At 43.8% G+C, this 72089-nt stretch overlaps 2 protein-coding genes across 3 annotated transcripts; one reads left to right on the top strand and one right to left on the bottom strand.

Moving 5' to 3' along the window:
• The first annotated feature begins 32336 nt into the window (after positions 1 to 32336).
• LOC123448102 lies at positions 32337 to 34220 on the top strand. Of its 2 annotated transcripts, none has more exons than XM_045124871.1 (5): positions 32337 to 32733; positions 32831 to 32895; positions 32999 to 33077; positions 33163 to 33309; positions 33813 to 34220. In XM_045124871.1, exons 1-5 carry the CDS (start codon positions 32469 to 32471, stop codon positions 33935 to 33937), a joined length of 681 nt encoding a protein of 226 aa, XP_044980806.1. In that variant the 5' UTR covers positions 32337 to 32468; the 3' UTR covers positions 33938 to 34220. The 2 variants fall into 2 exon arrangements, with proteins under 2 accessions (XP_044980806.1, XP_044980807.1); XM_045124872.1 differs by having other exon boundaries at positions 32339 to 32733; positions 33017 to 33077.
• Positions 34221 to 35044: 824 nt separating this feature from the next.
• Positions 35045 to 37402, bottom strand: LOC123448103 (nucleolin-like). The gene is made up of 5 exons (XM_045124873.1): positions 37202 to 37402; positions 36763 to 36833; positions 36488 to 36681; positions 35850 to 36382; positions 35045 to 35402 (listed from the first exon to the last, which is right to left on the bottom strand). Exons 2-4 carry the CDS (start codon positions 36770 to 36772, stop codon positions 35921 to 35923), a joined length of 666 nt encoding a protein of 221 aa, XP_044980808.1. The 5' UTR covers positions 36773 to 36833; positions 37202 to 37402; the 3' UTR covers positions 35045 to 35402; positions 35850 to 35920.
• Positions 37403 to 72089: the final 34687 nt, after the last annotated feature.

Raw genomic sequence — 72089 nt, 5'->3', positions numbered from 1 at the left:
GAGTGGGAACCTACTATCAAAATCAAAATCAAAAACTATGAATGCAATGCTTTGTGTGATTTGGGTGCTAGTGTTTCCGCGATTCCAAAGTCTTTATGTGATGTTCTGGGTTTCAATGAGACTGAGGAGTGTTCTCTTAATTTGGATCATGCGGATTCTACTGTCAAGAAACCCATGGGAAGGATCAATGATGTTCTTATTATTGCAAATAGGAATTATGTACTCGTGGATTTCATTGTGCTTGACATTGATTGCAATCCTACATGCCCTATCATTCTTGGTAGACCTTTCCTAAGCACTATCGGTGCTATCATCGATATGAAGGAAGGGAATATTAGATTTCAATTTCCTTTAAAGAAGGGATGGAGAATTTTCCTAGAAATAAAATAAGATTGCCTTAAGAATCCATGATGAGGGATACTTATGGATTGAGCACCAAAGACGACGACACGTGGTTCTATCGCTTTATGCCTAGCTAAGGGCGTTAAACAATAGCGCTTGTTGGGAGGCAACCCAATGAATTTATCTTTTTCTTTCTATTTTGTTGCATCCACACCATCATAGTTCTTTTATGATTGTGTCTTTTGTGTTTATTTTTGTGTTTGAGCCAAGCAAAACCTTTATGACTAGTCTTGGTGATGGTTGTTTGATCCTGCTGGAAAAAGACAGAAACTTTTCGCTCACGAGATTATTTTTCATTTTTATTCAGAAAGAGCTTTTGAGTTGACTCTTTTTTCTGCTCGTTGATATGCCTTTTTCCCAGGCAGACGTAATTGTTCATAATTTTTGAGGTACCAGAAGTATACGAAGTATACAGATTCCTACAGACTGGTCTGTTTTTGACAGATTCTATTTTTGTTGAGTTGGTTGCTTGTTTTGATGAAACTATGGATAGTATCGAGGGTACTTGTTGGAAATATGCCCTAGAGGCAATAATAAATTAGTTATTATTATATTTTCTTGTTCATGATAATCGTTTATTATCCATGCTATAATTGTATTGATTGGAAACACAATACTTGTGTGGATACATAGACAAAACACTGTCCCTAGTAAGCCTCTAGTTGACTAGCTCGTTGATCAAAGATGGTCAAGGTTTCCTGACCATAGGCAGGTGTTGTTACTTGATAACGGGATCACATCATTAGGAGAATCATGTGATGGACAAGACCCAAACTATGAACGTAGCATATTGATCGTGTCATTTTATTGCTATAGTTTTCTGCGTGTTAAGTATTTGTTCCTATGACCATGAGATCATATAACTCACTGGCACCAGAAGAATACCTTGTGTGTATCAAACGTCACAATGTAACTGGGTGACTATAAAGATGCTCTACAGGTATCTCCGAAGGTGTCCATTGAGTTAGTATGGATCAAGACTGGGATTTGTCACTCCGTGTGACGAAGAGGTATCTCGGGGCCCACTCGGTAATACAATATCACACACAAGCCTTGCAAGCAATGTGACTTATTGTATGTCACGGGATCTTGTATTACGGAACGAGTAAAGAGACTTGTCGGTAAACGAGATTGAAATAGGTATGCGGATACTGACGATCGAATCTCGGGCAAGTAACATACCGAAGGACAAAGGGAATGATATACGGGATTATATGAATCCTTGACACTGAGGTTCAACCGATAAGATCTTCGGATAATATGTAGGATCCAATATGGGCATCCAGGTCCCGCTATTGGATATTGACCAAGGAGTCTCTCGGGTCATGTCTACATAGTTCTCGAACCCGCAGGGTCTGCACACTTAAGGTTCGACGATGTTTTATGTGTATTTGACTTATAGGTGTTGGTAACCGAAAGTTGTTCGAAGTCCCGTATGAGATCTAGGACGTCACGAGGAGCTCTGGAATGGTCCGGAGGTAAATATTGATATATAGGAAGTCCTGTTTTGGTCACCGGAAAAGTTTCGGGCTCATCGGTAGTGTACCGGGAGTGCCGGGAGGGGTGCCGGGGACCATCGGGAGGGGTGTCACGCCCCAAGGGGTCTCATGGGCTATGGGAAGAGATAAACCAGCCCCTGGTGGGCTGGAATAAGTTCCCACTAAGGCCCATAAGGTTTGAGAAGGAGAAAACACAAGGTGGAAAGAGTTTCCAAGTGGGAAGGTGGAATCCTACTCCAAGTAGGATTGGAGGAGGACTCCTCCACCTCCAATTTCGGCCAAACCTTGAGGGTTTGAGGCTGCCTCCTCCGCTCCCTCCCTCCTATATATACTAGAGGTATTATGGGTTTTTGAGACACAACTTTGCCATGTGCTGCTCGACCCTATACCAAGCAGTTTTTCCTCTAGATCGTATTTCTGCGGAGCTCGGGCGGAGCCCTGCTGGAATAGATCACCACCAACCTCAGGAGCGCCGTCACGCCACCGGAGAACTCATCTACCTCTCCGTATCTCTTGCCGGATCAAGAAGGCTGAGATCATCGTCGAGTTGTACCTGTGCTGAACGCGGAGGTGCCGTCCGTTCGGCACTAGATCGGAGCGGATCGTGGGACGGATCGCGGGACGGTTCGTGGGACGGTTTGCGGGGCGGGTCGAGGGACGTGAGGACGTTCCACTACATCAACCGCGTTTCTTAACGCTTCCTGCTGTGCGATCTACAAGGTTACGTAGATCCAAATCTCCTCTCGTAGATGGACATCACCATGATAGGTCTTCGTGCGCGTAGGAAATTTCTTGTTTCCCATGCGACGTTCCCCAACAGTACTAGCCATGGAGAAGTGAGAATACAGTAATCTAACACCAATATAAATAGAAATCAAGATTGCTACAGTACCTAAAGAGGTGGTAGTTTGTTTTCTTGTGCTAATGATATCACGAGTTTCTCTTTAAGTTTTGTGTTGTGAAGTTTTCAAGTTTTGGGTGATGTTCTCATGGACAAAGGGATAAAGAGTAGAAAGAGCTCAAGCTTGGGGATGCCCAAGGCACCCCAAGCCAAATTCAAGGACACCAAAAAGCCTAAGCTTGGGGATGCCCCGGGAAGGCATCCCCTCTTTCGTCTTCAATCCATCGGTAACATTACTTGGAGCTATATTTTTATTCACCACATGATATGTGTTTTTCTTGGAGTGTCATGTATCGTAGGAGTCTTTTATTTTTTTGTGTCACAATCATCCTTGCTGCACACCTTTTGAGAGAGAAAATCACTCATCGTGATTTTGCTAGAATGCTCATTGTGCTTCACTTATATCTTTTGAGCTAGATAATTTTGCTCTGTGTGCTTCACTTAGATCTTTTAGAGCATGGCGGTGCGTGACTTGGTAGTTGGCTTGTGCTATGAAAGTAGTCCCAAAGGTGTTAGGTAGCCAAGGAGGATACAAAAACCTCCATCTTCATGTGCATTGAGTATAAAAAGAAGTTTTGATTCCTCTCAATTAGTTTTGAGACGTGGATTTGTTAATATAAAGAGTTATGTTAGTAGGGTGTTGTGAATCTAGAAATACTTGTGTTGAAGCTAGTGATTCCCGTATGGTGAACCGCTATGTTAGGAAGTCGGAGCATAATTGATCTATTGATTGTCATCCTTTGTGTTGCGGTCGGGATCGCGCGATGGTTAACACCTACCAACCCTTCCCCTAGGAGTATGCGTTTAGCACTTTGTTTCGATTACTAATAAAAACTTTTGCAACAAGTATGTGAGTTCTTCATGACTAATGTGAGTCCATGGTATAGATGCACTTTCACCTTCCACCATTGCTAACCTCTCTAGTACCGCGCAACTCTCGCCGGTGCACAAACCCACCATATGCCTTCCTCAAAACAGCCACCATACCTACCTACTATGGCATTTTCATAGCCATTCCGAGATATATTTCCATTCAACTCCCACCGTTCCGTCTCATGACTTGTGCCGTCACTCTCATATTTCCATTGCATTATCATAAGATAGCTAGCGAGATGTTTCAACGTCATACGCCAAGCTAGATCGTTGCACATCCCGGTACACTGCCGGAGGCATGTCCTATAGAGTCATCATCGTTCTGAGCTTCGAGATGTGAGTAAATAAAAGTGTGATGATCATCATTATTAGAGCATTTTCCCATGTGAGGAAATTAAAAAAAGATCCCAAAGATCCCAAATAAAAAAAGAGGCCAAAGACCCAAATAAAAAAAAAGACAATGCTACTATCTTTTTCCACACTTGTGCTTCCTAATAGCACCATGTTCTTCATGATTGAGAGCTTCTTCCTTTGTCACCACCATATACTAGTGGGAATCTTTATTTTATAACTTGGCTTGTATATTCCAATGATGGGCTTCCTCAAAATTTCCCTAGATCTTCGTGAGCAAGGAATTTGGATGCACACCCACTAGTTCTCCTTTTGAGCTTTCACATACTTATAGCTCTAGTGCATCCGTTGTATGGCAATCACTACTCATTCACATTGATATCTATTAATGGGCATCTCCATAACCCTTTGATACGCCGAGTCAATGTGACCATCTCCTCCTTTTTTTTGTCTCACAACCACCACCACACTCTATTCCACCTATAGTGCTATATCCACGGCTCACGCTCATGTATTGCGTGATAGTTGAAAAAGGTTTGAGAAAGTAAGAGTGTGAAAACAATTACTTGGCCAATACCGGGGTTGTGCATGACTTAAATTAGTTGTGTGGGGATGATGGAGCATAGCGAGACTATATGATTTTGTAGGGATAACTTTCTTTCGCCTTGTTATTTCGAAAGTTCATGATTACCTTGCTAGTTTGCTTGAAGTATTATTGTTTTCATGTCAATAGCAAACTATTGTTTTGAATCTTACGGACCTGAACATTCATGTCACATGAAAGAAGTTACAAAGGACAACTATGCTAGGTAGCATTCCACATCAAAAACTCAGTCTTTATCACTTCCTTACTCGAGAAAGAGCAGGAGTTAATCTTGGGGATGCTTGATACGTCTCCAACGTATCTATAATTTTTTATGGTTTTATGCTATTATCTTGTCAAACTTTGGATGTTTTCTATGCCTTTTTTATCTTTTTTGGGACTAACTTATTAACTCAGTGCCAAGTGCGAGTTCCTATTTTTTCTGTGTTTTTTACCCTTTTCAGAGGAGTATTTTAAACGGATTCCAAACGGAATGAAACTTCCAAAAATATTTTTTCCGAAATAGAAGACGGTCGGGAGACTTGAGAACCAAGGCAGAGGGTCACCAGGGACCCCACAAGCCCCCTAGTTGCGGTCACGGGGGCCGCACCTCCCAGGCTTGTGGGCTCCCTGGGCCTCCTCTGTCCTAGCTCCTTCACCTATATATTCCCTAAAATCCTAGAAAAAATCAGGAGATCCACGAAAATAATTTTCCGCCGCCGCAAGCTTCTGTCTCCGCAAGATCCCATATGGCCATGTTCTGGTGCCCTGCCGAAGGGGAGATTCGGATACGGAGGGCTTCTTCATCAACACCATGACTTCTCCGATGATGCGTGAGTAGTTCACCATTGACCTACGGGTCCATAGCTAGTAGCTAGATGGCTTCTTCTCTCTCTTGGATCTTCAATACAAAGTTCTCCATCATCTTGATGGAAATCTATCACATGTAATCTTCTTTCCGGTGTGTTTGTCGAGATCCGATGAATTGTGGATTTATGATCAGATTATCTATGAATCTTATTTGAGTTTCTTCTGATCTCTCTTATGCATGATTTCATATCCTTGTAATTCTCTTCAAATTGTAGGTTTTGTTTGGCCCACTTGATCTATGACTCTTGCAATAGGGGAAGTGCTTGGTTTTGGGTTCATACCGTGCGGTGACCTCACCCAGTGACAGAAGGGGTAGCGAGGCAGGCATCGTGTTGTTGCCATCAAGGGTAAAAAGATGGGGTTTTCATCATTGGTTTGAGTTTATCTCTCTACATCATGTCATCTTGCTTCAAGTGTTACTCTGTTCGTCATGAACTCAAAAGACTAGATGCATGCTGGATAGCGGTCGATGTGTGGAGTAATAGTAGTAGATGCAGACAGTATCGGTCTACTTGTCTCGGACGTGATGCCTATATGTATGATCATTGCCTTAGATATCGTCATGACTTTGCGCGGTTCTATCAATTGCTCGACAGTAATTTGTTCACACACCGTAATATTTGCTATTTTGAGAGAAGCCTCTAGTGAACACTATGGCCCCCGGGTCTACTTCACATCATATTTTCAGCCTTACTCTTTTACTTCGTTGCACTTTCCGGCTTTAGATATCACTTTGCAATCAATCTTAAAGGGATTGACAACCCCTTTATAGCGTTGGGTGCAAGCTCTTTTGTGTTTGTGCAGGTACTCTGGACTTGACGAGATTCTCCTACTAGATTGATACCTTGGTTCTCAAACTGAGGAAAATACTTACTGCTCCTGTGTTGCATCACCCTTTCCTCTTCAAGCGAAAAACCAATGCAAGCCAAGTCTCCGTCAATGTGCTAATTTCTGGCGTTGTTGTTTGAGAAGTAGCATTCCCGCCACTAGTGCAGAATCATATGAAATCAATGCTGCTTTGCTGAATCTTGTTATGAAAGAGCAATTTTACGGCCTTCCTAGTGAAGATGCCGCATCCCATCTTAATACCTTCATTGAGTTATGCGATATGAAAAAGAAGAAAGATGTAGATAATGATGTGATAAAATTGAAGCTATTTCCGTTCTCATTGCGAGATCGAGCAAAAACTTGGTTTTCATCTTTGCCCAAAAATAGTATTGATTCTTGGAACATGTGCAAAGATGCTTATATATCCAAGTATTTTCCACCGGCTAAGATTATCTCTCTCCGTAATGATATCATGAATTTTAAGCAACTAGATCATGAAAATGTTGCACAATCTTGGGAGAGAATGAAATTGATGATTAGAAATCGTCCCGCTCATGGCTTGAGTCTTTGGATGATTATACAAATCTTCTATGTTGGTTTGAATTTTGCTTCTAGAAATATCCTTGATTCCGCCTCCGGTGGAACCTTCATGGAAATCACATTAGGAGAAGCCACAAAACTCCTAGACAATATCATGACAAACTATTCTCAATGGCACACTCAAAGGTCACCTACTAGTAAAAAGTGCACGCTATAGAAGAAATTAACTCTTTGAGTGCTAAGATGGATGAGTTAATGAAATTATTTGCTAGTAAAGGTGTTCCTTGAGATCCAAATGATATGCCCTTGTATTCTTTGATTGAGAGTAGCAATGAGAGCTTGGATGTTAATTTTGTTGGTAGGAATAATTTTGGCCACAACAATGCTTTTAGAGGTAACTATATTCCTAGGCCTTTTCCTAGTAATCCCTCTAATAACTTTGGCAACTCCTACAACAATGCTCATGGAAATTACAATAAATTACCCTCTGATCTTGAGAGTAATATTAAAGAGTTTATCAACTTGCAAAAGATTTTCAATGCGTCCATAGAAGAAAAATTGCTCAAAATTGATGACTTGGCTAGGACCGTTGATAGAATGTCTCTTGATATTGATGCTTTGAAATTGAGATGTGCTCCTCCCAAGATCAATATGGATGAAACTTTGAAAGCTATGTGTGTTTCCATGAATGAGAGTAAAGAAAGAACCGCCCAAATTCGTGTTAGACATGAATGGCTTAAAAAGGCGTGTTCTCGTGATGAGAATCACGATGATCTTAAAGTGCTTGGTGTGACTCCCATTGAATCCTTATTTTCTAGTGTGAAACCTAATGATGATGGGGCTTGATATGAATCCACTTTGGTTGAAAAACGCCCCAATGATTTGGAGTCTATCTATCTTGATGCTAAAAGCCTTGAAAGTGGAGTAGAGGATATCAAAATTTTGAGTAGTAATGAAATTACTACTTTGGATTTCAAGGAATTCAATTATGATAGTTGCTCTTTGATTGAATGTATTTCCGTGATGCAATCCATGCGAAACTCTCCACATGCTTATAGCCAAAACAAGGCCTTTACCGATCAAATTGTCGATGCTATGATGAAATATCTTGAAGAGAAACTTGAATTGGAAGTTTCTATTCCTAGAAAACTTCATGATGAGTGGGAACCGACTATCAAAATCAACATCAAAAACTATGAATGCAATGCTTTGTGTGATTTGGGTGCTGGTGTTTCCGCTATTCCAAAGTCTTTATGTGATGTTCTAGGCTTCAATGAGATTGATGAGTGCTCTCTTAATTTGCATCTTGCGGATTCTACTGTTAAGAAACCTATGGGAAGGATCAATAATACTGCAAATAGGAACTATGTACCCGTGGATTTCATTGTGCTTGATATTGATTGCAATCCGACATGTCCTATCATTCTTGGTAGACCTTTCATAAGGATTATTGGTGTTGTCATCGATATGAAGGAAGGTAATATTAGATTTCAATTTCCATTAAAAAGGGCATGGAACATTTTCCTAGAAAGAAAATAAGATTGCCTTATGAATACATGATGAGGGCTACTTATGGTTTGAGCACCAAAGACGGCGATACGTGATTCTATCGCCTTATGCCTAGCTAAGGGTGTTAAACAATAGCGCTTGTTGGGAGGCAACCCAATGAATTTATCTTTGCTTTTTGCTTTCTGTTTTGTTGCGTCCACACCTTCATAATTCTGCTATGATTGTGTTTTTTGTGTTTATTTTTGTGTTTGAGCGAAGTAAAACCTTTATGACTAGTTTTGGTGATGGTTGTTTGATCGTGCTGAAAAAGACATAAACTTTTCGCACACGAAATTATTTTTCATTCTTATCCAGAAAGAGCTTTTGAGTTGATTTTTTTCTTCTGATTGATATGCCAATTGCCCAAATTGTCATAATTTTTCAGAATTTTTGAGATACGAGAAGTATACGAAGTATACAGATTGCTATAGACTGGTCTGTTTTTGACAAATTCTGTTTTTGTTGTGTTGATTGCTTCTTTTGATGAAACTATGGATAGTATCGGGGGGTACTAGGCATGGAAAAGTGAGAATATGGTAATATAACACCAATATAAATAGAATTCAAGTTTGCTACAGTACCTAAAGAGTTGGTAGTTTGTTTTCTTGTGCTAATGATATCACGAGTTTCTGTTTAAGTTTTGTGTTGTGAAGTTTTCAAGTTTTGGGTGATGTTCTCATGGACGATGAGATAAAGAGTGGAAATAGATCAAGCTTGGGGATTCCCAAGGCATCCCAAGCCAAATTCAAGGATACCAAAAAGCCTAAGCTTGGGGATGCCCCGGGAAGGCATCCCCTCTTTCGTCTTCAATCCATCGGTAACATTACTTGGAGCTATATTTTTATTCACCACATGATATGTGTTTTGCTTGGAGCGTCGTGTATTATAGGAGTCTTTTCTTTTTTTTGTCACAATCATCCTTGTTTCACACCTTTTGAGAGAGACATGCACTCATCATGAATTTGCTAGAATACTCATTGAGCTTCGCTTATATCTTTTGAGTTAGGCAATTTAGCTCACATGTGCTTCACTTATATCTTTTGAGCTAGATAACTTTGCTCTAAGTGCTTCACTTAGATCTTTTTAGAGCACGGCGGTTTCATATTTAGGAGAAATAAAAACTATCGATCTTCACTTATATGTTTTTGAGAGTGCTCTCTCTGATTAACTTGGTAGTTGGCTTGTGATATGAAAGTAGTCCTAAAGATGATAGGCATCTAAAGAGGATATAATAAAACTTCCAGATTCATGTGCATTGATTAGTAAAGAGAAGTTTGATTCCTCTCAATTAGTTTTGAGACATGGATATGGTAATATTAGAGTTATGTTAGTAGGGTGTTGTGAATCTAGAAATATACTTGTGTTGAAGTTAGTGATTCCCGGGGTTGTGCACGTATGGTGAACCGCTATGTTAGGAAGTCGGAGCATAATTGATTTATTGATTGTCATCCTTTGTGTTGCGGTCGGGATTGCGCGATGGTTAACACCTACCAACCCTTCCCCTAGGAGTATGCGTTTAGCACTTTGTTTCGATTACTAATAAAAACTTTCACAATAAGTATATGAGTTCTTCATGACTAATGTGAGTCCATGGTATAGATGCACTTTCACCTTACACCATTGCTAGCTTCTCTAGTGCCGCGCAACTTTCGCCGGTGCACAAAACCACCATACACCTCCCTCAAAACAGCCACCATACCTACCTATCATGGCCTTTTCATACCATTCCGAGATATATTGCCATGCAACTCCCACCGTTCCGTCTCATAACATGTGTCGTCACTTTCATATTGACATTACATGATCGTAAGATAGCTAGCGAGATGTTTCAACATCATACGCTAAGCTAGATCGTTGCACATCCCGGTACACTGCCGGAGGCATTTCCTATAGAGTCATCATTGCTCTAAGTATTGAGTTATGAGTAAATAAAAGTGTGATGATCATCATTATTAGAGCATTGTCCCATGTGAGGAGAAAATGAAAAGAGGTCAAATATGCCCACCAAAAAAATGAAAAAAAAGAGGCCAAAGAGCCCAAATAAAAAAACATGAGAGAAAAAGAGAGAAGGGACAATGCTACTATCTTTTTCCACACTTGTGCTTCATAATAGCACCATGTTCTTCATGATTGAGAGTCTCTTGTTTTGTCACCTCCTTATACTAGTGGGTATCTTCATTATATAACTTGGCTTGTATATTCCAATGATGGGCTTCCTCAAAATTGCCCTAGGTCTTCGTGAGCAAGCAAGTTGGGTGCACACCCACTAGTTCTCCTTTTGAGCTTTCACACACTTATAGCTCTAAGTGCATCCGTTGCATGGTAATCCCTACTCATCCACATTGATTTCTATTGATGGGCATCTCCATAGCCCATTGATACGCCGAGTCAATGTGACCATCTCCTCCTTTTTTGCCTCACAACCTCCACCACACTTTATTCCACCTATAGTGCTATATCCATGGCTCACGCTCATGTATTGCGTGAGAGTTGAAAAAGTTTGAGAAAATAAGAGTGCGAAAACAATTACTTGGCCAATACCGGGGTTGTGCATCATTAAATTCGTTGTGTGGGGATGATGGAGCATAGCCAGACTATATGATTTTGTAGGGATAACTTTCTTTGGCCTTGTTATTTCGAAAGTTCATGATTACCTTGCTAGTTTGCTTGAAGTATTATTGTCTTCATGTCAATAGCAAACTATTGTTTTGAATCTTACGGATCTGAACATTCATGTCACGTGAAAGAAGTTACAAAGGACAAATATGCTAGGTAGCATTCCACATCAAAAATTCAGTCTTTATCACTTCCCTACTCAAGGACGAGCAGGTGTTAGGCTTGGGGATGCTTGATACGTCTCCAACGTATCTATAATTCTTGATGGTTCCATGCTATTATCTTTTCAAACTTTGGATGTTTTGTATGCATTTTATATCTTTTTTGGGACTAACTTATTTACTCAGTGCCAAGTGCGAGTTCCTGTTTTTCCGTGTTTTTGACCTTTTTCAGAGGAGAATATAAAACGGAGTCCAAACGGAATAAAACCTCCGAAAAGATTTTTTTCCGGAATAGAAGATACGCACGGAGCTTAAGAACCAAGGCAAAGGGTCCCGGGGTAGGCCACAACCCCCCTAACCGTGGCTTGGGGAGGCGCGCCTAGCCGGCTTGTGGGCCCCCCATGGCTCCTTTGCCCTACTTCTTCCGCCTATAAATCCCTGAAAAATCTGAAACCCCGAGAGAGAGCCACGAAAATACTTTTCCGCCGCTGCAAGCTTCTGTCTCCGCAACATCCCATTTGGGGCACGTTCTGGTTCCCTGCCAGAGGGGGGATTCGGACACGGAGGGCTTCTTCATCAACACCATTGCCTCTCCGATGATGCGTGAGTAGTTCACCACAGACCTTCGGGTCCATAGCTAGTAGCTAGATGGCTTCTTCTCTCTCGTGGATCTTCAATACAAAGTTCTCCATGATCTTCATGGAGATCTATCCGATGTAATCCTCTTTTGCGGTGTGTTTGTCGAGATCCGATGAATTGTGGATTTATGATTAGATTATCTATGGATCTTATTTGAGTTTCTTCTGATCTCTTATATGCATGATTTCATATCCTTGTAATTCTCTTCGAGTTGTGGGTTTCATTTGGCCAACTTGATCTACAGTTCTTGCAATGGGAGAAGTGCTTGGTTCTGGGTTCATACCGTGCGGTGTCCTCACCCAGTGACAGAAGGGGTAGCGAGGCACGCATCGTGTTGTTGTCATCAAGGTTAAAAAGATGGGGTTTATATCTATTGCATGAATTTATCCCTCTACATCATGTCATCTTGCTTAAGGCGTTACTCTGTTTGTTATGAACTCAATACACTAGATGCATGCTGGATAGCGGTCGATGTGTGGAGTAATAATATTTGCTATCATGAGAGAAGCCTCTAGTGAACACTATGGCCCCCAGATCTACTTCACATCATATTTTCAGCCTTACACTTTTACTTTGTTGCACTTTCCGCCTTTAGATCTCACCTTGCAATCAATCGTGAAGGGATTGAAAACCCCTTTGTAGCGTTGGGTGCAAGTTTGCTGTTTTTGCGCAGGTACTTTGGAGACTTGCCTTGATACTCCTACTGGATTGATACCTTCGTTCTCAAACTGAGGGAAATACTTACTACTACTGTGCTGCATCACCCTTTCCTCTTCAAGGGAAAAACCAACGCAAGCTCAAGAGGTAGCAATCCACTGCTTGTGGTAGAGATAAACTGGCGTTCGGCGTACTTGACACTTCCAAGCTGTCCTCCAGAAGTTGGGGAAAGTCGGATTCTAGAAAAGTCTCAGGAACGACGACCATCTACAAAGTTTTGGGGGAGGTGTTAGAAATGTTTGAATGGTATAGGAAAAGCGGTGGGGGTGTATAAAACCCTAAGTGTAAGGCCTAGGTGTGCTATTCGTCCCGGCTAACGTCCATGATACCTAAGGCTTCCTACAGTCAGGATGGCTCTGATACTAGCTCCGTGGGCACCCCGAGTTACGAGTCGAGATCCCAAATGAACGTGTAGAGTGATCGCAGAGATCAATTCTCATTGAACACGGAGATATCGGATGACAAGAATCTTACATCCGTAAATAACGTCTGATACAGATAAGGGCAATTATGGTCAAGTCTTGAATAGATAACGTCATAAGGCCAATCACACCAACTCAACTAATAGTAGAAATCTTTGTAGATAATGTGAACCCATCCATCAGCCTTGACCTACACGCATTCTGACTAGGAAGCGCCCTAGTTCGCGTGTCCGTCTCCGACGACGAATTCTTCTCCATACTCCGATTCCTCCATGTATGGTCAAATAAAATAACCAGTGGCAAGCCAATGAGTACTTTGAATGTACTCGCAAGCAACCCATGATGCGGAGCAAGGCAATAATGCAACATGATATATCTTTAGTATGCAGCATTTGCAGAAGGCGGGTTTTTCTTAAATGTAGTAACATGGTCAAGTGTAGGTATACCCATGCTTCACAAGGAGAATGGTAACCATGAGAACAGGTTACATATATCAATATATATATTCCGAAGGCTGAACACCTCATGTTCACCCTCCATGCCAAGTCACTGGACTTGGTCCAATTAATCACTTTCTCGTGAAACACCTTTATACAGACTGTTGGGGAACGTCGCATGGGAAACAAAAAAATTCCTACGCGCACGAAGACCTACCATGGTGATGTCCATCTACGAGAGGAGATTTGGATCTACGTACCCTTGTAGATCACACAGCAGGAAGCATTAAGAAACGTGGTTGATGTACTGGAACATCCTCACGTCCCTCGATCCGCCCCGCGAACCCCGCGATTCGTCCCACGATCCGCTCCGATCTAGTGCCGAACGGACGGCACCTCCGCGTTCAGCACACATACAGCTCGACGATGATCTCAGCCTTCTTGATCCAGCAAGGAAGATGGCGAAGTAGATGAGTTCTCCGGCAGCGTGAAGACGCTCCGATGGTGGTGAAGGATCTACTCCTGCAGGGCTCCGACCGAGCTCCGCAGAAATACGATCTAGAGGAAAAACCGTGGTGTTTGTGGTCGGGCTGCCGTGGCAAAAGTTGTCTCAAATCAGCCCTAATACTCCACTATATATAGGAGGAGGGGAGGAGAGGCTTGCCTTGGGGTCCAAGACCCCAAGGGTGCGCCGGCCAAGGAGGTGGAGGACTCCACCTCCAATCCTAGTCCAACTAGGATTGGAAGGTGGAGTCCTTCCCTTCCTTCCCACCTCTTTTTTTTCTTTTCTCTTTGATTTTCTTATCCCTTGCGCATATGCCTTATTGGGCTGTCCCACCATACCACCAAGGGCTGGTGCACCACCCCTAGGGCCTATGGGCTTCCCCGGGTGGGTTGGCCCCCTCCCGGTGAACATCCGGAAGCCATTCGTCACTCTCGGTACATTCCCGGTAATGCCCGAAAACCTTCCGGCAATCAAATGAGGTCATCCTATATATCAATCTTCGTCTCCGAACCATTCCGGAAACCCTCGTGACGTCCGTGATCTCATCTGGGACTCCAAACAACATTCGGTAACCACACATATAACTCAACTATACTAAAACATCGCCGAACCTTAAGTGTGCAAACCCTGCGGGTTCGACAACTATGCACACATGCCCCGAGGTACTCCTCGGTCAATATCCAATAGCGGGACCTGGATGCCCATATTGGATGCTACATATTCTCCGAATAACTTATCGGTTGAACCTCGGTGTCAAGGATCCAGTCAATCCCGTATGTCATTCCCTTTGTCCTTCGGTATGTTACTTGCCTGAGATTCGATCGTCGGTATCCGCATACCTATTTCAATCTCGTTACTGACAAGTCTTGTTTCTCGTTCCGTAATACAAGATCCCATGACTTACACTTAGTCACATTGCTTGCAAGGCTTGTGTGTGATGTTGTATTACCGAGGGGGCCCCGAGATACCTCTCCGTCACACAGAGCGACAAATCCTAGTCTTGATCCATACTAACCCAACGGACACCTTCGGAGATACCTGTAGAGCACCTTTATAGTCACCCAGTTACGTTGTGACGTTTGATACACACAAGGTATCCCTCCGGTGCCAGTGGGTTATATGATCTCATGGTCATAGGAACAAATACTTGACACGTAGAAAACAATAGCAATAAAATGACACGATCAATATGCTAGATTCATAGTTTGGGTCTAGTCCATCACATGATTCTCTTAATGATGTGATCCAGTTATCAAGCAACAACAGTTTGCATATTGTCAGAAAACCTTGACTATCCTTGATCAACTGGCTAGCCAACTAGAGGCTTGCTAGGGATATTGTTGTGTCTATTTATCCACACATGTATCTATGTTTTCATTCAATACAATTATAGCATGGATAATAAATGATTATCTTTAAACAGGATATATAATAATAACTATTTACCATTGCCTCTAGGGCATATTTCCAACAGTCTCCCACTTGCACCAGAGTCAATAATCTAGTCCTCACATCGCCATGCGATTTACATTGTAATAAATCGAACACCCATACAGTTCTGGTGTTGATCATGTTTTGCCTCTGGAAGAGGTTTAGTCAGCGGGTTGATGTCAGCTATGCTAATGCACAAAAGTCCTTCCAAAGGCACCAGAAACAGGTGTGTCGACGGCACCAGGAATCCTTCAGCTGCGGCTACGCCTTAAGGGACTTCCTAGGCAAGTATGCGAAGGATTTCCCCTGTGGCCTTGGAGCCTTGCGTTGGTGTTCCCTTGAAGCGGAAAGGGTGATGTAGCATAGTGACGGTAAGGATTTCCCTTAGTTTGAGAACCAAGGTATCAATCCGGTGGAGGAGTATCTCAAGATCCTGCACAAACACAAAAGCTTGCTCCCAACGCTATGAAGGGGTTGTCAATCCCTTATAGATTGTTTGCCAAGTGAGAACTGAAAGCAACAAACTAACAAAGCAAAGTAAAAAAGGAGGTGTAAACGATGGATGTGAATAGACCCGGGGGCCCTAGTGTTTACTAGTGGCTTTTGTCATGAAAGCAAGTAGACGGTGGGTGAACAAATTACTGTCGAGCAATTGATAGAACTACGCAAAGTCGTGACGATATCTATGCAATGATTATATCTATAGGCATCACGTCCAAAACAAGTAGACCGATACTTTCTGCATCTACTACTATTACTCCACACGTCGACCGCTATCCAGCATGCATCTAGTGTATTAAGTCCATAAGAACAGAGTAACGCCTTAAGCAAGATGACATGATGTAGAGGGATAATCTCAAACCAATGATAAAAACCCCATCTTTTTACCCTTGATGGCAAGTACTTGATGTCTGCCTTGCTGCCCCTACTATCACTGGGAAAGGTCACCACATGGCAGAACCCAAAACCAAGCACTTCTTCCATTGCAAGAATCATAGATCTAGTTGGCCAAACAAAACCCAAGACTCGGAGAGACTTACAAGGATATCAAATCATGCATATAAGAAATCAGCAAAGACTCAAATATATATCATAGATAATCTGATCACAAATCCACAATTCATCGGATCTCGACAAACACACCGCCAAAGAAGATTACATCGGATAGATCTGCATGAAGATCATGGAGAACTTTGTATTGAAGATCCAAGAGAGAGAAGAAGCCATCTATCTACTAACTATGGACCCGTAGGTCTGAAGTGAACTACTCACGAGTCATTGGAGGGGCGATGATGATGATGAAGAAGCCCTCCAACTCCAAAGTCCCCTCCGGCAGGGCGCCGGGAAGGGTCTCTAGATGAGATCTCGTGGAAACGGAAGCTTGCGGCGGCGGAAAAGTATTTTCGAGGCTCCCGTGATTTTTTGCGGAATATTTGGGAATTTATAGGCCAAAGACCTAGGTCAGGGGGCGGCCAGGGAGGCCACAAGCCTGCCCGCCGCCGCCTCCCCCCTGGTGGCGGAGTGGGGGCTTGTGGGCTCCCTGGAGCCCACCTGGCCTGGCCCAAAGGCCCCGTGATCTTCTTCCGTTCAGGAAAAAATCATTTCGGGGTTTTTCTTCCGTTTGGACTCCGTTAAAAAATCATATTCTAAAACAGTCAAAAACACGGAAAAAACAAGAACTGGCACTCGGCACTGAATTAATAAGTTAGTCCCAAAAAAGATATAAAAGGTACATAAAACAACCAAAGAAGACAAGATAATAGCATGAAACCATCAAAAATTATAGATATGTTTGAGACGTATCACGGGTCTGCTACAGTCAGATCCGTGTGCACTTTGCAAATATTCGTGTCCTCTAACTCGACATAGTCGCGGATGAGGTTGAAGCGTCGTTTGATGTGTTTGGTCTTCTTGTGAAAACTTGGTTCCTTTGCTAAGGCAATGGCACTAGTGTTGTCACATAACAGAGTTAATGGATCTAGTGCGCTCGGCACAACTCCAAGATCTGTCATGAACTGCTTCATCCAGACACCCTCCTTTGCCGCCTCAGAGGCAGCCATGTACTCCGCTTCACATGTAGAATCTGCTAAAACGCTCTGCTTGGAACTCCACCAGCTTACCGCACCCCCATTAAGAATAAATACGTATCCGGTTTGAGACTTAGAGTCATTTGGATCGGTGTCAAAACTTGCGTCGACGTAACCTTTTACGATGAGCTCCTTGTCACCTCCATACACGAGAAACATTTCCTTAGTCCTTTTTAGGTACTTCAGAATATTGTTGACCGCCGTCTAGTGATCCACTCCTGGATTACTTTGAAACCTGCATGCCATACTTATGGCCAAGCTGACATCTGGTCTAGTGCACAGCATTGCATACATGATAGAACCTACGGCTGAAGCATAGGGGCGGAACACATTGTCTTTCTATCTTCCGTAGTTGTTGTGCACTGAGTCTTACTCAATTTTATACCTTGTAACACTGGCAAGAACCCTTTCTTGGACTGATCCATTTTGAACTTCTTCAAAACTTTATCAAGGTATGTGCTTTGTGAAAGTCCTATCACGCGTTTCGATCTATCCCTATAGATCTTAATGCCTAGAATGTAAGCAGCTTCTCCTAGATCCTTCATAGAGAAACTTTTATTCAAGTAACCTTTTATGCTCTCCAAAAGCTCCACGTTGTTTCCAATCAGCAATATGTCGTCCACACATAATATTAGAAACGCCACAGAGCTCCCACTCACTTTCTTGTAAATATAAGATTCTCCAACCACTTGTATAAACCCAAATGCTTTGATCACCTGATCAAAACGCTTATTCCAACTCCGAGATGCTTGCACCAGTCCATAAATGGATCGCTGGAGCTTGCACACTTTGTCAGCATTTTTAGGATCGACAAAACCTTCGGGTTGCATCATATACAACTCTTCCTTAAGAAAACCGTTAAGGAACGCAGTTTTGACATCCATCTACCAGATTTCATAATCGTAAAAGGCAGCTATTGCTAACATGATTCGGACAGACTTAAGCATCGCTACCGGTGAGAAAGTCTCATCGTAGTCAATTCCTTGAACTTGTGAAAAACCCTTTGCCACAAGTCGAGCTTTATAAACGATCACATTACCGTCTGCGTATGTCTTCTTCTTATAGATCCATTTGTTTCGAATAGCCTTGCGGACTTCAGGTAGTACTTCTAAAGTCCACACTTTGTTCTCGTACATGGATCCTATCTCGGACTTCATGGCCTCCAGCCATTTGTTGGAATCCGGGCCCACCATTGCTTCTTCATAATTTGCAGGTTCATTGTTGTCCAACAACATAATCGTCAAGACAGGATTACCGTACCACTCGGGAGCAGTACGTGATCTTGTCGACCTGTGAGGTCCGACACTAACTTGATCCAAAGTTTCATGATCATCATCATCAACTTGTTCCTCAACCGGTGCCGCAGCAATAGGGGTTTCCCCTTGCCCTGCGCCACCATCAAGAGGAATTAGAGGTTCGACAACCTCATCTAGTTCTATCTTCCTCCCACTCAATTCTTTCGAGAGAAACTCCTTCTCAAGAAAAGCTCCATTTTTAGCAACAAACACTTTGCCCTCGGATTTGAGATAGAAGGTAGACCCAACTATCTCCTTTGAGTAACCTATGAAGACGCACTTTTCCGCTTTGGTTCCAGCTTTTCAGGATGAAGCTTTTTGACATAAGCATCACATCCCCAAACTTTAAGAAACGACAACTTTGGTCTTTTGCCATACCACATTTCGTATGGTGTCGTCTCAACGGATTTTGATGGTGCCCTATTTAAAGTGAATGCAGTTGTTTCTAATGCATAACCCCAAAACGACAACGGCAAATCGGTAAGAGACATCATCGATCGCACCATCTCTAATAAAGTACGATTACGATGTTCGGACACACCATTACGCTGTGGTGTTCCACGCGGTGTCAACTGTGAAACAATTCCACATTGTCTTAAGTGAGCACCAAACTCAAAACCCGGATATTCACCCCCACGATCAGACAGTAGGAACTTGATCTTCTTGTTACGATGATTTTCGATTTCACTTTGAAATTGTTTGAACTTTTCAAACATCTCAGACTTGTGCTTCATCAAGTAGACATAACCATATCTACTCAAATCGTTAGTGAAGGTGAGAAAATAACAATATTCGCCGCGTGCCTCCTCACTCATCGGACCACACACATCGACATGTATGATTTCCAACAAGTCACTTGCACGCTCCATTGATCCGGAGAACGGAGTTTTAGTCATCTTGTCCATGAGGCATGGTTCGCACGTGTCAAGTGAATCAAAGTCAAGTGACTCCAAAAGTCCATCGGTATGGAGTTTCTTCATGCGCTTTACACCAATATGACCTAAGCGGCAGTGCCATAAAAACATGGCGCTATCATTGTTAACTCTAACTATTTTGGTCTCAGTGTTATGTATATGTGTATTATCACTATCAAGATTCAATATGAACAATCCTCTCATATTGGTGCATGACCATAAAAGATATTACTCATAGAAATAGAACAACCATTATTCTCTGACTTAAACGAGTAACCATCTCGCAATAAACAAGATCCAGATATAATGTTCATGCTTAACGCAGGCACTAAATAACATTTATTTAAGTTCATAACTAATCCTGATGGTAACTGAAGTGAAACTGTGTCGAAGGCGATTGCATCAACCTTGGAACCATTTCCCACGCGCATCGTCACTTCATCCTTTGCCAGTCTTCGCTTATTCCGCAGTTCCTGTTTCGAGTTGCAAATATGAGCAACAGAACCGGCATCGAATACCCAGGCACTACTACGAGAGTTGGTTAAGTACACATCAATAACATGTATATCACATATACCTGATTTTTCCTTGGCCGCCTTCTTATCAGCCAGATACTTGGGGCAGTTGCACTTCCAGTGACCCATACCCTTGCAATAATAGCACTCCGTTTCAGGCTTAGGTCCAGCTTTGGGCTTCTTCGTCGGATTGGCAACAGGCTTACCGCTCTTCTTTGAATTACCCTTCTTTCCTTTGCCGTTTCTCTTGAAACTAGTAGTCTTATTCACCATCAACACTTGATGCTCTTTACGGAGTTCTGACTCTGCGACTTTTAGCATCGAAAATAACTCGCCGGGTGACTTGTTCATCCCTTGCATGTTATAGTTCAACACAAAGCTCTTATAGCTTGGTGGAAGTGATTGAAGAATGCTGTCAGTGATAGCCTCTTGCGGGAGTTCAATCCCCAGCTCAGCTAGACCGTTTGAGTACCCAGACATTTTGAGCACATGTTCACTGACAGACGAATTCTCCTCCATCTTGCAAGCATAGAATTTATCGGAGGTCTCATACCTCTCGATCCGGGCATTCTTCTGAAAGATAAAATTCAACTCCTGGAACATCTCATATGCTCCATGACTCTCAAAGCGACGTTGAAGTCCCGGCTCTAAGCCATACAAGACTGCACATTGAACTACTGACTAGTCCTTCTTGCGTGCTAACCAAGCGTTCTTAGCATCTTGGTCAACCGTGGTGGGTGGTTCATCTCCTAGCGCAGCATTAAGGACATAATCCTTCTTCCCAGCTTGCAGGAGAAACTTAAGATTACGAGCCCAGTCTACAAAGTTGCTTCCATCATCTTTCAACTTAGCTTTCTCTAGGAATGTATTAAAATTCAGTGTGACTGTCGCGTGAGCCATTGAGCTACAACACAAATATTTTCAAAGTGGACTCATACTATGTTCAAGATAATTAGAGTTTAACTAATCAAATTACTTGCTCAACTCTGACTCGAAAAGTACATCTCTCTAGTCATTTGAGTGGTACATGATCCAATTTCACTAGCTCAAGTCCGATCATCACGTGAGTTGAGGATAGTTTCATTGGTAAGCATCCCTATGCTAATCATATCAACTATATGATTCATACTCGACCTTTCGGTCTCATATGTTCCGAGGCCATGTCTGTACATGTTAGGCTCGTCAAGCTTAACCTGAGTGTTCCGCGTGTGCAACTGTTTTGCACCCGTTGTATGTGAACGTTGAGTCTATCACACCCGATCATCACGTGGTGTCTCGAAACGATGAACTGTAGCAACGGTGCACAGTCGGGGAGAACACAATTTTGTCTTGAAATTTTAGTGAGAGATCACCTCATAATGCTACCGTCGTTCTAAGCACAATAAGGTGCATAAAAGGATTAACATCACATGCAATTCATAAGTGACATGATATGGCCATCATCATGTGCTTCTTGATCTCCATCACCAAAGCACCGGCACGATCTTCTTGTCACCGGCGCACACCATGATCTCCATCATCATGATCACCATCAACGTGTCGCCATCGGGGTTGTCGTGCTACTCACGCTATTACTACTAAAGCTATGTCCTAGCAATATAGTAAATGCATTTGCAAGCACAAACGTTAGTTTAAAGACAACCCTATGGCTCCTGCCGGTTGCCGTACCATCGACGTGCAAGTCGATATTAACTATTACAACATGATCATCTCATACATCCAATATATCACATCACGTCATCGGCCATATCATATCACAAGCATACCCTGCAAAAACAAGTTAGACGTCCTCTAATTGTTGTTGCATGTTTTACGTGGTTGCAGTGGATAGTAGATTGCATCTTACTTACGCAAAAACCACAACGGAGATGTGCAAATTGCTCTTTAACCTCTCCAAGGACCGCCTCGGTCAAAACCAATTCAACTAAAGTTGAAGAAACCGACACCCACCAGTCATCTTTATGCAACGAGGTTGCATGTCAAGCGATGAAACCAGTCTTTCGTAAGCGTACGAATAATGTCGGTCCGGGCCGCTTCAATCCAACAATACCGCCGAATTGAGAAAAGACTAAGGAGGGCAGCAAATCGAACATCACCGTCCACAAAACCCTTTGTGTTCTACTCAAGATTACATCTACGCATGAACTTAGCTCATGATGCCACTGTAGGGGAACGTCGCATGGGAAACAAAAAAATCCTACGCGCACGAAGACCTACCATGGTGATGTCCATCTACGAGAGGAGATTTGGATCTACGTACCCTTGTAGATCGCACAGCAGGAAGCGTTAAGAAACATGGTTGATGTAGTGGAACGTCCTCACGTCCCTTGATCTGCCCCGCGAACCGTCCCACGAACCGTCTCGTGATCCGTCCCACGATCCGCTCCGATCTAGTGCCGAACGGACGGCACCTCCGCGTTCAGCACACGTACAGCTTGACGATGATCTCGGCCTTCTTGATCCAGCAAGCAAGACGAAGAAGTAGATGAGTTCTCCGGCAGCGTGACGACGCTCCGGTGGTGGTGAAGGATCTACTCCTGCAGGGCTCCGCCTGAGCTCGGCTGAAATACGATCTAGAGGAAAAACCGTGGTGTTTGTGGTCGGGCTGCCGTGGCAAAAGTTGTCTCAAATCAGCCCTAAAACTCCACTGTATATAGGAGGAGGGGAGGGGGGGCTTGCCTTGGGGTCCAAGACTGTAACATCCCAAAATTATAAATTTTTGGAATGTTAATATAATTATTAGATTGTTTGTTTGTTTGCTTGAGTGATTGAAACTTGAGTGAAATTTGAAACTTTTCAAAAACTTTTGAATGAGAGGGAATAAAATGACTTTCCCCATCTCCGATGAATTCAAATTCAATCTTTTAAAAGAAAAGAGAGAAGATGACATGACTTCTTCAACTATAAAGAATTTGAACGGAGTTTGCATTTGAATCCTTTCAAAATATTTGCCCTTGCTTCTATATTTTTCTTCCCCGAGAAAATGCCCCGACAAAATTCTTGCACGCAAGAAAGAGCGGAGGAAAATGACCCTCCAAAAACCAGGGCCATTCATTGAAATATTTTAAGCCAAGAAAAAACCAAAATTTAATTTGAGAAAATAATTGCAAAAAGAAATAATGCTTTTAGGGATTTTTTGGAAAAACATTTTTTTTAAGTTTTTATTTTGGCCGTGGAAAAATGCCCATCGTTTATATTTTATTTTTCTGATAATTTTAGTATATAGAAACTCTATATTCCGAATTGATTTGATTTCCCTTTTATCGTTTTAGTTTCCTAGTTTTGAAAAAGGAAAGAAATCGTGTTTAAATGGAAATAAATGGTGGCCCATTAAGACCTTTCCAAAAACTGGCCCAACAGGATCTTCTTCTTCCTCTATCTCCTTCCTCACGTGCACATGACCTTCCTTAGCCATGGACACGGAAATCCTCCCTTCCCGATCTCCTTCTCCCTTCCATCCCAGCTCCTCCCGAGCCCCCTATAAGAACCCACCCGGCGTCCTCGTTCCATTTCCCCAAAGAGACGCCACCCTCATCGCCTCTAGCCGCCGGCCACCTCGCCGGAGTAACCCTGCCCCGGTCGAGTCCAGGAGCTCCCTGCCGACCTCCCCATGGCCCCTACCCTCGCTGCACCACACCCCTGCGCGCCCCACCCCTCCTCCGCCGATTCCCCACCCCGCCGGCGACCTCCCCACCTCGCCGGAGTTCTTCCTCTCTGTCACCCATGGTGAGATTCACAAAATCCCGTATTGCAGTTTTTTCAGAAAATTGCAATCTTAGAAAATTCATATCTATTAGTCTATAACTCCGAATTAGGTGATTCTTTTTTCGTTGGATCACAAATTTTATGTAGTTTCTGTAAATATATAATTTGTATATGTTTGGATTTATAAAAATTGAGTTAGATCAGATTTGAATTAAAGCTTGTTTTGCTTATTCCGGGAGTTTAAAAATAGATTTTAATTTGATTCTTTTTGCTGCTGCTTCGTATTGATCATATCATCCAGTAGTTTAAGTTTCAATTTTTTTTTAATATTTTTACTTAGGGTTTTAAGCAAAACAGATTCTGTTTTAGCCTTTTTTGTTTTCTTGCTATTTCTTTTGTATTAATTGTTCTTAATTTGTTTTTTTTTTTTGTAATTGTGACAAGTTATATTTTGTTTTTTTGATATTTACCAGTAACTTTTCAACAACAACAAAATTTTATTTATTCTTATTTGTTTGCATGGAACCAATTCTAGTTCTATACTAACTTGCGAATTGATTGCATTGCTAGTTTGATTTCCTATTTTGAAAATACTTATAAAAAATATTGTTTTGTAAATTTTACTTCTGTTATATTAGTTATTTTATATTTTGTTTTCTGTTATTTTTTCTATTTTAGTGTTTTATTTTCAATTAGAACAAAAAACTATATAGTGTTTGATGTAGTAGAAGGCTTCCTAGCTTCTTTGAAGTTTCCTTTGGATTTTATCCGCTCTCTCTTATTGATTTTTGATTGCATCAAATTTTATTGCTGTTTGTTAATTGATTGCTAGAATGATTGCTAGTGTGAGTGCTTATGTGAATACTATGTTTGATTATATAGATTTCATCCGAGAGTGACGAATAGTTCTATCACGTATTTCCCGAGAACGAAAATTCTTCTTCGTCAACATCACCAGGCAAGTCACTTTGATCATACTATCACCTATGTTTTATGCATCGTAGTTCTACCATCCTATGCCCAATTGCATGCTGCTTAGGTACTTGGAAATTTTAGTAAAGGTTGTAATATCATGTGGTAGGCACACAACAACCCCGATACTTGGCCCCGGGACGGCAAATTTCATATTGCTATGCTTGAGTAGACGGGATTTCGGTTGAGTGCATAACACGAGTGATGCAAGGTTGATTAAATAATCAAGACCGGTTAAGACAAGATTTTCAAGACCTCGGACGCAATGCAACTCTGGGTGAAGGACGGTTGATCGGCTCCCTGGAGAACCCAGTGGATGACCCGGGATGCTGGAGAGGCCATGACATCCTGCGGAAAGCTTCACCCAGGCTCAAAGAGACGGACGGATATTTTCAAGACCCAAGGCTTACCTGCACAGCCACAAGTCATTATGGGCTCTGGCTTGGTTGGACAACGCGACGACTCTGGACAGGCGGTGCTAGCAGATGTAGAAGAACGGTAGGATTGGATGGGCACCAACAGGGATTCACAGGGACCCGTTGAAAGACCATGTTTTGATCATCCGGGCTTCAAACACCCTGAAGTGCGAGGACATACACGGAGGCGATCAAACCTTGTGGGGAACGTGTGCAAAACTCTGCAGAGTACTCAAACCTAATCGATTAGTCGTGTCCACGGTCATGGACAACTTGAGCCAAAGGAACTGAAGTTATCTGAAATTCTCAACACAAATAATAATATTGATGTGGGAATTATTGACAACATGGGTACGAGAATTGGTTGGTGGAACCATCTCGTTAACAACCAACAATGTAGTAACATTTTTCTTTTAGCCCTTTCTTGATGTAGGAGAAAACTTGCTTTTCGCTAAAAACTTATAGCCCCACCTGCCATATATGCATATAGTATAGATGATTATTTTTCACCCCTCTCCTATGTGACTTGCCGGCATATTCAATATGCTGACCTACACGGCTGCAACGTCTTATGTTGCAGATATTTTTCTTCAACGAGTAAGAGTACGATTCAGGGTTATGGTCTACACTCAACTTGCCGTTGGTGTTTATTGGGACTCCACTCCCTTGACTGCTTCCGCTGAAATATTTAAGGTATATATCAGTTTTACGCTATTTACATGTGATTGCACTTTGATATATACATTGATGTACTGTGTGTGCCAGCATACTGATCCAGGGATGGCACAGATACACAGAGGCTTGACTCGTTTTGAGTCGGGTCGCTACAAAGACCCCAAGGGTGCGCCGGCCAAGGAGGTGGAGTAGTCCACCTCCAATCCTAGTCCAACTAGGATTGGAAGGTGGAGTCCTTCCCTTCCTTCCCACCTCTTTTTTTTCTTTTCTCTTTGATTTTCTTATCCCTTGTGCATAGGCCTTATTAGGATGTCCCACCAGCCCACCAAGGGCTGGTGCGCCACCCCTAGGGCCTATGGGCTTCCCCGGGTGGGTTGGCCCCCTCCCGGTGAACATCCAGAACCCATTCGTCACTCCCGATACATTCCCGGTAATGCCCGAAAACCTTCCGACAATCAAATGAGGTCATCCTATATATCAATCTTCGTCTCCGGACCATTCCGGAAACCCTCGTGACGTCCTTGATCTCATCCGGGACTCCGAACAACATTCGGTAACCACACATATAACTCAACTATACTAAAACATCGTCTAACCTTAAGTGTGCAGACCCTGCGGGTTCAAGAACTATGCAGACATGCCCCGAGGTACTGCTCGGTCAATATCCAATAGCGGGACCTGGATGCCCATATTGGATCCTACATATTCTCCGAATAACTTATCGGTTGAACCTCAGTGTCAAGGATTCACGCAATCCCATATGTCATTCCCTTTGTCCTTCGGTATGTTACTTGCCCGAGATTCGATCGTCGGTATCCGCATACCTATTTCAATCTCATTACTATCAAGTCCCTTTTCTCGTTTCGTAATACAAGATCCCGTGACTTACACTTAGTCACATTGCTTGCAAGGCTTGTGTGTGATGTTGTATTACCGAGTGGGCCCCGAGATACCTCTCCGTCATACGGAGCGACAAATCCCATTCTTGATCCATACTAACCCAACGGACACCTTCGGAGATACCTGTAGAGCACCTTTATAGTCACCCAGTTACGTTGTGACGTTTGATACACACAATGTATCCCTCCGGTGCCAGTGGGTTATATGATCTCATGGTCATAGGAACAAATACTTGACACGCAGAAAACAATAGCAATAAAATGACACGATCAATATGCTACATTCATAGTTTGGGTCTAGTCCATCACATGATTCTCCTAATGATGTGATCCAGTTATCAAGCAACAACACTTTGCACATAATCAGAAAACCTTGACTATCCTTGATCAACTGGCTAGCCAACTAGAGGCTTGCTAGGGATATTGTTGTGTCTATTTATCCACACATGTATCTATATTTTCATTCAATACAATTATAGCATGGATAATAAACGATTATCTTTAAACAGGAAATATAATAATAACTATTTATCATTGCCTCTAGGGCATATTTCCAACACACACACATGCTTGGTTTATGTGAAAACGATTGGACGTAGTTTAAGCAGCACCACCCAACTATCCTTGACCGTGGACACGGCTATTCTAATAGTTTTACACTTTGCGGATGTTGCGCGCTGTATCCACGAGATCCGTGAATCTTTTGTGTCATCCACGACTCGCGGTATATAACATACCTGAGGTAAGTACCTGATCATTGCCTTTCCCTTGATGATACTAGACAAAGAGTCCACTCGGTCGGTACCCAACCCACATGATGTATATCTTACAAGCACCAACTCTAAATCATATCATCCATGTAGGGACCAACGGTGTGCCCGACACATGTAAAAACAACAAAGTCATCCTACCTGGCATGACCCCGACATGAGAGTGACCATAGCACTCCCGCCACTAGTAATGTGGGCCATTTGCTAGCACCGACAAGAGTAATCAACAAAACCCCGTCCCATAAAGGGGTATCGTGGTCACATGTGTAAGGTTGGGACGATCGACACATCTTAAATCTCTCCTTGTTTTCGAAACCACACTCACACACACCAATATCTTTCTTGGTACACCACTTCTCGCTCAAGTGGCCATCCAACTCAATATCATCACCCTCGGGCATTAGTGGCACCCGACGGGGTTTTCGAAAACATCTTTCCAATCTCCTTTGTGTTACCATCACCATGCATATGCTCATCCTATGTGTAGCACTACTATCTACTTGGCAACTTTTCATCAGTGTGACCCTCATAGATGGTAAGGTCATGCTCAATGCAACTGCTCTAGAGGAGCTATCGGTAACACCATACCGACGGTTTGCCGATAAATCATGATCATATGCATCAGAATAAGTAATCAACATGCATGCATAAATATTTTCTGAGACATGGTCAAAGGGATGCTTTCCTTGATCAGGTAGGTATCCGGGGTCTTCCAGGTCTTCGGGTCCAAGTCCTTCATCAAACGGGTGATCTATCGTCATAATAGTAATAATAATAACAAGAATTATAACAAAAAACACAGCACAAACTCACATCTAAAATGTTACCCTATTCTGTAAAATTCTAACATTATTTCTAATAATATTTGTTTCTGGTTTTGGAATGGAAAACTATTTTTGGAAGTCTTTTTAGTAGAGGTAAAAATACTTAACTAGGTTTTAATTTAAAACTTCGCATAATTTTTTTATAAAAATTGCACAAGCAGTATTATTAAATACTACATAATTTTACAAGAATTATGGTGGAAAAATATTTAAGTTTGTATGAATATGTAATATTGTTGAAATTCATTTTTAAAGTTCAGAAAAGAATAAATAAAAAGGGCGAGCTCACTCGCCAGGCTCGGCCAGTAGCTAGGCCAGCTCAACTGCCAACTGGCCAGCCAGCCAGCCAGCCCATGCGCGCGTGCTGTGAGGTTCAAACCTAACGCGCGGGGCCCCGCGGCCAGCGACAAAGAGGAGAGAGGAGGAGAGAGACGCTGCCGACAAGTGGGGCCCTCCTGTCGGGTTCATCTCCTACCACAGGACACACGGGAGGGGGAGCTCACCGGCCGTGATTCTGGCGGTGTCAAGGACGGGCGAATGCGGGAATGGACTCCTCGCACTCCTGCCTCTTGACTTGGGGTTGAACGAGCATCAATGGTGGCCTGAATCTCCAGCGACGAAGAATCCGCGGCGGAGGCTTTCGGGAAGATGTTGACGACGACGCTCAGAGGATGGAGAGGGTCGGGGAAGAGGTGGAGGAGGACCAGGAAGCTCTTGCGGTCACGGAAAAGGTGGAAGGAGCTCCAGAGCGTGCCTATGTCTCGAGATCGACGGAGCCCAAACGCAGCGGCGCCCCGTTCGATCTTGAGCAGCGGTGCTTTTTTAGCTCAAGGGGCGCTGGGGTTGGTCGATTGGAGGCTAGAGAGAGGTGTTGGAGGTGCGGGGGACAGCTGGGGGGCTTTATATAGGCGGCCGACGATCCATTGAAGGGTGGTGCGCCGGTGATGCTGTTGTGGTGGCCAAAGGGGGAGAGAGAGCTCGGGAGCGAGCCCGTGGTTTTGTGGATGTGGTTTTAGACCACGAGGGGTCTTTAGGAGGAGTGGGGGCAGGCTCTTGGCGTGTCGCGGTGGCAGAGCTCTTCTGGCCGGTTCGGGCGCGCGTCGCATGGGGCAGAGGAGAGGGGGAAGAGAGGGCCCGACATTGTCCTGGACTTGGTCGATGATGTGGTCAAAGAGGGGCAACGGGAGGGAGCAGGAATTGGCCGTGGTTGGCCTCCTTGTGCTCGGGTGCGCCCTATAGCGTGTCCAGAGCACAGCTTTGGCATGCCACGACATGCTAGCGCGCTCTAGCGTATTTGTCCTTGTCTTGTGGAGTCTGGGGGTGTGGTAGATGCCCTCTGAGTGCTTGGGGCCGAGGGAATCAAGCTGGTCAAAAGGTGGAGTGATAAATAGATGTTGTCAGCATTGATTTAGTGGGTTAATTGGAGATTTTGGCTCCCTCTTATTGAATTGGTGCTGGATCTTTCGGCTATGGTTGTGGGGAGGCACAAGCAACCTATGATACAAGTTTGGAGTGAAGGGAGTAAGGGCCAGTTCTTTTGTTGGCTTTTTGAGCTTCTAGAATAAGTTGCCCCCTACCCAGCTTATTCTAGAAGCCCAACCAATTTTTTTAGAAGTCTATTAGTCAAGTCTTAATTAGTAGACTTCTGAATAAATAAATTTGATAGAGCTTCTAGAATAAGCTGGGTAGGGGGTAGCTTATTTCCACCTTATTCTAGAAGCGAGCAAAAGAACTGGCCCTAAGTGTTGGGGGTGCTAGCTGCTAGTTTTCTAAACTAGTAGAAGGTGTTTGATGCTAGTTTGGGGGAGTTAACTTTATCCAATGGCTTTGATAGTTAACAAGATTGGATGGTGGACATAAAGAGGAAGTTTTACCAAATTTGAGCTCAATTGAACAAGTTTGACAATGTAAACGTGAAAATACCCACAAATAGGCAAATCTGCAACCTTGTGAGCAAATGTGGTCAAATCAATTCCCACAAATCCAATTCTTGGCATGCCCTCCTTATTTGGGGTATTGAGAACTCCTGCAAAGCATGAGACCAATTGGACAAACTTGGCAATGTTGAATTGATCCGACTTAGTTTTGGACAGGAAGGGTTTCTAGATTATTTGGTGAACCAAACCACCTTGGATGGAGGTGAAACTTGGTATGATCACCAAATATAGCATGTGGGACATGCTAGAATTTTCTTAGAATTTATTGAGAATATTTTCTTTCAAAATATTTGAAAAGGTCAAAACAGACAAAAATGGTCTTCAAGGGTTTAGTCGAATATTTTGAACATGACAACGGGTTGAAACTCTTATGTATGGAAAGTATATGTCCTCGGAATCTTCCTAAATTTTATCAGATTTTTCTAACGTAGAAAAATAAATTTTCACCAAGAAATAACATTTCTGGCCTTAGAAAAGGGACTTGTAGTGCAAATCCCAAAGCAGGGGTTTAAAGCTACAAAAATAATAAAAAGGGTTTTTGTAAAAATAATATTTATAAAAAAATTGGTGATCCACTCACAAGCACACATACAAGCAATGGCAATCACGACACTCATAGCATTTACTTAAGAAGTTTTAATTTATTCCAAATTTTGAAAAGGAAAAGTAGTGGTAAAGTGGTGCAAAAACAGGGTGTGACAGTATGTATATTCTAAGGTGGAAACCCTCCCTACTCGGTCGTGATGTCGTCAGCCCAGGAAGTGATGCCTTTATGTGCTAGTGTTGACAAGTGATAGTATTTTTTGAATGTATGGGTTTTAATAGTGTGAGTTATTTTAATGGATATATTATAAAAGTTCGCTACAAGTATAAAGCATCTCAAACATAATAAAAAATTACATTGAGATTCGAAGACCACCGAACAACCACTACTACAGCGAGAACAAGTTGATGACGTGTCGACGTCACCGGTCCCCTACCGAAGAATCCTTGAGCTTATCGGTGGCAGCGAGGGAGTCCTTGTGCATGTGCCACTAAGGAACATCGACCTCGAACCGTAGGTGTTGTCATTAAACCCTTGCATATATCTCAAACACCTAACATCAAATCTTATCACATAATGAGAAACCCTAACATCACCGCCAAAACAAATAGCGGGTGTCCACGTCGGAGCTCCGTAGACTACGTTTAGACGGACGAACTCAAGGAGGGTCAAAACCCGGAAGACAAAGTGGAAGAAGAAGCCCCATGCTTGTGTGGACTAAAAATCCCTAACCTAAACTACTAATCAGAGTGGAAGCAACGAGATTCCCCTTCCCGCCACCAGCCGTCTGAGCAGCGGGAAGAGGGTGGCGAATCCATAGGCTTGCTGATGAAGCGTGGAGGGGAGAATTTGCCCGAGCCGTCTATAGTTTAGGGAAGAAAACACGAGAATAATAGTGCGAATTAACCAAGTAGAAACCAGAATTTGGTTGATCTATCATAAACTGCTTCTTCCGCTCCATAATTTTTTTAACATGGTTTTACTCCAAATTTGAATTAAAATCATGACAAAATGTATGGAATGAAGGGAATATAAGGCTATTCATAGTAACCATGTGCTTTTCACGAGAAGGAAAAAACAAACGTTGAAGGAAAAAAATTGATAAATAAAATGAGTTAACCATAACTAAACATGGTCATTCCTCGGGCTGGACCTTTCAAGGCCCGACTTGCAGAGTCTAGGCCCGAGCATGGCCCAGTAAAAAAATATGTAGGCTCAGCCCGGTCCAAAGAAACTAAAAAGATCAATTCCAGATCGGGCCAAGTTGAACCTCTATGTAAACTGTAAAAAAATTCATGTCCGAGCCCGGCCCGGAATAGACAATGGACCGAAATTTCAGATCGGAACACAAAGCCCAACCCAGATTTTTTGAACTGGGTTCGGGCTGGGTCGTCGGCCGGCCTGCCCATGCCCTCGTTTAACCATAACCACATGGTAGCAAGCACGATTGGCCAGGATAGGACATTCGGACACCTGCCAACCCATCACAATCAGCGCCCTCCTATCTCCTCCACCCTCTCCCCCTGAGAACAGAGCCTCTCCAACTGAGCAACACAAGAATTTTATCCACCCTCAACTTCTGCCCGTCGCAAATGGAGGCAGTGGCAGCAGCGGCTAGCTCCTCTGTCTTGCTGTCGTTTTCCAGCCCCAGGAGATCAACGGCAGCTACCTTCCTCCGCCTCTCCACGGCGTCGCCTCGCATCACGTGCTCCACCACACAGCAGATTCCCCTCGCTGCGCCATGGTTGTTGAGCACAAGAAGAAGCAGCAGCATCCTTTCGTTGAGGTGCTCCTCCGCCTCCACCGGCAGCCCGTCGGCCGTCGTCTCTACGGAGCGATGGATTCTTGAGCCCGCAGGTCCATCTCTCTCCCTGGCTGACAATTGACAAATGGTCAGACCATCCGTGATAACACTGATAAGTAGCGGATGAACTAACATCGCCGCTGGTTTCAGGAGACGGCGACTGGAAACACATCGGCTACCGCGTCGCCCGGCCCGGCGCCATCGAGATCGCATCCGTACGCGCTCCTCGTCCATTCTTGATCTCCCGTTCATGCTGATCATGTACATGCGCAACCAAAAAGACAAAACAAAGACTGTTGGTGACGCCAGGCATGACAGGCATCTTGTTCATCTCAGGGAGCGATGACCGTGGGACGAGTTCCGGAGAACGCCGACGTTGTCATCCCCGTCGCGACAGGTGATCGATCTCTTCTTGGGTGTTTCCTTTCAGTTAAGGCGTCTCGTTGGCTGGTGATCTGAGAATCTCTGAGCTGCTGCTGCAGTTTCTGGGGTGCACGCTCGGCTGGAGAAGAAGGATGGGAGCCTGGTGGTTACGGACATGGACAGCACCAACGGCACCTACGTTAACGAGAGGAAGCTGGTGCCGGGATTCCCAGTCGCCGTCCAACCCGGGAGCCTGCTCATCTTCGGTACTCCCTCCTTCCTATATTCCTAGGGCGTGTACACTTTTGACACAAAATTAGCGCAAGGCTAGTCACATATTACTACTTAGCATTACTGAGTCATGGTTACGGAAAGGTTTTTTTCATGATATTTTTTAACAAACGTGGTTTGCTGATTCACGATTAGCAATGCTTTTCTTATGCTGACCACACAGAAGGGACTATCAGGAGTTGAGTAGTGCTAGCACGACTTAGATTTTGAGATTTTCTGAAAAAGATTTTGTGGAGGAAGGAGTGATGTATTGTAATTTGTACCACCCTTTGCGTTCAATACTTTTGACAGAAAGGCAAGGCCTTCAAAAATAAGGGAGAGGGAGAGAGAGAGAGCATATATTCAGGGAGAGGATCGGGGAGGGTGTTTAGGAACTGCTGATTATCAAGGAAGAAGTAGGGGAACTGCTGGTTATTTGCTCATCGCCCTAAGACACTTTACTGCACTCCTTGCTTTTGACCAATTGCTTCTGTCGCAGGTGACATCCACTTGGCAATGTTTCGGGTTAGGAAGACTATCGTCGATGTAGCAGCCGAGGCCAGCAAAGATGACCAGCAGGAAGCCGAGACTGTGCTAGCAAGTGCAGTTCAAGAAACAAGCTAGCGTACCTTTCAAAACAAGCGAGTGCGCCTCAGGATCGAGGTACTATGTATGTACGCAGTACGCTACCCAGAAATAGCTTGTAGTACGAGTAAGAGAAATTTTCAACAGCTCGTCCTCAAGGAACAGGTCATTCACACAAACCCGCGCTGGATTTCACGCCAAAGGCTGATACAAATGTTTAAAACATAGGCGGACTGTTTCTGCTTTGTGAATGTGTCTAACGACAACGCAATGGCAGAAAGTTGAAAATGGAGATACGGAATAAAAGCTGTGTCTGAATAAATTTCAAGTGGATCGAGATTTTTTTTTTTTAAACGGACGTAAAAAAAAATTACCTCATCGTTTTCAAAACTAGTTTTCAGAATGTGGCATTATAAACACCACGCATTCTACAGATATAAAGACAAAACATTTGGCTGCAAGATTGTACCAGAGCTGACAAATGCTGGGCAGCTCTGCTAATCCAGAAACTGCTACACTATGGGATCTAACAATTGCCAGCGCACAGCCCGTTGTATAATATCAAGATGGGCTCTAACAAGGGGCAGAGGCATAACGTTAGCATGAGGCCTAAGTGTGAGCGTACCTGACATGGGGAACCCACAGGGCAGCGAGAGCCACGGCTCCAACGCTTTCCAACGACCCACGCGGCCCAGACGGCCCAACCCACGCTACCACGGGCCGGCCTGGGCCAGCTGAAGCCAACCTTCATACTATTTGAAGCCATGCGGAGAGAGACGGACGGCATCCAATGGATCACGTATCTGGCGATGGCGGTTACCTGTTCTTCCTTCCATCCCGGTCCTCTTTCCCAACTCGTGTAATCTGCTTGTAATAGCTACCTGTGACTCGAATTCGTGAGCCCAGCCAGTAGATCGAATGTATCCACTACTGGACAGGATTTTGGATTTCGTTTTGCATTATTTTCCGGTCCTGGGCGAAATAGACGAATTTCGGAAATTTTTGGAAAAAAAACGGACGAGAAGTCAAATCCAAAAATTGAAAACTGGGACGAAAACTGGCCGAAAATTGAATGAAAAACGTCCGAAATTTGACATAATTTTTGAAATTTTGTGGAACAATGACATATCACAGAAAGATACTTGATTGAAAGCAAATTATAGCATGATTTAACTTAATATATACCACTCCAGAATTCAATCTAGAATGACGAATCAGGAGTCCAGATTATAGTCTACAAGTCAAATAACAATCCATAATTTAGGTTCTACATCCAGGCCAATCCGTAGTATAGTTTAACTACATCCAAGATCACAGCAAAAGAACATCCATCCAAATGAATTGTCCACCACTAGTCCTGGACAACATTTCATGCATCCCACAAAATAACATTCAGAGTTCTCATACACCACAAAATGCAACCAGAAGCTTCCTTCTTTCATTCTTGTGTCACTTCTGTCACTAGACAGCAGCCTTGCGACCCCATACGATGCTCCAAATGCTTCTACAAATGCCAAAATGATGGTGTATTAAGTCAATCAATATTACAAGGTAAAGTGGGCAGATGCAATCATTTGGCAATTTATGAAGCTATGAATTATTTGGATTAATTTCCACTACAATGACATTCCTCATGGTTGTATGTATGCTAGAATTAGCAATCTGTAGGTAAACTTGCAACGCCTAACCAAATATAATACTAGTAATTTTGAAAAAAAAACTTGCTAGAGCATTCCTAACCAGGTCCAATGAACTTATAACCGTGTCAGAAAAAGAAAACAGTTAGCACACCCCATGCAACTTTCAGCAAACAAAAACCTTGGCAGAAATGTTTGGGCATTACCGAAATGCGAGGATTACTACAATACTGAAACTGTAGTTTCTAACCAAATATAACAGTAATTTAAGCTTCAGAAATCTAGATCATTTCAAACCAGGTCAATGAACTTACCTGTCAATTGTAAAGGCTCGTCAAGTCCTTCAGCTTCATGCTTTGCTTTCCTCGTCGAGATCTATGGCAGTTCAGCAAACCTCCATCATTTCTTTCCTCAGCCTCGTTTCCATCTTGGCTTGGTTGATCTTTTCAACTCGGGTAGTTGAATCTTCTCCATCAGCTTCACTTGCGCTATCATCTCCGCATTCATCCTCATCATCAATGTCTATGTACTCATCTTCTTCATCATCATCATCACAATCAATGTAGTCATCCTCATCTTCTTCCAATACTCTCTTCCTTTTCGTTCCATTGCCCTTCCTTCCAAGATGAGAGGATTTCTTGCTTGAGTTAAGGCGACGTATTTCCTCAAACACGGCGCTAGCAGCATCAGATCCATCCAAGATAACATGTTCCTCATCCTCATTCAACAAATCCATCATTGGATTAGCCTCATCAAACATGGATGTATTCATCATCATTGCACATGGATCAACCTCCTTATATTTATCATTCTCTCTCACCCGGTCCTTGTCTTCTTCAGCACCTATCTTCAAAGGTGTGAAAACAAAATCAGTAAATAACAGCAACGTAAACAACAATATTTTCTAAGAAAATGGAGGATCATGGTCTCAACACACAAGAGCATTTTATACCTTCAAGTTGTGGCGAACGGATACAAACTTGTGCAGCTTGCCATATAATAGACAATTCCTTTGCTTCGTGTGGACCAAGGCCCAAGCGCTCCAGTTGCTTTCACATCCACTTGACGACACACATTGGGAAACAATTCTCAAGGCATACTTCTGCAGATTGGGAACGTCCCCTCCAAACTGAAACCACCACTCGGCTACCAACAAAAAACAATGAGATTAACAAGTTGCAAATTGGAGGAAAGTGCGACTAAGGATCTGCAAGCATTGTAACTTACTTGGTGACATTTTTTGTGCTGAAATGTGTGCAACCCGTTGACCAAACCTTCCACGAAGTTCCCTAAAAGCGCTGATTTCATAAATGGCCAAAGCAGCTCAATTAAATTTTTTTGAGAACTGAATACTATGATTATGTACCTCAATTAAATTATAAAAAAGTAGTCAGTACGAGTTACAAATATATATCCATGAAAGCTCATACGTCTCCAGACTGATGCACCAACACAGAACTAAACAATACAGCATAAGCATCATTTCAAGGGAAATACTTTCCTGCTTTCAGCTCAACATGATATGAAGATGCACTAGGACACAGCAAAACTAAAGTAGAGATGCTCAGTCAGAATAACATGGTAGGGTCTTGCAAATAAGAAACAATGTGACAGCTTATTACCAGAATCTGATTATCACAAACCAAAATAGCACAAAGTAGCTCACCTTGCAAATCATGGCGTGTTGTCTTGTCACGATTTGCTAGGCTCGGCTGCCTGTGGTCGCCGCGGTCGGTGTTGTTCCAATTGTGCTGCAGACTCGACCTGACACGGTCCACAGTGTCGCGGCCGTTGCCAAGGTCACCGCACGCACGTGCACTGTCGAGGTCGCGGCAGTCGCCCAGGTCGCCGCGCGCACGTGCGCCGTCGAGGTCACGGCCGTCGCACAGGTTGCCGCGCGCACGGGCGCCATCGAGGTCGCGGCCGTCGCACAGGTCGCCGCGCGCACGGGCGCCGTCGAGGTCGCGCATGTCGCCCCGCTGAACGCGCGCTCGGGCGCTGTCGAGGTCGCGCCCGTCGCCCAAGCCCAGGTCGCCGCCGTCGCACAGGTCCATCGGAAGGAGAAGGAGAAGGGGTGACGAGTGACGACTGGCGAAGTGGCGACTGGCTTGGAGCCTGGAAGAGGACGCTGGCCGAGGCAGTGGCGCGCCGGCCGGCCTCGAGCTTCTGTTTGCATGCAGCCGCCACACAGACGGAGCTAGAGAGGAAAATGAAGAATTAGGGTTAGGGTTGGCTGAGTTCACATATTTATACAACAAGGTAGGATATGTGGGCTATTTTGGGTGTTGGGCTGGGCTGGGCTGGCAATTTCAAAAAGGGCCGAAATTATTTGACCGGATCACACTAAATCCGGGCCCATACGAGATTGACGAATTGCAGTCATTTTTCGTTTTTTTTCGGGCGAAATCCAAAATTGTCTTCCACCTCACGGCGCTCCGATCTGGCGCATCTGGCCGAGACGCGGGCGCCGAGTTCGAGGAAATACGTCGCCTAACATGTGGTATCACAAACTAGATTGGTGATATCACAAACCAGTCTTCCATCTCACGGCGCTCCGATCTGGCGCATCTGACCGAGACGCGGGCGTTGCGTTAAGCTCGCGATTCGTTGGACGCCATGGATTCTAGTGTCTCCGCCTTCCTCACCCGATTCGAGACCAGGATTGAGGCCGTGATCGAAGCCAACACCAAGGCCGAGCAGACTATGGTGCCCAAGATCGACGATCTCCTTGCCTGGAGGCCCGATCTCGAGCGTCGCGTCACCGGTCTGGGCGAAGCGGTCACGGCGCTGCAACTCGCCCGACCGGCAACCCTGCCAGTGCACGACCCCGCAGCGGCAACTGATAAGTGGGGCGACGTGTTCCTCCCACCGGCCCGATGCATAGTTGCCAGAAATCCGGGTCGTCCGGGTCGAGGAACGGGGTCGCGGGTCATGGGTCGCCACCGCTCCGGAACAAGGTGCGATGAAGGGTATACATCTTCGAGAAGTCAATTTGGAATGTGGATCGCGATCCAAAACATTTGGGTTCGATGAGCCCGGGTCATTGTTATTTCGCCATGCAGGGATAGAAAGAACCTGCCATTACCTCTGAAAATATTAGGATCTGCACGGTAATTTATTTCCCTTGCCTCTTTATCAGAATAAATGGGGCCATAGGTCGAGCTCGAGCCATCTACGGCGTGATTTTTCATCTTACGTTTTCTTTCACATGCGCATTTGTGTCAAACCAAATGTTCGCATGAACTGTCCCCAAATCTCTCTTCTTCGGGTCATCTGCAAAGCTCTAGTCTTTGATCCAGTTCCAAGTTCCAACTCGAGCCATCCAGCACCCTCCTATTTTCCCTTCCAGACAGCTCTAGTCTTTGATACCGCAGCAGGCAGCTCGACGACCAGCAGGCAAATGGAAGATCGCAGGAGGGCGGGCTGTTGTAGTCCGGCGAAGTTCAGAACTTTGGAGCACAATAGCCAGGTAAGCCTCGATTCACCATGAACTCCCGTCCCGATCCCACATAGGAGGTGTTTGGCAACACAAAGGGTCACGGTAACGGTAACGTAATCAGATCACAGTGTTTAAGGAGGTGTAATGAGATTTTTTCAAGTTTGTTTGTTTTTCGTTCAGGTAGAGGAATTGCTTACCATCGCTCTGTTCTTGCTCGTCCCTACTGCTTACCAGGCACCATCGTCCCCGTAGATGGCTCTGCTCTTGCTCGTCCCGGACCGAGCCGGCCAAGATCTCAAACACCGCCGGCCGTTCCCAAATCCAGCCCCCGACCGCTGGATCTTGTGCCACACCGGCCATCTTGACCATGTGCGCTGGCGACCGCCACCGATCTCAAGCACCGCAGCCTTCTTGATCATAAGCGTCGCCGGCTGTCTTGATCTCCACAGGGAACTAGTTCAGTTTGTCAGGGAGCCATGGATGTCGGCGAAGGTAGTTGTTGCAAGGGAGGCGGAGGGGGGCTCGAAGGGGATTTGGGAGGCATTGACGTCGGACTCGAAGGGGATTTTGGAGGCGGCGACGGACGAGGCAAAGGAGGCTGTGCGGGAGGAGAGGGCTCGTGGGGCAGGAGGATGGCTTGGGCTTGGTACCGTGACCTTACCGGTGGGGCTTGGGCGGTATCAAGCGATGACTCGGCCGGACCTGTTTACAGAGGGATGTGTTTAAGATGTCGAGTTAACAAACGCTAGTAACGTTTCCCCTTTACGACGTAAACAGTTGATGGGCGAAAATCTCTGAAACAAACACCTAAATAGATGTTCTTGTCTAGCTTATTGCAATCTACCCTACCGATGTGGGGGTTTCAAGATTCGATCGGGGTCACGATCCGCCCAACGACCCACCACGACCCCACCTCGTCCCCGACCCTCGATTGGGGTCGATCGACCCCGGGTCAGGGAACGCACCCTCGAACCGCGAACCTGGATACTATGGCCCGATAGACACGGTGATCTCCATCTTCAACGGGGCCCGCGACGGCGTCCCTTGTGACACCGCCGCCGCTCCCGTCCAAAGGTCAATACGAAGCCGTTTCTCCTTTGATTCCGCTATCGTCGTTTTCCCATGCGAGCCAGATGCTCGACGGCCTCGGCCAAGCACACCCCTCCGCCTCGTTTCCACAGTTTGCAGGTGAGAACCCAAACCTCTGGAAAACTATGTGTGAGCAGTATTTTTCCATGTTTAGCATTGTTCCTTCGTTTTGGGTTCCTATGGCAACGCTCAATTTCTACGGACCTGCAGCCATTTGGTTGCGGTCCATACAAAAGCGCTTGAGCGAGTTCGACTGGGACTCGTTCATGGCCTTGTTGTGCACAAGGTTCGGCCGCGATCGCCACCAGATGCTCATACGGCAGTTTTACACAGTGCGGCAAACGTCGACCGTGGTCGTTTACATAGAGAAATTTGAACTCATTACAAATCATTTGAATTCTTACTCAGATTCCATACACCCTTACTATTTTATCGCTCGTTTTGTTGAGGGCCTGAGGACCAACATCAGGGATGTGGTGCTGGTGCAACGCCCACCTGATATAGATACAGCTTGCGCGTTGGCGCTGCTCTAGGAGGAGGTTGCTTATGGGGGTTTTGGTTCATTACCAAGACCACCAGCGGCGGATCTGCATGCGGCTATGCAGCTGCCACTGCTACCACCACTGACTCATCATACGACACCAACGACAGCCAATGATCGTTGTTGCACTGATGTCGCCCGCGTCGACACATCGAAGCTCAAGACATTGCGAGATTACAAACGAGCCCGTGGTCTTTGCTTCAAGTGCGGCGAGAGGTGGGGCATGATCATGTCTGCCCCACTTTTGTGCAGTTGCACGTTGTCGAGTGGCTCCTCGACATGTTTGACCTCGACAACTTCATCGACACCCAGCTGCCACCTCCGAGCGGTGTGGACGACTCAGCCATGGCCATCTCTTTGTCAGCAGTGACTGTCGGAGTTTCTGCAAAGGCGTTTCAATTATGCGCTTGGATTCAAGGGCGCGAAGTGCTTCTGTTGGTGGATCTGAGCTGTTCCAACTCCTTCATCGACACGTGTCTTGCAGCGTCTCTATCGGGCGTCCAACCCCTTCCTAAGTTGGGGCGTGTCTGTGTCGTCGATGAGGGCGATATGATATGTTCTGCATTCATACCACACTGCCCCTGGTACTCGCAGGGCCACGAGTTCTTCATTGACCTGAAGGTACTCGCGCTTGGCACCTATGACACCATCCTCGGGATGGACTAGATCGAGGAGCACAGCCCCGTGATCGTCGATTGGCGCGACTGTTTCATTGAAATCTCCACACCAGCAGGGCCTCTTCGGCTGGTAGGCCTTGATGTTGCGTCCATTGTTTGCGAGTCCATCAACAACATTCAGTTACAAGGTCTCGGCAACAAAGGGAGCGTATTGCACATCATTCATTTGTGTGTGGTCGCAACACCTAGTGAGTCATCAGCGCTAATCCGAGGTTGCATTCAATACATCATCGATGACTTTCCAGATGTCTTCGCCAAACCCATAGGCCTGCCGCCCTGGCGTGTCTATTATCATCAGATACCTCTTGTACCGGGCACACAACGAGTGAATATTAGGACATACCGTCACAAGCCTAAGCACAAGACGGAAATCAAAGCACAAGTGGAAGAACCACTCAGATCGGGCATCATTCAGCACAACACCAGTCCCTTCTCTTTGCCGGTCATCCTCGTCAAGAAAAAGGATGGTACATGGCACTTGTGCATAGATTACAGACACCTCAATGCACTTAGAGTGGTCGCCAAGTACCCAGTACCACTGATTGAGGAACTTCTGGACGAACTACATGGCGCGGCCTGGTTTTCCAAATTTGATCTCCGCGTGGGTTACCACCAAATCCAGCTCGCATGAGGAGAGGAGCACAAAACTGCATTTCAAACTCGCAAAGGCCACTTCAAGTTCAAGGTGGTTTCCTTTGGACTCGCAAGCGCACGAGCAACATTTCTGGGTGCAATGAAAACGACCCTCAAATCTCTCAACCGTGTATGTGTGCTCTCGTTCTTCAACAACATCTTGGTCTTCAGCGCATCTCTGCCTGACCATGTCGCCCATCCGCGGCAGGTCCTACAACTGCTCCGCCAGGACAGCTGGAATGTCAAGCTCAACAAAAGTGCCTTCAGTCAGCAGCACATCTCGTGCCTTGGCCACACCATCAGCGTCGACGACGTCTCCACCGAGCCATCCAAGATTGCTGCAATGGTTAATTGGACAGCCCCCACATACGTCAAAGGAGTCCGCGGCTTCCTAGGTATCGCAATGTATTACGGCCGGTTCATCAGGAATTTTGGCATGATCGCACGACCTATATTAAATCTACTCAAGAAAGGTGTTCCATTTCTCACGACTCCCGTCACTGAAACCGCATTCCAAGTGCTAAAGCAACAACTAGTCTCAGCCCTTGTGTCGGCTCTGCCCAACTTCAAGAAACCGTTCACAGTCGAGACAGACGCCAACGGCCGCGGCATTGGAGCCATTCTGCAACATCACGTGCATCTGATTGTTTTCATGAGCAAGGCGCTCAACCCACGTTATCAGGGCATGTTCACTTATGAGAGAAGGAGTACCTGGCAATCATTGTGTCTATCGACCAATGGCGGCCGTATCTTCAGCATACGGAATTCGACATCCACACCGACCAAAAGAGCCTAGTTCATTTGGAGTAACAGCGACTGACGACACCTTGGCAGTAGAAGGCATTCACCAAACTGCTCGGTCTGCATTACCACATCCGCCACAAAAAAGAAAAAATGTCGGTGTTGATGCCTTTTCGCGCGCCAACCCTTCCGACACTCTAATTGCTATCACATCGTGCCAGCCAACGTGGCTCGAGTATGTCGCCAACAAGTACATCAACAATCCCTAGGCCAAGTGCTTACTGGAGCAACTCGCCATGGGGGGAGACGCAAAATGTCATTTTTCACTACATCACGACATTTTGCGGTTCTGTGGCACGATTTGGCTATAGGAGGTAAGACTGAAATTCAATAGAAGATCATCTCATCATTTCATGACATCCCCTTCGGCGGGCACTCGGCTTTCTAGCGACCTACAGGCGCATCTGATGCATCTTTGCATGGCATAAGATGAAAGCACATATCATCCAATACATCTGCTGTTGTTAGGTGTGCCAACAAGCCAAGCCGGACCGTGCTGCGTCCCGAGGGTTGCTCTTTCCATTGCCCATCCCTGGCCAGCCATGGGAAATGATATCTATGGACTTCGTCAACGGCCTTCCACATTCTAGTAAGTTTAACTTATAGCTCCTCATCGTCGACATGCACACCAAATTCGCCTACTTCCTCCCGCTGGTTGATCCATACACAGCAGTGTGTGTCGATCAACTCTACCTGCATTAAATATACAAGATCCACGGTCTGTCGGGGGAAATCGTATCGTACATGGATCTAGTTTTCATAGGTCATTTCTAGCAGGAACTGTTCCGTGGTGTAGGCACACAACTCAGATTGAGCACGACGAATCACCCACAAACTGATGGTCAAACAGAGCATGTCAACCAATGCGTCGAGACCTTTCTGAGTTGCTTCACGCAGTCTTGCCCACACCGATGGAGTTTCTAGATTCCACTAGCCCAATTCTGGTACAACAACACCCATCACTCGGCCATCGGGACGACTCCATTCAAAGCTATGTTTGGGTATGAACCTCGCCATTGGGGGCTCGTAGTTGCTAAAGTTTTCTCGGTCCCGGCTCTCCAATCATGGTTGGATGAGCATGCTCTGGTCCAAGACCTTCTTTAGCAGGAGCTCGGCCACTTATGAAGGAGCAGGCTAACAAGAAGCACTCATTCCAAACCGTCGCAGTCGGCGACCAAGTCTTCCCCAAACTCCATCCATACATCCAGGCTTCGGTTGCACCACCGGTGAATCACAAGTTGGCCTTCAAGTTCTATGGCCCATTCCCAATCATCGACAAGATCAACAACATTGCATACAATCTCGAGCTACCACCGCACGCCAGCGTGCATCCGGTGTTTCAGGTTTCACTCCTTCGTCGATCCCTGCTCTCGGGTAGGACACTCAAACCCCAGCTCCCACATTTCTCTCATGACCTTGTCGTTCCTATAGCTATCCTGCAAACTCGCTGGCGCAAGCACAAAGATGGCGTTCGCGAACAAGCCAAGATATAGTGGTGCAACTCCTCTGTGTTGGGACCTACTTAGGAAGACAAGGTCAGCCTGCTCACTTGCTTCCCGCATGCACAAGCTTGGGGTAAAGCCTCATCCCAAGCGGAGGGGGGTGTCAGCGTACCTGACATGGGGAACTCACAGGGCAGCGATGATCACGGCTCCAATGCTGCCCAGCAACCCACGCGGCCCAGACAGCCCAACCCACGCTACCACGGGCCAGCGTAGGCCAGGTGAAGCCAGCCTCCACACTAAATGAAGCCACGTGCCGAGAGAGGGATAGCATCTAGTGGATCACGGACCCGGCAGCGGCGGTTACCTGTTCTTCCTCCCATCCATGATCCCCTTTCCCAATTCATGTAAGCCGCTTGTAATCGCTACCTATGACTCGAAATCATGAGCCCAGACAGTAGATCGAGTGTTCCACTATTGGTTCCCTAACACTAAGAGGTTAGGATTGATTTTCTCCACAGAGCTACAATAAACAACACATGATCGACATGTTGAACACTAAAGACCAAATCTGATTGCACCCTACAAGCAAAGCTAACCAAGAGACCCAATGAAATGCTGACACTCTAATAAACTAGGCCAAATCATTGTAATGCCCAAGATGCAATCATATCCTTATTTTGGCACAAGGGCCTCGACACGGGTAGAAGCGCATCTCGTTGTTTCGCAAGAATGTATATCCTTACAAGTACATGTATAGAAGAGATGACTATATGGAATTGGCTTACACTCTCCACAAGCTAATCATGATCATCTCAATACAAACATACATTCAGTCACCATTCAGAAGAGCATGGTCCGACTACGGACGAAATCAAACGATAAAAACACGACGTCCATCCTTGCTATCCCAGGCTGTCGGCCTCGAACCCATCCTAGATCGATGAAGAAGAAGAAGAAGAAACTCCAAATAGAACAATCATCGCGATCACGTCAAAGTATCGCCTTACCTATACATGCAACTATTGTTCTAGTAATCTGTGAGTGACAAGGACTTGGCAATCTCATTTCCAAAGGTATCAAGACTAGCAAAGCTTAATGGGTGAGGTATGGTTAAGTGATGAGGCTGCAGCAAGCACTAAGCATTTAATCGAGTGGCTAACTTACGAGTACAAGAATAAGATGGGGTCATTTACGCGTAAACGGTTGCGAACTAATAATGATCAAGAAATGATCCTGATCACCTACTTATGAGTCAAGCATAACCCCACCGTGTCCTCTCTCGGGTTCAGAACTCACGAGAAGAGACATTCACGGTTACACACACAGTTAGCATATTTAATTTGAGTTTACTTCAAGTTTGCTGCAACCGGATGTTAAACAAAGTTTGCAAGTTGCCACATAACCGCGGGCACGGCTCTCAGAAATATTTAACCCTGTGGGGGTGCTCCAACTCATCCATCACAAACTACCACAAGCTTCGTGGAATAACCTCAACCACGGAAAACCCGTAGTCTCCTCGGAAATTCTGATGGAAACCTCAACCTCGCGATAGACCAAAGTATCCTCGAAATCCCATGCACAAGACGTTTGAGAAAGGTAAAACAAATCCAGCAATATCGCCTGAAGTGTCGACGAACCCGATAGGAGCCGCGTATCTCGTTCTCAGGACACGACCAGATTGTGCAAACTTCCTGTAGGACAATCACAGAGTTGCCCATGGAGGCCATCGGCGATTGATAGGTTGGACCAACATTCATGAGGAGCACCGTCCGGGGGTTGATTAATTATTCACGAGTGTCGACGGGTCCCTATGTTTTTTATTATTTATTAGGAAAACTAGTCGTAGACCCGTGCATTCGCACGGGCATAATTATAATCATAACGATGATAATATTTGAAAATATTACTTGGAATACAAAATAATTCTGGCTATAGATTACAATTTTGTTTTATGTATTACCATGTATGAGAATAAATGGAAATCAACTAAAAGGAAAAGAATAAACATTTCTCAATCCAATGAGATGTTTGTCGACAGTACATACACAAAATAAGAATTGACTGAAGGATTGTGAGGAAGAATAGAATAAACTATTATTCGAAGTTGGGGGTAGTACTACCTCACGTGGATGGTGGAACAAAATTTTCTAGCTTTTGTTAAGCATATAGCAAGGTAGTCATGCCTAGACCTTAACACCAGTATCACATGCATACTACAGCCCTGAATGGATCCGGCATCACCACAGGTGACATACGTAGCCAGTTATATAGTGATGACACGTTGCCATAGTTCGTATTGGACATTGGCATAGCCCCGATGTAAACTACCGAACTTCCCTTAGGCGAGCTTCACTATATGGTCTCAAATCTGGCAGGTGGTTTTAGCCTGGGAAATAGCATGCACAGATAGTAACCATGTTGATGGTACCTTCATGATGGATACCTTCATGCAATAGCTAGCTAGCTGATTGTTGAATTTCACCGGATATACACCAAACATCTCCAATCGGTTGAATTTCACGTAGACACAGTTTGCCGAACTGGGCAAGTTCTTACCGCCCAGCCATATGCGGACTGCCCTATACAATCACCTCGTTCGTCGGTGGTTTTGGCGGAGGTAGATAATATGTACAGGACGCAACCACCACGTAGATCGATTCCTAGATGGGCTAGCTAGCTAGCTAGCTTTAGCTGATTGATGGAAACCCAAACGTATATGAGCAAAGCGGGTAACACAAATCGATTTTATCACTGGTGCCTCGTAGTTAAAGGAAGGGGGACAAATCAAGGATAACATAGGTAGACACAGATGGGTCTGATGTAAGCCTTAACATCAATTTGATCACTCGCTCTCATAGTTGAACGGAGGCATGTAAATCTCACAGGGGATAGATGGAAGCGGCCAGGTTAGATGTAAAGCTTACAATGATAGAACGGTGAAACGTCAACCTTTTTTTTTGTTCGCTGGGCCTTTATTGTTTTTTCCTTTAATGATAAAACGGTGGAACATCATATTTTTTCTATTCGCTAGGCTATTATTGTTTTTTTCTTTTTTCTTATATAGGAGTAGATCTGTACCGTTATAATTCGGTCCCACCAGATTAACGGCTCATAAATTCTAATTAACGTGGGAATTTTCAGGAAGTCCCTAATTAGTATAAGTATAGATGTAATACCAATGTTGGGCCTTGACAGAAGAGTTTTATCCCAAAACAAAAATCAAGGGGGTCCCCATAACACCCAGGCATGTTAGGAGCATTTAATATGGAACATAACACTGGTACACAAGTAACTAGGGCGACAAAGGTGGAACAAAACACCGAGCTAGAAGGCCAAGCCTTCCACCTCTTACCAACTATATAGGTGCATTAAATAAAATAGCAATAATATGATGATATACAAAAGAATATCCATGTTGTCACATGGAAGCATCTGCACCTGCAAGTAGAAACGCTACAAGAAGGCTCAGCAAGAGGTAACATAGCCAAACAAAGGTTTGCTAGGATGTGGAGGGGGTTAGAGCTTTTTGTTGGGGAATGTCGCATGGGAAACAAAAATTTTCCTACGCGCACGAAGACCTATCATGGTGATGTCCATCTACGAGAGGGGATGAGTGATCTACGTACCCTTGTAGACCGTACAGCAGAAGCGTTAGAGAACGCGGTTGATGTAGTGGAATGTCCTCACGTCCCTCGATCCGCCCCGCGAACAATCCCGCGATCAGTCCCACGATCTAGTACCGGACGGCACCTCTGCGTTCACCACACGTACAGCTCGACGATGATCTCGGCCTTCTTGATCCAGCAAGAGAGACGGAGAGGTAGAAGAGTTCTCCGGCAGCGTGACGGTGCTCCGGAGGTTGGTGATGACCTTGTCTCAGCAGGGCTCCGCCCGAGCTCCGCAGAAACGCGATCTAGAGGAAAAACCGTGGAGGTATGTGGTCGGGCTACCGTGGAAAACTCGTCTCAAATCAGCCCTAAAACCTCCGTATATATAGGTGGGAGGGAGGGGGCCTTGCCTTGGGCTCAAGGAGCCCCAAGGGGGTCGGCCGAGTCCAAGGGGGAGGACTCTCCCCCCCAAACCGAGTTGGACTAGGTTTGGTGGGAGGGAGTCCCCCTCCCTTCCCACCTCCTCCCTTCTTTTTTTTCCTCTTGATTTTTCTTCTCTTGGCGCATAGAGCACTTGTGGGCTGTCCCACCAGCCCACTAAGGGCTGGTGTGTCTCCCCCAAGGCCTATGGGCTTCCCCGGGGTGGGGTGCCCCCCCCGGTGAACTCCCGGAACCCATTCGTCATTCCCGGTACATTCCCGGTAACTCCCAAAACCTTCCGGTAATCAAATGAGGTTATCCTATATATCAATCTTCGTTTCCGGACTATTCCGGAAACCCTCGTGACGTCCGTGATCTCATCCGGGACTCCGAACAACATTCGGTAACCAACCATATAACTCAAATACGCATAAAACAACGTCGAACCTTAAGTGTGCAGACCCTGCGGGTTCGAGAACTATGTAGACATGACCCGAGAGACTCCTCGGTCAATATCCAATAGCGGGACCTGGATGCCCATATTGGATCCTACATATTCTACGAAGATCTTATCGTTTGAACCTCAGTGCCAAGGATTCATATAATCCCGTATGTCATTCCCTTTGTCCTTCGGTATGTTACTTGCCCGAGATTCGATCGTCAGTATCCGCATACCTATTTCAATCTCGTTTACCGACAAGTCTCTTTACTCGTTCCGTAATACAAGATCCCGTAACTTACACTAAGTCACATTGCTTGCAAGGCTTGTGTGTGATGTTGTATTACCGAGTGGGCCCCGAGATACCTCTCCGTCACACGGAGTGACAAATCCCAGTCTTGATCCATACTAACTCAACGAACACCTTCGGAGATACCTGTAGAGCATCTTTATAGTCACCCAGTTACGTTGCGATGTTTGATACACACAAAGCATTCCTCCGGTGTCCGTGAGTTATATGATCTCATGGTCATAGGAACAAATACTTGACACGCAGAAAACAGTAGCAACAAAATGACACGATCAACATGCTACGTCTATTAGTTTGGGTCTAGTCCATCACATGATTCTCCTAATGATGTGATCCTGTTATCAAGTGACAACACTTGCCTATGGCCAGGAAACCTTGACCATCTTTGATCAACGAGCTAGTCAACTAGAGGCTTACTAGGGACAGTGTTTTGTCTATGTATCCACACAAGTATTGTGTTTCCAATCAATACAATTATAGCATGGATAATAAACGATTATCATGAACTAAGAAATATAATAATAACTAATTTATTATTGCCTCTAGGGCATATTTCCAACAGTTTTTCATGGCAATGTTGGGAGCTTGACATAACAGGTGGTAGGTAGTGAGACATAGCGATAGAAACGAGACAACTAGCATGGTAATGATAGTAGTGGTATCTAGGGAAATGATCATCTCCCACTTGCACTAGAGTCAATAATCTAGTTCACATCACCATGTGATTTCAATGAATCCAACACCCATATAGTTCTGGGGTCTGATCACGTCTTGCTCGTGAGAGAGGTTTTAGTCAACGGTTCTGAAACTTTCAGATCCGTGTGTTCTTTACAAATCTTTATGTCATCTTTATAGATGCTGCTACTATGTGCTATTCGGAAATACTCAGAATATCTACTCTACTATACGAATCCGTTTCACTACTCATAGTTATTCGGATTAGTGCCAAAGCTTGCATCGACGTAACCCTTTACGACGAACTCTTTAACCACCTCCATAATCGAGAAAAATTCCTTAGTCCATTAGCTACTAAGGATAAATTTTGACCGCTGCTAGTGATTCAATCATGGATCACTCTCTGTACCTCTCAACATACTTTGAGTCAAGGCACACATCAGGTGCGGTACACAGCATGGCATACTTTAGATTCTACAGCTAAGGCATAGAAGACGACCTTCATCTATTCTCTTTATTCTGCCGGGGTCGGGTTTTGAGTCTTACTCAAATTCACACCTCACAACGCAACCAAGAACTCCTTCTTTGCTGATCTATTTTGAACTCCTTCAAAAACTTGTCAAGGCATGCATCTTGTTGAAACTTCCATTAAGCGCTTTTCGATCTATCTCCATAGATCTTTGATGCTCAACGTTCAAGTAGCTCAATCCAGGTATTCCTTTGAAAACTCCTTTCAAACAACCTTGTATGTTTTACAGAAATTCTACATTACTTCTGATCCACAATATGTCAACCACATATACTTATCAGAAATTCTATAGTGCTCCCACTCACTTCTTTGGAAATACAAGTTTCTCATAAACCTTGTACAAACCAAAAATCTTTGATCATCTCATCAAAGTGTATATTCCAACTCCGAGATGCTTGCACCAGTCCATTGAAGGATCACTGGAGCTTGCATACTTGCTAGTATCTTTAGGATCGACAAAACCTTCTGGTTGTATCACATACAATGTTTGCTCAAGGAAACCGTCGAGAAAACAATGTTTTGACATCCTACGTGCAATATTTCATAAATAATGCATCAACAACTAACATAATTCTAACAGACCTTTAGCATCGCTACGAGTGAGAAAGTCTCATCATAGTCAACTGTTTGATCTTGTCGAAAACATCTTTGCTACAAGTCGAGCTTTTCTTAATAGTGACTTATCACCATCATCGTCTGTCTTCTTTTAAAGATCCATCTTTACTCAATAGTCTTATGACCATCAAGTAGTTCTTTCAAAGTCTACACTTTGTTTTCATACATGGATCCTCTCTCGGATTTCATGGCTTCCAGCCATTTGTCGGAATCTGGGCCCACCATCGCTTTCTCCATAACTCGTAGGTTCACTGTTGCTCAAACAACATGACCTCCAAGACAGGGTTACCGTACTACTCTGCAGCAGTACGCGACCTTGTTGACCTACGAGGTTTGTAGTAACTTGATTCGAAGCTTGATGATCACCATCATCAGCTTCCACTTCAATTGGTGTAGGCGCCACAGGAACAACTTCCTGCGTCCTGCTACACACTGGTCGAAGTGATGGTTTAATAACCTCATCAAGTTTTACCACCCTCCCACTCAATTCTTTCGAGAGAAACCTTTCCTCGAGAAAGGATCCGTTTCTAGAAACAAACACTTTGCTTTCGGATCTGAGATAGGAGATGTACCCAACTGTTTTGGATATCCTATGAAGATGCATTTATCCGCTTTGGGTTCGAGCTTATCAGACTGAAACTTTTTCACATAAGTGTCGAAACCCCAAACTTTCAAGAAACGACAGTTTAGATTTCTCTAAACCTCAGTCTATACTGTGTCGTCTCAACGGAAATACGCGGTGCCCTATTTAAAGTGAGTGCAGTTGTCTCTAATGCATAACCCATAAACGATAGTGGTAATTCGATAAGAGACATCATAGTATGCACCACACCAAATAGTGTGTGGCTATGACGTTCAGACACATCATCACACTATGATGTTCCAGGTGGCATGAACTGCGAAACAATTTCCACATTGTCTTAACTGTGTACCAAAACTCGTAACTCAGATATTCATTTCCATGATCATATCGTAGACAGTTTATCCTCTTGTTACGATGAACTTCACTCTGAAACGGACTTGAACTTTTCAACATTTCAGACTTGTGATTCATTAAGTAAATACTCCTATATCTACTCAAATCGTCAATGAAGTAAGAACATAATGATATCCACTGCGTGCCTCAGCACCCATTGGACTGCATACATCAAAATGTATCACTTCCAACAAGTTACTATCTTATTTCATCTTAATGAAAACAAGGCCTTGCTCATGTGGTATGATTTGCATGTCACTAGTGATTCGAAATCAGGTGAGTACAAAGATCCATCAGCATGAGCCTCTTCATGCAATTTATACTAATATGACTCAAGCGGCAGTGCCACAAGTAAGTGGTACTATCATCATCAACTCGTATCTTTTGGCACCAATATCATGAACATGTGTAACACTACGATCGAGATTCAATAAACCATTGAAGGTGATTATTCAAGAAAACAGAGTAACCATTATTCTCTTTAAATGAATAACCGTATTGCAATAAACATGATCCAATCATGTTCATGCTTAACGCAAGCACCAAATAACAATTATTTAGGTTTAATACCAATCCCGATGGTAGAGGGAGCGTGCGACGTTTGATCATATCAACCTTGGAAACACTTCCAACACGTATCGTCACCTCGCCTTTAGCTAGTCTCCGTTTATTCCGTAGCTTTCATTTCGTGTTACTAATCACTTAGCAACTGAACCGGTATCCAATACCCTCATGCTACTAGGAGTACTAGTAAAGTACACATCAACATCATGTATATCAAAATACACTTCTTTCGACCTTTGCCAGCCTTCTTATCTACCAAGTATCTAGAGTTGCTCCGCCTCAGTGACTGTTCCCCTCATTACAGAAGCACTTAGTCTCCGGTTTGGGTTTAATCTTGGGTCTCTTCATTAGTGGAGCAACTGTTTTGCCGTTTCACGAAGTATCCCTTCTAGCCCTTGCCTTTCTTGAAACTTAGTGGTTTTACAAACCATCAACTATTGACGCTCCTTCTTGATTTCTACTTTCGCAGTGTCAAACATCGCGAATCGCTCAAGGATCATTGTATCTATCCTTGATATGTTATAGTTCATCACGAAGCTCTCACAGCTTGGTGGCAGTGACTTTGGAGAAGCATCACTATCTCATCTGGAAGATTAACTCCCACTTGATTCAAGTGATTGTCGTACTCAGACAATCTGAGCACATGCTCAACGATTGAGCTTTTCTCCTTTACTTTGTGGACAAAGAATCTTGTTGGAGGTCTCGTACCTCTTAACAAGGGCAGAAGCATGAAATCACAATTTCATCTCTTTAGAACATCACTTATGTTCCGTGACGTTTTAAAACGTTTTCGGCGCCTTGCTTCTAAGCCATTTAAGTATTTTGCACTGAACTATCATGTAGTCATCAGAAACGTGTATGTCGGATGTTCACAGCATCCACAGACGACGCTCGAGGTGCAGCACACCGAGTGTTGCATTAAGGACATAAGCCTTCTGCGCAGCAACGAGGACAATCCTCGGTTTTACAGACTCAGTCTGCAAAGTTTGCTACTATCAACTTTCAACTAAATTTTCTCTAGGAACATATAAAAAACAGTAGAGCTATAGCGCAAGCTACATCGTAATTCACAAAGACCATTAGACTATGTTCATGACAATTAGTTCAATTAATCATATTACTTAAGAACTCCCACTCAAAAAGTACATCTCTCTAGTCATTTGAGTGGTACATGATCCAAATCCACTATCTCAAGTCCGATCATCACGTGAGTCGAGAATAGTTTCAGTGGTAAGCATCTCTATGCCAATCATATCAACTATACGATTCATGCTCGACCTTTCGGTCTCATGTGTTCCGAGGCCATGTCTGCACATGCTAGGCTCGTCAAGCTTAACCCGAGTGTTCCGCGTGCGCAACTGTTTTGCACCCGTTGTATGTGAACGTTGAGTCTATCACACCCGATCATCACGTGGTGTCTCGAAACGACGAACTGTAGCAACGGTGCACAGTCAGAGAGAACACAATTTCGTCTTGAAATTTTAGTGAGAGATCACCTCATAATGCTACCATCGTTCTAAGCAAAATAAGGTGCATAAAAGGATTAACATCACATGCAATTCATAAGTGACATGATATGGCCATCATCACGTGCTTCTTGATCTCCATCACCAAAGCACCGACACGATCTTCTTGTCACCGACGTCACACCATGATCTCCATCATCATGATCTCCATCAACGTGTCGCCATCGGGGTTGTCGTGCTACTCATGCTATTACTACTAAAGCTACGTCCTAGCAAAATAGTAAACATATCTGCAAGCACAAACGTTAGTTATAAAGACAACCCTATGGCTCCTGCCGGTTGCCGTACCATCGACGTGCAAGTCGATATTTCTATTACAACATGATCATCTCATACATCCAATATATCACATCACATCGTTGGCCATATCACATCACAATCATACCCTGCAAAAACAAGTTAGACGTCCTCTAATTTTGTTGTTGCATGTTTTACGTGGTGACCATGGGTATCTAGTAGGATCGCATCTTACTTACGCAAACACCACAACGGAGATATATGAGTTGCTATTTAACCTCATCCAAGGACCTCCTCGGTCAAATCCGATTCAACTAAAGTTGGAGAAACCGACACTTGCCAGTCATCTTTGAGCAAAGGGGGTTACTCGTAACGATGAAACCAGTCTCTCGTAAGCATACGAGTAATGTCGGTCCAAGCCGCTTCAATCCAACAATACCGCGGAATCAAGAAAAGACTAAGGAGGGCAGCAAAACGCACATCACCGCCCACAAAAACTTTTGTGTTCTACTCGAGAAGACATCTACGCATGAACCTAGCTCATGATGCCACTGTTGGGGAACGTCGCATGGGAAACAAAAATTTTCCTACGCGCACGAAGACCTATCATGGTGATGTCCATCTACGAGAGGGGATGAGTGATCTACGTACCCTTGTAGACCGTACAGAAGAAGCGTTAGAGAACGCGGTTGATGTAGTGAAACGTCCTCACGTCCCTCGATCCGCCCCGCGAACAATCCCGCGATGAGTCCCACGATCTAGTACCGAACGGACGGCACCTCCGCGTTCAGCACACGTACAGCTCGACGATGATCTCGGCCTTCTTGATCCAGCAAGAGAGACGGAGAGGTAGAAGAGTTCTCCGGCAGCGTGACGGTGCTCCGGAGGTTGGTGATGACCTTTTCTCAGCAGGGCTCCGCCCGAGCTCCGCAGAAACGCGATCTAGAGGAAAAACCGTGGAGGTATGTGGTCGGGCTGCCGTGGAAAAGTCGTCTCAAATCAGCCCTAAAACCTCCGTATATATAGGTGGGAGGGAGGGGGCCTTGCCTTGGGGCTCAAGGAGCCCCAAGGGGGTCGGCCGAGTCCAAGGGGGAGGACTCTCCCCCCCAAACCGAGTTGGACTAGGTTTGGTGGGAGGGAGTCCCCCTCCCTTCCCACCTCCTCCCTTTTTTTTTTCTTTTCCTCTTGATTTTTCTTCTCTTGGCGCATAGAGCACTTGTGGGCTGTCCCACCAGCCCACTAAGGGCTGGTGTGTCTCCCCCAAGGCCTATGGGCTTCCCCGGGGTGGGTTGCCCCCCGGTGAACTCCCGGAACCCATTCGTCATTCCCGGTACATTCCCGGTAACTCCGAAAACCTTCCGGTAATCAAATGAGGTCATCCTATATATCAATCTTCGTTTCCGGACTATTCCAGAAACCTTCGTGACGTCCGTGATCTCATCCGGGACTCCGAACAACATTCGGTAACCAACCATATAACTCAAATACGCATAAAACAACGTCGAACCTTAAGTGTGCAGACCCTGCGGGTTCGAGAACTATGTAGACATGACCCGAGAGACTCCTCGGTCAATATCCAATAGCGGGACCTGGATGCCCATATTGGATCCTACATATTCTACGAAGATCTTATCGTTTGAACCTCAGTGCCAAGGATTCATATAATCCCGTATGTCATTCCCTTTGTCCTTCGGTATGTTACTTGCCCGAGATTCGATCGTCAGTATCCGCATACCTATTTCAATCTCGTTTACCGACAAGTCTCTTTACTCGTCCCGTAATACAAGATCCCGTAACTTACACTAAGTCACATTGCTTGCAAGGCTTGTGTGTGATGTTGTATTACCGAGTGGGCCCCGAGATACCTCTCCGTCACACGGAGTGACAAATCCCAGTCTTGATCCATACTAACTCAACGAACACCTTCGGAGATACCTGTAGAGCATCTTTATAGTCACCCAGTTACGTTGCGACGTTTGATACACACAAAGCATTCCTCCGGTGTCCGTGAGTTATATGATCTCATGGTCATAGGAACAAATACTTGACACGCAGAAAACAGTAGCAACAAAATGACATGATCAACATGCTACGTCTATTAGTTTGGGTCTAGTCCATCACATGATTCTCCTAATGATGTGATCCCGTTATCAAGTGACAACACTTGCCTATGGCCAGGAAACCTTGACCATCTTTGATCAACGAGCTAGTCAACTAGAGGCTTACTAGGGACAGTGTTTTGTCTATGTATCCACACAAGTATTGTGTTTCCAATCAATACAATTATAGCATGGATAATAAACGATTATCATGAACTAAGAAATATAATAATAGCTAATTTATTATTGCCTCTAGGGCATATTTCCAACAGTTTTTCATGGCAATGTTGGGAGGCTTGACATAACAGGTGGTAGGTAGTGAGACATAGCGATAGAAACGAGACAACTAGCATGGTAATGATAGTAGTGGTATCTAGGGAAATGATCATCTTGCATGAGATCCCGCTTGGAAGAAGAACGAATCCGTGATGTAGATGAACCAACGTAGTCGAACGAATCCTCACACTCCGACACGCTTGCGGAACTCTATCGAGAAGAAGCAATCCGGGAACAACAATTAGTACACGATAAACACCACCACGTATGCATGGCATGATGCGCAAACAAATATGTTGCATGTCCATTTAATTATGCATGACATGATAAGCACAACAATCAACTTCTACACATTAAATGAAGCTCAATATGCTACGAGTTGCATATTGACAAAACTCCACGTTTGAATTACTTAGTTCACTCCCGTTTAGGTACACGACAATATTAAATGTTGTTAAACATGGCAAGAGGTGAAGCATAAATAAGCTACACTATCTAGACATCTTAAATGAGGTCGGAAACAACTTATAGTATTTCTGGAGCGACCCCATAAGTTAATTTTGAAATTGGTCCAGATAGTATCTAATAACATTTTATATTTATTAAACAGGGAAACAAATTGCACCATGTGATTCTACACGTCATTCTAGTCAATTTACATATATAGATCATCTAAAATGGAGTTGCTATCTAGAAGATATGACCAATACAATATGATATGCCATGAATGCAAAATGCATGCAATTGACAACCACAAACATTTAAAGCATGGATGCAACAAGATATTATTGAACTACATGAAATTTTAGGCAATAATAAATGAGGCCGGAACAATGAATAACAATTTCAAAAAGTCCTCATATGCAAATTAAGATTTCGGTATTGTTCCGCCTATAAGACAATTTTAAAGTTGATAAACAACAAAATAAATGCCGCCATGTTATTCTACACATTTTGCTAGTCAAGTTGCATATGTTGATCATTTTAAACGGAGTTATGGATAATTAGTTATGAAATAAATCATTTTAACATGGCATCTAAACAAATTAAATGCAAACAGAAGGTTAAACATTTTTATCATCGATGAAAGTTGGTTATTGTGAATATACACAAAATTTTACACATTTTAGATATAAAAATTATTTTCATCTGATGCACGGTTATTTAATTATTAACAATGCAAGATGAGGGGGCTTTCTGCAATTCTAAAATTCCTAGGATAATTACACAAATTCGCTAGGAGGGAAAAAAATGAATCGGGCCAAATCTGGTGGGTGCAACATAACTGTTCTATGACAAGGGCACAATATAGGGGCACACGGGGGGGGGGGGGACTGGCGAGTGGGCTCACGCAAGGCAAAATGGGCCGGGGTGTAGCAGAGGCATGCCGGGTCGGTTGGTCGTGGCTGGGACTTGGCGTTAGCTCGGCCCACAAGTGAGCGGTCAACGGGCGATGGGAGCGGCAGGGAGCGGTTGGGCCTCGTGGAATGATGCGTTTGGGCTCGGCCCACACGAGGCGCCGCTCGCCCGAGCGAGCGTGGTCAACACAGGGCCGACGACACCGCTCTGCTCATCCTCCCTATGGAGGCGGCGGACATGGCGGGGCTGCACGAGGCGGCCCACAACAAGGAGGACGAGGTCGGGCGACGGTCGAGGCGGCGGATGCGGCCGAAAACGGGCGGATCTGGCCCGCATCTCGCCGAATCTGACTACGGAGCAACGAACGACGGCAGCCAGAGCATCGGGCGGCGGCGTGATCTGCAAGGGAAGGGAGAGGGAGGCCGTGAATGACAAAGGGAGAGAAATGAAGGGAGGAGAGAGGGCGGTCGGTAGGGCGACGCGCTGCTTACCAGCAGCGACTGGTGGAGCAGCTCCGGTGGGGTTGGGCGCGGAGGCTTGCGCGAGGAGCTTGGGTACTCCTGGCTAGTGGGCAGCACAGAGGCGAGCGGCAGCGGACGCACGGGTGATTTGCCCTGGATGAGCTCGGGTTGGCTTCCTTCGGGCCCGGGCGGGCCCTAGGGACTGGTGGGTGGCTCTCACGTGGCATGGCACACGGGGGCTAGATGAGGGGCGGCTCACGGCGACTTGGCGCCCTGGGATTGGCCGAAACAACGAGGGAGGCGGCACCAAGTGGCGGATGTGGGCTGGTGTTGTGCCGATTTTGAGGTGGAGGTGACGGCTAGAGGTTAGGGACGTCTAGGTTTCCAAAAATGGACATGGGGAGGTGCTTAAATAGGTAGGTTTTACGGTTAGGGGGTTTGGGGGCATTTTTCATCCGCGCGGTCGCGATCGGACGGCTTTCACGATGCTTAGGTGTTAGGTGGTCTGGCTAGGCTATGTAGGAAGCTCTTTGGCTGAGATGAGAGGTAAATGGTGCGGCCCGTGACAGATTTTGAAATCCAAAAATGTCCGGGAATTAAACCGATGACTGCGCTGCTACGATTGTCCGTTGGGGTATCAATCGAACTCTGAATGCGACGGAATTTGGTAGGCGGTCTACCTATAATAAAATAAGACCGCGTCCCAACTTTCAACCCAATCCGAGAAAGTTTTATACACTCTTCTGAAAAATATTTTAATGATGCCACGGGCACGTGCATGTGGTTAATCTTGAAACGGTCAATGACAAGAACGGGAAGAACGGGTAACTAATAACGGATGCAGGTTTTGAAAAAAAAATGACGACAATGGAGTGTCGATGCTATGTTGATGATGCGAATGATGCGATGATGAATGCGATAACCAAATAATCACACGACGATAATGGAAATAAAAGTGGGATCTTCTAGAGCATCGGTTCCGGGCTGTTACAACTTTCCTCCACTAACAAGAGATCTCGACCCGAGATCTTAGAATGAGAAAAGGAAGACTAAAGTAAAAGGTAAAACTTAGTTGCTTGTTTGACAAACGAGTGAAATCAATGAATCTTGGAGGTTGCAAAGAGATGAAGAATAACACGAGGAACAAGCAAGAATTCAAAAGAAAATTGGCAGCACTTCGGTTCAAAAGTGAAGCAAAACTTGATGAGATGGAAAGTACTGAAAATAAGACACAACTCTCCGGTTAAATGGGTAAGCAAGGAAAGAACATGATCTTAACAAAACAAGATGATGAATCAAAGAGAGCAACATCACAACAACTCTCGAATAAGAGAATAGAAGTTGGACCATTGAAAAGAAATGAATGGAGAAGAAAATGATAACTTCTAGCACAATTGAATTAAGAAGCAACCTTATGAAAAAGGATTAAATGGGATTGTTGGAAAACCAATGATGAAAAGAATAAACTTGTTGTGGTCTTATGGAAACCATCTCAAATACTGAGGTGACAATCGTCCACTAACGGTAACAGAGATTGCTTGGGAGCAACAAGATATGCAAAACTTCTTTCACCAATAGGATACATTGAGAGCTTGGATCAATTATAATCACCATAATAGCAACAATCCTTAGGAAAAGCTTTAGGTGAAACCCAATCAAAGATAGCTTCAATGAAGAAATCATGGGTTGAAAATATCTCATGATCAAAGAATTGGTGGGTTTAAATATCTCATTCCTGAAACAAATTCTCTTTGAGACTCCTCATGAATCAAAAATACTATAACACCACCTCAAAGGATAATGGAGGAAAAATGCACTTTTAAATGCAAGAGAAAGAACACTTGAGGTTCTCCGACAAGAATCCTTAAGAACACCTTGAGAATGAAATAAATCCTTGAAGAACCCTTGGAAGAACTCCAGAATATAAGGATGATAGAAAAGAATTGAAGGTTACAAAAAATAAAAAGATTGAGGTCTTGCAAAAATTTAGATGGAACTTCGCGAAGAGATACTTGAGAAAACTCGGAACTCCGGAAAAGAGAAGATGAAAAACTTAGAATCAAGAATGTATATCACGAACAACTCCGGAAAAAGAATTTAACTCACTTAGAAGAAAGAAGAACATGAATTATGTTATGCTTATATTTCATCATGTTAAATTGATGACAAGCAACGAATTTATCATACCACTTATTCTTCTTGAAAGATTGAAGAGAGAATAGCACGATGATACGTCTCCAACGTATCTATAATTTTTGACTGGTCTATGCTATTATATTATCAACTTGGGATGTCTTATATGCATTTATATGCTATTTTATATCATTTTTGGGACTAACCTATTAACTCAGTGCCCAGTGCCAGTTTCTGTTTTTTCCGTGTTTTTGACCTTTTTCAGATAAGAATATTAAACGGAGTCCAAACGGAATAAAACATGCGGGGTGATTTTTTCCATAACAGAAGATACCCAGAATACTTGAGAACCAAGGCAGGGGGTCTCGTGGGAGGTCACGAGCCCCCTAGGCGCGCCCCAGGGGGGCGCGCCTAGCAGGCTCGTGGGCCCCCCTTGCCTCATTTGCCCTACCTCTTTTGCCTATAAATTCCCTAAAATCCCGAAACCAACGGAGAGAGCCACAAAAATACTTTTCCGCCGCCGCAAGCTTCTGTTTCCGCGAGATCCCATCTAGGGACCGTTCTGGTGCCCTGCCGGAGGGGGATTCAGACATGGAGGGCTTGTTAATCAACACCATTGCCTCTCCGATGATGCGTGAGTAGTTCACCACAGACCTTCGGGTCCATAGCTAGTAGCTAGATGGCTTCTTCTCTCTCTTGGATCTTCAATATAAAGTTCTCCATGATCTTCATGGAGATCTATCTGATGTAACTTTCTTTTGCGGTGTGTTTGTCGAGATACGATGAATTGTGGATTTATGATCAGGTTATCTATGAATATTATTTGAGTCTTCTATGATTTCTTATATGCATGATTTCGTATCCTTGTAATTCTCTTCGAGTTATGGGTTTCGTTTGGCCAACTTGATCTATAATTCTTGCAATGGGAGAAGTGCTTGGTTTTGGGTTCATACCATGCGGTGTCTTCACCTAGTGACAGAAGGGTTAGCGAGGCACGCATCGTATTGTTGCCATCAAGGGTAAAAAGATGGGGTTTATATAATATTGCATGAATTTATCCCTCTACATCATGTCATCTTGCTTAAGGCGTTACTCTGTTTGTTATGAACTTAATACACTAGATGCATGCTGGATAGCGGTCAATGTGTGGAGTAATAGTAGTAGATGCAGAAAGTATCAGTCTACTTGTCTCGGACGTGATTCCTATATGGATGATCATTGGCTTAGATATCGTCATGACTTTGCGCGATTCTATCAATTGCTCGACAGTAATTCGTTCACCCACCATAATACTTGCTATCATGAGAGAAGCCTCTAGTGAACACTATGCCCCCCAGGTCTATTTTACACATTATATATTCAGATTTACATACGAAAATACCAAAAATACCTTGCTGCACTTTTATTTATTTATTTATATTTACCTATTATGAGTATCAGATCTCAGCTTGCAAGTAATCGTAAAGGGATTGACAACCCCTTTCCCGCGTTGGGTGCAAGTTTGTTTGTTTTTGCGTAGGTGCATTGGTGCCTCATCCTGATACTCCTACTGGATTGATACCTTGGTTCTCAAACTGAGGGAAATACTTATCTCTACTTTGCTGCATCACCCTTTCCTCTTCAAGGGAAAAACCAACACAAGCTCAAGAAGTAGGAGGAAGAATTTCTGGCGCCGTTGCCGGGGAATATTCAAGTGAAGCATATCTACCAAGTACCTATCGCAAACTCATATCTTGCATTTACATTATTTTCCATTTGCCTCTCATTTTCCTCTCCCCCACTTCTGAAACAAAATTTACAAAAATATTTGCCTTTCTTTATTTGCCTTTTTCATTCGCCCTTTCTTCTGCTTGCTTTCTGTTTGCTTGTGTGCTTGTCTGCTTGCTAAGTCACCATGTCTAAAACACTAAATTGTGTGACTTCTCTAATACTAATAACAATGATTTTATTAGTACTCCAATTGCTCCCGCCACTAGTGCGGATTCATATGAAATTAATGCTGCCTTGTTGATTCTTGTTATAAAAGAGCAATTTTCCGAACTTCCTAGTGAAGATGTCGCATCCCATCTTAATACATTTATTGAGTTATGCGATATGCAAAAGAAGCAAGATGTGGATAATGATATGATTAAATTGAAGCTATTTCCGTTCTCATTACGAGATCGAGCAAAAACTTGGTTTTCATCTTTACCCAAAAATAGTATTGATTCATGGAACAAGTGTAAAGATGCCTTTATTTCCAAGTATTTTCCACCTGCTAAGATTATCTCTCTCCATAATGATATCATGAATTTTAAGCAACTAGATCATGAACATGTTGCACAATCTTGGGAGAGAATGAAATTGATGATTATAAATTGTCCCGCTCATGGCCTAAGTCTTTGGATGATTATACAAATTTTCTATGCTTGTTTGAATTTTGCTTCTAGAAATATCTTGGATTCCGCCTCTGGTGTAACTTTTATGGAAATAACACTAGGAGAAGCTACAAAACTCCTAGATAATATCATGACAAATAATTCTCAATGGCACACTGAAAGGTCACCTACTAGTAAAAAAGTGCATGCTATAGAAGAAATTAACTCTTTGAGTGCTAAGATGGATGAGTTAATGAAGTTGTTTGCTAGTAAAAGTGCTCCTCTAGATCCAAATGATATGCCTTTATCTTCCTTGATTGAGAATTCCAATGAAAAATTGGATGTTAATTTTGTTGGTAGGAATAATTTTGGTAACAACAATGCTTATAGAGGTAACTTCAATCCTAGGCCTTTTCCTAGTAATTCCTCTAATAATTTTGGTAATTCCTACATCAATGATCATGGAAATTATAATAAAATACCCTCTGATCTTGAGAGTAATATTAAAGAGTTTATTAATTCGCAAAATATTTTCAATGCTTCCATAGAAGAAAAATTGCTTAAAATTGATGACTTGGCTAGGACTGTTGATAGAATGTCTCTTGATATTGATGCTTTGAAATTGAGATGTGTTCCTCCCAAGATTAATATGGATGAAACTTTGAAAGCTATGCGTGTTTCTATGAATGAGAGTAAAGAAAGAACCGCCCAAATTTGTGCTAGACATGAATGGCTTAAATAGTCGTGTTCTCGTGATGAGAATCACAAAGATCTTAAAGTGCTTGGTGTGACTCCTATTGAATCCTTTTTTTCTAATGCCAATCTTAATGATGATGGGGCTGGATGTGAATCCACTTTGGTTGAGAAACACCCCAATGATTCGGAGTCTATTTATATTGATGCTAAAAATACTAAAAGTGGAGTAGAGGATATCAAAACTTTGAATAGTGATGAAATTACTACTTTGGATTTTAAGGAGTTTAATTATGATAGCTGCTGTTTGATTGAATGTATTTCCTTGATGCAATCCATGCTAAACTCTCCACATGCTTATAGCCAAAGTAAGGCTTTTACCAAACATATCGTTGATGCTATGATGAAATCTCTTGAAGAGAAACTTGAGTTGGAAATATCTATTACTAGAAAACTTCATGATGAGTGGGAACCTACTATAAAAATGAAGATTAAAAATTATGAATGCCATGCTTTGTGTGATTTGGGTGCTAGTGTTTCCACAATTCCAAAATCTTTATGTGATGTTGTAGGTTTCAATGAGATTCATGAGTGCTCTCTTAATTTTCATCTTGCGGATTCTACTATTAAGAAACCTATGTGAAGGATCAAAGATGTTCTTATTATTGCAAATAGGAACTATGTGCCCGTAGATTTCATTGTGCTTGATATTGATTGCAATCCGACATGTCCCATTATTCTTGGTAGACCTTTCCTTAGGACTATTGGTGTTGTTATTGATATGAAGGAAGGGAATATTAAATTTCAATTTCCATTAAAGAAGGGCATGGAACACTTTCATAGAAAGAAAATAAAATTGCCTTATGAATCCATTATGAAAGCTACTTATGGTTTGAGCACTAAAGATGACAATACTTGATTCTATTGCCTTACGCCTAGCTAAGGGCGTTAAACAATAGCGCTTGTTGGGAGGCAACCCAATGAATAAATTTATTTTTTGCTTTTTACTTTCTGTTTTGTTGAGTCCACACCATCATGATTATGTTATGATTGTGTTTTTATGTTTTAATTAGTGTTTGTGCCAAGTAGAACCTTTATGATTAGTTTTGGTGATAGTTGTTTAATCATGCTGAAAAAAGACAGAAACTTTGTGCTCACGAAATTATTTTTAATTCCTATCCAGAAAGAGATTTCGAGTTGATTATTTTTTCGGCTTATTGATATGCAAATTTCCCTAATTGTCATAAGTTTTTCAGAATTTTTGGGATAGCACAGTTATACGAAATATACAGATTGCTACCGACTATTCTGTTTTTGACAGATTCTGTTTTTTGTTGTGTTGATTGCTTATTTTAATGAAACTATGGTTAGTATCGAGGGGTACGAGCCATGGAGAAGTGACAATACAGTAATATAACATCAATCTAAATGGAAATTAAGTTTACTACAGTACCTAAAAAGTTGGTGGTTTGTTTTCTTATGCTAATGATATCACGAGTTTCTGTTTAAGTTTTGTGTTGTGAAGTTTTCAAGTTTTGGGTGAAGTTCTTATGGACAATGGAATAAAGAGTGGAAAGAGCCTAAGCTTGGGGATGCCCAAGTCATCCCAAGCAAAATTCAAGGATACCAAAAAGCCTAAGCTTGGGGATGCCCCGGGAAGGCATCCCCTCTTTCGTCTTTAATCCACCGGTAACATTACTTGGAGCTATATTGTTATTTACCACATGATATGTGTTTTTCTTGGAGCGTCGTGTATTATAGGAGTATTTGCTTTTTGTTTTATTACAATCATCCTTGCTGCACACCTTTTTGAGAGGGGCATGCACTCATCGTGAATTTTTTAGAATACTCAATGAGCTTCACCTATATCTTTTGAGCTAGGCAATTTAGCTCCCATGAGCTTCACTTATATCTTTTGAGCTAGGTAATTTAGCTCCCATGAGCTTCACTTATATCTTTTGAGCTAGATAATTTTGCTCCCATGAGCTTCACTTATATCTTTTGAGCTAGATAATTTTTCTCTAGTGCTTCACTTAAATCTTTTTAGAGCACGACGGTGTCATATTTTGTAGAAATAAAAACTCTCGATCTTCACCTATATCATTTTGAGAGTGCTCTCTCTAAGTAACTTGGTAATTGGCGTGTGCTATGAAATTAGTCCTAAATATGATAGGCATCCAAAGAGGATATAATAAAAACTTTCATATTCAAGTGCATTGATTAGTAAGAGAAGTTTGATTCCTCACAATTAGTTTTGAGATATGGATATGGTAATATTAGAGTCATGTTAGCAGGGTGTTGTGAATCTAGAAATACTTGTGTTGATGTTAGTGATTCCTGTAGCATGCACGTATGGTGAACCGCTATGTTAGGAAGTCAGAGCATAATTGATTTATTGATTGTCATCCTTTGTGTGGCGGTCGGGATCGCGCGATGGTTAACTCCTACCAACCCTTCCCCTAGGAGTATGCGTTTAGCACTTTGTTTCGATTACTAATAAAACTTTCACAATAAGTATATGAGTTTTTCATGACTAATGTGAGTCCATGGTATAGATGCACTCTCACCTTCCACCATTTCTAGCCTCTCTAGTGCCGCGCAAATTTCGCCGATGCACAAACCCACCATATACCTTCCTCAAAACAGCCACCATACCTACCTATTATGGCATTTTCATGGCCATTCCGAGATATATTGCCATGCAACTTCCACCGTTCCGTCTCATGACATGTGCCATCATTTTCATTTTGCCATTGCATGATCGTAAGATAGCTAGCGACATGTTTCAACATCATACGCTAAGCTAGATCGTTGCACATCCCGGTAGACTGCCGGAGGCATTTCATATAGAGTCATTATTGTGATGATCATCATTATTAGAGAATTGTCCCATGTGAGGAAATAAATAAAAAGAGGCCAAAGATGCCCACCAAAAAAAAGGAAGAGAAATAAAAATTAAATGAAAAAAGAGGCCAAAGAGCCAAAACAAAAAAAATGATGAGAGAAAAAGAGAGAAGGGACAATGCTACTATCTTTTTCCACACTTGTGCTTCAAAGTAGCACCGTGTTCTTCATGATAGAGAGTCTCTTGATTTGTCACTTTCATATACTAGTGGAAATTCCATTATATAACTTGGCTTGTATATTCCAAGGATGGGCTTCCTCAAAATTGCCCTAGGTCTTCGTGAGCAAGCAAGTTGGGTGCACACCCACTAGTTTTCTTTTTGAGCTTTCATACACTTATAGCTCTAGTGCATCCATTGCATGGCAATCCCTACTCATTCACATTGATATCTATTGATGGGCATATCCATATCCCGTTGATACGCCGAGTCGATGTGACCATCTCCTCCTTTTTGCCTCACAACCTCCACCACACTCTATTCCACCTATAGTGCTATATCCATGGCTCATGCTCATGTATTGCGTGAGAGTTGAAAAAGTTTGAGAAAGTAAGAGTGCGAAAACAATTACTTGGGCAATACCGGGGTTGTGCATGATTTAAATTTGTTGTGTGGGGATGATGGAGCATAGTGATACTATATAATTTTGTAGGGATAACTTTCTTTGGCCTTGTTATTTCAAAAGTTCATGATTCTTTGCTAGTATGCTTGAAGTATTATTGTTTTCATGTCAATATTAAACTATTGTTTCGAATCTTATGGATCTGAACATTCATGCCACAATAAAAAAAGTTACAAAGAACAAATATGTTAGGTAGCATTCCACATCAAAAATTCGATCTTTTTCACTTCCCTACTCGAGGACGAGTAGGAGTTAAGCTTGGGGATGCTTGATACGTCTCCAACGTATCTATAATTTCTGACTGTTCCTTGCTATTATATTATCAACTTGGGATGTCTTATATGCATTTATATGCTATTTTATATCATTTTTGGTACTAACCTATTAACTCAGTGCCCAGTGCCAGTTTCTGTTTTTTCCGTGTTTTTGACCTTTTTTCAGATAAGAATATTAAACGGAGTCCAAACGAAATAAAACATGCGGGATAATTTTTTTTCCATAACAGAAGATACCCAGAAGACTTGAGAACCAAGGCAGGGGGTCTCATGGGAGGTCACGAGCCCCCTAGGCACGTCCTTGCCTCCTTTGCCCTACCTCTTTCGCGTATAAATTCCCTAAAATCCCGAAACCAACAGAGAGAGAGCCATGAAAATACTTTTCCGCCGCCGCAAGCTTCTGTTTCCGCGAGATCCCATCTCGGGACCGTTCTGGTGCCCTGTCGGAGGGGGATTCGGACAGGAGGGCTTCTTCATCAACACCATTGCCTCTCCGATGATGCGTGAGTAGTTCACCACAGACCTTCAAGTCCATAGCTAGTAGCTAGATGGCTTCTTCTCTGTCTTGGATCTTCAATACAAAGTTCTCCATGATCTTCATGGAGATCTATCCGATGTAACTTTGTTTTGCGGTGTGTTTGTCAAGATCCGATGAATTGTGTATTTATGATCAGATTATCTACGAATATTATTTGAGTCTCCTCTGATTTCTTATATGCATGATTTCGTATCCTTGTAATTCTCTTCGAGTTATGGGTTTCATTTGGCCAACTTGATCTATAATTCTTGCAATGGGAGAAGTGCTAGGTTTTGGGTTCATACCGTGCGGTGTCGTCACCTAGTGACAGAAGGGGTAGCGAGGCACGCATCGTGTTGTTGCCATCAAGGGTAAAAAGATGGGGGTTATATCATATTGCATGAATTTATCCCTCTACATCATGTCATCTTGCTTAAGGCGTTACCCTGTTTGTTATGAACTTAATACACTAGATGCATGCTGGATAGCGGTCGATGTGTGGAGTAATAGTAGTAGATGCAGAAAGTATCGGTCTACTTGTCTCGGATGTGATGCATATATGTATGATCATTGCCTTAGATATCGTCATGACTTTGCGCGATTCTATCAATTGCTCGATAGTAATTCGTTCACCCACCGTAATACTTGCTATCATGAGAGAAGCCTCTAGTGAACACTATGGCCCCCGGGTCTATTTTACACATTATATATTCACATTTACATACAAAAATACCAAAAATACCTTGCTACACTTTTATTTATTTATTTATATTTACCTATTATCACTATCAGATCTCACCTTGCAAGTAATCGTAAAGAGATTGACAACCGCTTTATCGCGTTCGGTGCAAGTTTGTTTATATTTGCGCACGTGCATTGGTGCCTCATCTTGATACTCCTACTAGATTGATACCTTGGTTCTCAAACTGAGGGAAATACTTATCTGTACTTTGTTGCATCACCCTTTCCTCTTCAAGGGAAAAACCAACGCAAGCTCAAGAAGTAGCACACGAACTTTAAGAAGTCCTGGAAGGAACACCGGTATGTCACATCCCCGGATCCCTAACTAGGGTCTAGTCTTTGTGCTCATGTTTTCTTCCATTGCATTCAAGAATTTGAAACAAACTCCAAAGAAGTGGTGTAACCCAAACCAAAAACCCTAGCCACTTCTTATTCAAAGGGAATTCAAATCTTGCCATAATCAATGAACCCAAAATGGCATTCTTAAAAGTTCACCTTTTCTGATAAATATTGAAAATAAGTTATGAGGGGTGAAATCTATTTTCAAATTACTTTTACCATTTTAAATTTAAGTTAAAAGCTACTGAAAACAATGATATATTTGTTTTCAAATAATTTAAAGTTTCCAAAAATGTTGAAAACCTTATGAGTGGTTGGAAATATTCCAACTAACACTCCAGTATTTTTCAAACTATTTTAGGAATAGTTTGGAGCCAAAAATAAAACAAAACAAATAATAGAAAGAATAAAGCAGAAGACAGAAAAGAGAAGAAATGAAAAAGACTTACCTGACGCTCACCTGAAGCCCAGCCCACCTTAGTTGTCGTCTTCCTCCTGCCAGCCGGAGCAGGAGGTGGCCGCCGCTCGATCCGGCGCGCCCGCGCAGCTGCGTGCCTGCCTGGCCGCCTCGTCGCGCTGGCGTGGTCGCGGCTAAGCTCCCTGAGGCCTTCCCGAGCTCTCCCCCTCCTCATTCTCCCCCCTTCCCTCTCTCCTCTCGGCCGCCATTGGAGCCCGAGCAGAGCTCGAGCTCGCCGTCGCTCTGGCCTGCCTCCTTCCCTCCTGAGCCGTGCAGAAGAACCGCCAGGATCCCCTGAAACTTCCAAGCCACGAGCTCGATGCCAAGACGCAGTGAATCACCGAGAAGTCACCTTCTTCCTCCTCGGATCGCCGACGTTCATCGTCGCCGTTCTTCCTCCTCAGGCCTTCCCTGAGCCTACTTTCAATGCCTCTGCACTCCTCGTGCGCTCAGGATCTTTCCCCTCTATTTCCCCTCTCGATTCTGAGCTCTAGCACCTGATTCCATCGGAGCCCGACGATGACTGCCGCGGTAGCTCGTCGCCGGTGGCTCTCCGGTGATCGGCTCGTTGTTGTGAGGCTTGCAAACGCTTCAGCACATCGCGTAGATGCTTTAGGAGCCCAGCGCCGCACGTTTTCACCTCAGTTTCGACTAGCCCGACATCGCCCGAGCTCCGACAGCCGCCGAGCTCATCGCCGGCGTCATCTCCGGCCAGATCAGCCCCGGTTCTATGCAAAAAAATGGAACGACGGGTGAACGCTCGTCAGTCTGGTGCCTTCTGCCGCGCAAATGGTCGCCGGAATGGCATTTCCGAGCCCCTCCGCCGTTCTGGTGGTCGCCGGTGGATCTGACCCCCCTGAGCCTATGACAGGTGGGGCCAGCCCCTGGTTAATTAAGTTTAGGATTAATAAAAATAATTAATTAAATAAAAACTTAAACAATCACTGACATGTGGGTCCAGCCCTGATAATTAATCTATTAAGTGAAAATTAAACTAAAAACTGGCCAGAGTCATTGACCAGTGGGTCCCACTAGTCAGGTTTGACTTTCAACGGCCACTTGGACCTGCTGATGTCATGCTGATGCAATAAAGCCTTTTCTCTTTAAAAATAATTCCAGAATAAGTTCAAAACTTTGGAAATTCATAGAAAATTGAATATAACTCCAAATTTGACAAATAATATATGTAAATGGATCAGAAAAATTCAAGGAATACAATCATGCTATTTTAATGCATGAAAAACAAAGTTATGAAACAGAATCAGGTCAAATCAATTAAGAAGAATGTAATAAATAATAATTCAAATGATATTTAAATTATGATTTCAAATCAAGATCACCCCAAAGGGTTCTGTTGTTCATCTCAAACCATGCTACATTGCATTTCATGCATCATTTTGTTGCATATGTTTGATATTGATTGATTGTTGTTATTCCGGTAGGCTCCACCCCTCCGGATAGGTCTGATTATCCGACTAACGGATATGACCCCTCTGCTGAGCAACAAGGCAAGCAACCATTTTGATCATCCCGATAAATCCCATGTTCTCGCTCCTGCTCTTACTTATTGCATTAGATCAAAATGCTTTCACTCCTTTTATCACGTTAGTTGAACCCACTTCCTTTGCATGACCTGTCCTTGTCACAGTAAATAGCTGAACCTTGCAACCTAGCATACCTGGTAGATGCTTGAGCCATGATGTGCCTTATCCTGCTATGCATGCTATGCTTAGAGTTGAGTATGGTCTGTCATCTGGGTGATGAACAGGATCGTGAGAATGTGTTCAGTTATTAACGTGGTGTGTTGAATCTGATTTGGTAAAGGTACCGGTGAAAGGCTATGTAGGAGTACATGGCGGGTTGTTTCATTGGAACGTCCTTAGGAACTGAGTTCCGTGTATGTAATCCAAGACGAGATACTACCACATGCTGGGACCTGAAATATGACCCCGCTCAACTTATTAATCGCTTAGTACTCGGTCCAGGAGTTGCAAGTAGTTTCTGGTGTTTATAGTCATGCTGGAGGCCGTGCGTAGCGCTGACCTTAGAGGTGGGCTATGATGTTGTAGGGAGTGGCACGGTGTACCAAGTGGCACCCGGATGGTGGGCTTGGGAACCGTGCGCACATCGTTTGGGGCCGTAGCGGAAACCTCGGCCGGACTTCCGTGCGGGTTACCCTCAGATAGGAGATAGACCTGGACTAAGTATTAACGTGGTTAACGGTCGTGGCCGACGCCCTCGCTAGACTTCCGCTTGAAGGTTGCCGAGGTGCATGACGTGCACATGGCGATAAGTGGCGAGAGCATGTGTGAATAAGTACACCCCTGCAGGGTTATGATCTATTCGAATAGCCGCGTCCGCGGATATGGACTACTTGGAAACATATGTTGTTCATAGATAACTATAATGTCTACTCATAAAATTGTGAAGATAAGCGTGAGTGTCGTGGACGACATTTCCGTATGGAGATGGAATGATTCCATGATGGAGTATTGTTGTGGTGTTAGTGGACTTGTGTGCGAGAAATCAAAGTTGTCAAAGCTATTTAAAAATGCAAGTTGTCTAGACATGAGTCAAATGCTGGCTTTCTGCATGAAACCCCACAATTCCTTATTGATACATTGCATGAGTAGATAGCCTATCCTAAAGTCTTTCTGAGTACTTTTGTACTCACGTTTGCTTAATAAATTGTTGTAGAGGTTGTTAATGACCCTAATGGAGGGTTCTACCTAGACATCGACGACGACGAGTAGCTGGTATCCCAGCTACGATCTGGCCCTAGGATGGGTCTGTAGATA

The sequence above is a fragment of the Hordeum vulgare genome, chromosome 4H, assembly GCF_904849725.1.
Source record: "Hordeum vulgare subsp. vulgare chromosome 4H, MorexV3_pseudomolecules_assembly, whole genome shotgun sequence".
NCBI lineage: Eukaryota > Viridiplantae > Streptophyta > Magnoliopsida > Poales > Poaceae > Hordeum > Hordeum vulgare.
Note: the sequence above shows the minus strand (reverse complement) of the source record. Positions and strands in the feature narration are given on the sequence as shown.

What these genes read in the sequence shown, in the direction of transcription:
- LOC123448102 (XM_045124871.1), top strand. Translation starts at nt 32,469, where the DNA reads ATGGAGGCAGTGGCAGCAGCGGCTAGCTCCTCTGTCTTGCTGTCGTTT. An exon ending in ATGGATTCTTGAGCCCGCAG is followed by an intron (nt 32,734 to 32,830) that starts GTCCATCTCTCT and finishes CGCTGGTTTCAG; the next exon opens with GAGACGGCGACTGGAAACAC. An exon ending in CGGGAGCCTGCTCATCTTCG is followed by an intron (nt 33,310 to 33,812) that starts GTACTCCCTCCT and finishes CTTCTGTCGCAG; the next exon opens with GTGACATCCACTTGGCAATG.
- LOC123448103 (XM_045124873.1), bottom strand. An exon ending in CCGTTCGCCACAACTTGAAG is followed by an intron (nt 36,383 to 36,487) that starts GTATAAAATGCT and finishes ACACCTTTGAAG; the next exon opens with ATAGGTGCTGAAGAAGACAA.